This window comes from Tauraco erythrolophus, chromosome 2, assembly GCF_009769465.1.
Source record: "Tauraco erythrolophus isolate bTauEry1 chromosome 2, bTauEry1.pri, whole genome shotgun sequence".
NCBI classification, from domain to species: domain Eukaryota; kingdom Metazoa; phylum Chordata; class Aves; order Musophagiformes; family Musophagidae; genus Tauraco; species Tauraco erythrolophus.
The window spans coordinates 105,456,147-105,528,235 of NC_141466.1; the positions used below are offsets into that span (position 1 = coordinate 105,456,147).

A 72,089-nucleotide genomic window follows, 5' to 3' on the forward strand; every position below is an offset into this window, starting at 1 on the left:
TGAGTACAGGAGTTTTACGTTTCTAAGTTGGGAGGTTTGAGCATCTTTCCACCGAGGCAGATTTTTCACCTGCTGTAGGAAAGGCAGCAACACAGCTGGATATCAGTCCAGCTCTAATTTATACTAAGGTGGTGGTCAGAGGTGATTCTAGAGGCCCTAGAAAAAAAAGAGTACTGAAAAAAATTGGTTAAAAATAATCAGCAAGGAAAACCCTTTAGGAAAGTCTGCTTTGTAACAAGTTTTGACAAAACATTACACAACATACTTCATGTTGCCTTTTCTCCACTAGAATATAAAAAGAATATTAAAGACCCTTTTAAAAGGTCAAATTCTTGTCAGATAGTGAATAAGAATCACAAAACCACTGTCTAGCCTGCAATGCACTGTAGTGGCAAGCACACTCCTTTGCTAAGAAAAGTAGGATGACCCATCCATGCAAACTCCCTTTTTCATAGAATCATAGAACCGTTAGGGCTGGAAGGGACCTTCAAAGGTCATCTAGTCCAACCCCCCTGCAAGGAACAGGGATATCTCCAACTAGATCAGGTTGCTCAGGGCCTCATCCAACCTGGCCTTGAACGTCTCCAGGGATGGAGCATCCACCACCTCTCTGGGAAACCTGTTCCAGTGTTCTACAACTCTCATGGTAAAAAATTTTTTCCTAATATCCAACCTGAATCTACCTCCCTCTATTTTAAAACCATTACCCCTTGTCCTATCACAACTGGCCCTCCTGAACAGCCTCTCCCCATCTTTCTTGTAGGCCCCCTTGAGGTACTGGAAGACCGCTATAAGGTCACCCCGGAGCCTCCTCTTCTCCAGGCTGAACAGCCCCAACTCTTTCAGCCTGTCCTCATAGGAAAGGTGCTCCAGCCCTCTTATCATCTTCGTGGCCCTCCTCTGGACCCTCTCCAACTGGTCCATGTCCTTCTTATGTTGGGGATTCCAGAACTGGACGCAGTACTCCAGGTGAGGTCTCACGAGGGCAGAGTAGAGGGGGAGAATCACCTCCCTCGACCTGCTGGCCACGCTCCTCTTGATGCAGCCCAGGACGCGGTTGGCCTTCTGGGCCGCAAGAGCACATTGCCGGCTCATATTGAGCTTCTCGTCCACCAGTACTCCCAAGTCCTTCTCCTCAGGGCTGCTCTCGATCCATTCTCCGCCCAGTCTGTATTTGTGCCTGGGATTGCCACGACCCAGATGTAGGACCTTGCACTTGGCCGGGTTAAACTTCATGAGGTTGGTACGGGCCCACCTCTCCAGCCTGTCGAGGTCCCTCTGGATGGCATCCCTCCCTTCCAGCGTGTCATCGGCGAACTTGCTGAGGGTGCACTCCATGCCACTGTCCACGTCACCGACAAAGATGTTGAAGAGGGCCGGGCCCAACACGGACCCCTGAGGGACGCCACTCGTGACCGGTCTCCACTTGGACATCGAGCCGTTGACCACTACTCTCTGAGTGCGGCCATTGAGCCAATTCCTTATCCACCAAGTGGTCCATCCATCAAACCCATGCCTCTCTAGTTTAGAGAGAAGAATGTCGTGCGGGACAGTGTCAAAAGCTTTGCACAAGTCCAGGTAGATGACACCCGTTGGTCGACCCTTGTCCACCGATGCTGTCACCCCATCGTAAAAGGCCACCAAGTTGATCAGGCACGATTTGCCTTTGGTGAAGCCATGTTGGCTGTCACCCACCACCTCCTTGCTCTCCATGTGCCTTAGCATGGTTCCCAGGAGAATCTGCTCCATGACCTTGCCAGGCACAGAGGTGAGGCTGACCGGCCTGTAGTTGCCCGGGTCCTCCTTGTTCCCCTTTTTAAAAATGGGGGTTATGTTCCCTCTCTTCCAGTCATCGGGGACCTTGCCAGACCGCCACGACTTCTCAAATACAATGGCCAGTGGCTTGGCAACTTCATCCGCCAGTTCCTTCAGGACCCGCGGATGGATCTCATCAGGTCCCATGGACTTGTGCACCTTCAAGTTCCTCAGATGTTCCCGAACCTGCTCTTCAAGTACAGTGGGCGGTGGTTCATCCTCACAGTCCCTGCTAGTTCTTTCCACAGCTTGGGTGGTAAGACAAGAGGCTTTATCAGTGAAGACTGAGGCAAAAAATTCATTGAGTACCTCAGCCTTCTCTATGTCCCGGGTAACCAGAGCACCAGTATCCTTCCGGAGGGGGCCTACATTCTCCTTGGACTTCCTTTTGTCCCCTACATACCTATAGAAGCATTTCTTATTGCTTTTTATATCCCTTGCCAAATTCAGCTCCTTCAGGGCTTTAGCCTTCCTCCTTGATCCCTGGTCACTCGTACAGCTTCTCTGTATTCCTCCCAGGCTATCTGTCTCCGCTTCCACCTTCTATAGGCTAACCTCTTCATTTTCAGTTGGTCCAGGAGCTCCTTGCTCATCCACGCAGGCTTCCTGGTCTTTTTGCCCGACTTGTTCTTTGTCGGGATGCACCTCTGCTGAGCTTGGAGGAGGTGCTCCTTGAATGTGGACCAACTTTCCTGGGCCCCTCGTCCCTCCAGGGCCGCCTCCCACAGCACTTTGCCCATCAGGTCCTTGAAGAGGCCGAAGTCCGCCTTCTTGAAGTCTAGGGTACAGAGCTTGCTGAATGGTTTCCTTGCTGCCCCATGGATCTTGAACTCCACCGTGTCGTGGACCACTTGTCGTGGTCACTGACAAGTTCACCTTTCTCACTCCTTTCAGTTTTCAAATTACTCAAGAAAACATATCTTTATTTCCTAGAATACATTCACTACTGAACAAACACAGCTATCTATATCAGTGTTTGGAGACCATGTGTCTTACGTTTAAGAAAATTCAGTGGCATGATGCTCTTCTTTTTTTCTATCAGTCATACAAGACTACGTATTTCCTACCCATAATCAACTCTGAGAGTCATCTTCCCACTTCGAAGCTTAAACTTGTAACTGTGAAATTTCTTATGTGAATATTTGTTAATGTTAGCTTAAAATATGCCTGGTGTAAAATATCCTTCCCATAGAGAAGCTTGCTGGGATACCCTGTGATGACATGCAAGGTGGACACGACATTCAGAGCAGTGTGACTGTTCCAAGTGAATATTCATTAGACATTGTTCAGGTGTATAACCTCAGCCAAGACAGACTTTTTTAGTTTTAGTTTTTAAAACTGTGGCAGCAGGACCAGGTAAGTTTTAGAGGCGCCAAATAATTTAGAACAAACAAAATATTCAGCACCTTCATGATAAGAAGGGAAAGATATTTTTTTCCAAATGGATGTCAACAAAAAGTCACAAGTTCCTACGCAGCACGACAGGTCAGGAGGTAAGGATTGCCGTTTTCTTCACATACGGTCACTGGCTGGTGCATGAGAGTCAAGGAAAACCAAGTATCAGCATTACTCAGCCAAAGCAACCACCAAAAGCAAACAAGATTAATTAACATGTCTACATACCTGCATGAAAAATAGTATGTGTTTACTGCACTTGGCTTTTATTTGCCGTTACTACGTAGAACTGGCTTTTCCTCACTATTATATTCAGTAATCGTGCGGTCTCACTACTGTAGTGTTTCATCAAACCATCAGCTGGATCGATTTTGGATCAGAGAAAACAATGGTGCATTTCACTGCTGTTTAAATGCAGCTCTGCCCTGAAATTGACTCTGAACTGGAACTCCATGAGAACTACCAGGAGTAAACCTCATAGAGGGCCTTCAAACATTTGAAAGAACAAGAGAAAACAAACAAATCAGGTTAAAGATTACAAAGGGATTGCATGTTGGGCTGATCAAAAACTTGCCTATTCCTTTGCACACATGATATTCATTCCCTCCATTTCATGTACATTTCATTAAATACACATTTTACAGAGACACAGCGCAACAGATGTGCAGCAGAACATGTGCACAGAGCACAGTACCCCCAGGCCAAGGTCTCCGCGCGTACAGTCTCATGCAGATGTACCTAGCCTGAAACTCGGGAGCTGATTCCCACGATTTTCGGCGAGACGAGTCTCTAGAAACGTTTTCAATTCAGTGAAAAGCCGGACTGTAGAGTGAGCTGTTTATGGCAGCTTCCCCCATCTGCAGCCCTGCCCTCTATGCACAAAAATCCTCTTTGCTGTAGGGTTGTGATTTATTCTCAGGAGGTGATTGCGAGGAAATAGTGCATGCAGTGGGGAGATACTGCAGTCAGCAATAATTCAGGATCCAAACTGGGATATAACCCATAGTTTCTCCTTATAGTAGAGCCAAACCAGAAGGTCTTTCATGCTATCTGTGACATTCAAATCTGTGACATTGGTCTGGCTCCAAAGAGACGGGGGGAGCATTGGAACAAGCTTTCCAGTCAAACCCACAGCAGGCTCGTGACAGTGTTCCTTCACCCATTTCCAGTCAAACAAATTTAAATCAGTGAAAGAACGAAGAAAAAAACAAGTAAAAATAAGGGCAGTAAATCACAGAATGTTAGGGATTGGAAGGGACCTCAAAGGATCATCTAGTCCAATCTCCCTGCTGGAGCAGGACCACCTAGATCAGATCACACAAGAACGTATCCATGAGAATGCCACATATAAAAAAAGCTTCTTCCCCACCTCTCTGAGAAACTCATGGATTGCGATAGCCTGTGTGCTGCCGCTAAACTGGAAACACTCCGGGAGAAAGTAATCCGAGGAAGCAAAACTGCTCCAGGAACGTCAGAGGGGTTGATACCAACGACGTGCCATAGCGTAGTGCTCAGCAGACCGGGGCAGCTTTGATGGCGCTCCATGAGCTGCCGTGGTCCAGGGAGCCCTGCGCAGCACCTCCTACATACATTTATGTACCTACATACATAACCAGCCCTACGTAGGCTCCAACGGCAACGTTGGCACGGGATGGTTTTGTCTTGATAGCCGAAGCCTGTGCCAAAACTTTCAGAAGACAGGGGGTCCACGCGAGTTGCAGCTGTTCCCCTCTTTGACAGTTAAGGAAGACAGACTGATTTAATTGCTGGAATTAACCTGGAATGTCGTCATATCTTAAGAGAGAAAAGCCATTTTGAAACATAAATGTTTAATCAAATAAAAATCTATCAGAGCAAGGTGCCTACTCGGGGAAAGATGTTTCTGAAGCGCAGCTCTAGGAAGGCCTCTGATAAATTAATCTGGAAGATAATTATTCAGAGTTGGTTTTTTTTTCCCTAGAGAATCATTGAGTCTAATTCAAAATACTCCGACATAAGCAGAACTTATGTGTATATATATGCACACAGAATATAACATAAGCAGATTCACATGGTCCTGGCAAAAGGCGGAATGGACATCTGTCCTGAAAAATCCCTTCTAGGTATGCTTTTCTGAAAGTTTAAAATGCTTCACATCTGTTTCCCTCACAGCTGGCAGAAAATCCACAGGATTGTGTATCTCCTGATTTGGGAATCAATCTAAAAAACGCATTGCAACGTTTGACATAAGAAACCCAGCTTCACACACTCAGTTGACATTTCATTTTCTGTTTGCCCTGTCAAGAGGCCGTTGCCTCTTTCAAGAGCCCTCTCTGTACTACCGTCACTTCACAATAAACATTCACGACAAACCTCTGTTTAGCACTAGCAATATTGGATCCCGTGTGTGGACAAGGTGTTGACTGCTCTCTCCAGTCTTAATTCTGCTTTGTCCAATTCTTTAAGGAAAAATTCCAATCAATGCAATGCTGAAAACAAAGTTTTCCACTCAAATTCTGCCAACGGTAGAATCTGCAGAGTCGCTAGAGAAGGGAGTGCCCATGCCCGGCACGGGTGCAGCTCGTACCCACCCCTGGACCAGAAGAAATGTGGTAAGAGCAAGTTTGGCATACAGTTACCATCTCTGCACACAAAACACTACATACCTGTTGCTCCTTCTTCTTGCACTGTCAAATTGAAAACTTTTTTTGTCTGCCTTGCTAAAGTCAAAGGCTTTAGCTAGTCTTTTCTTTTGGTTCTGTTTTGGGTTTTTTTGTTTGTTTGTTTTGTTTTCCTGAGCTATGGGGTGAGACCTCTCTGATGTAGCAATAACGTGAAGTTTGTTCCAAGTTCCTTTTACCTAGAATACAGTTAAGTCACAAATTCTACTGTCAGTGTCCACACAACACCAAAGATTCACCTATCCAATACAAAATACTAGAGATTTTTGTACTTAGGTACTAGACAATGTTTGAAGCTGTATCCCTTGTCTGATGCAGACAGCTTATGACTTTCCTCCTGTATGATTTTCCTGTATGCAGTTACAGATGCAGAGGAAAGTGTGGACAGACTTAAGAGAGACCAAAAGGAAAAATTATTGCCAGTGCAAGGACTTACCTCTTATTTGATAGAGCTGTGAGAGGCATAAAAGGGGACACACATGTACACAGAGAGACACTAACTGGAATAGATAAAGGAAGCTAAAATAAATTCTGAAGCAGAATTAAAAGCAAATGTCACCCCTTGGTTTTAGGCTGGGAGGGCAATGATGTACATGGGATGAAGAGCTTTTTGGAAGAAAATTGTTTTCTAGACTTGCTCTTCTCAAAACACCTCTTAACTACCCAGTACATCTAGCAGAAGTGAAAGCTTTTGTAGGCTTTAGCGTACAGACAAAACTTAACAGAGGGCAATTTTGGGTGTGGGGCAAGGAAAAGAGTTTATTTTTATTTTTTTTTAATTATCCATTGACGTCTTTCTTCTCTCAAAATTAATGTAGTCATTTTGACACAGTGCCTTGAGTACAGTATCAGGAGGTTTTTGTTTTGGTTTCATTTTTTCCTTCCTTTTTCAATGGCAACCAGAGTCCATCCACCAGAATCTCTCCTCAGCAGGGCATTTCATCCCTCCTTCCCCCCCAGCGCTCCTGTAACATGTTCAGCCATGCTAGGAGGCCATTGAGATTCTCAATTTCAAGTTTTCTCTCTTTAAAAACACCAATCTGAGGTCTACACTCAGTTCAAGGTAACTAAGAAAGTTTAAGGTAATGAGGTTAGCAGATTTCTGAAGGGGCTTTTCATTTACCTGAAGAAGTTCTGCACTTGTGAAATATCGCTTAGGGCACTTTAGAGGATGTGTCCGGAGCTTCAGCTTAGCCCAACTCAATGGAGAGGGGCAGCAGGACCTGCACAGGAGAGTACCAGGGACCCTCTTCCAGTCCTCTTGCCTGAAACCAGTCCTCTTGCCTTCCCACCCTGCTGGGAACACTTTTTTTTTCCCCTCTGTGCTCCTAAAGCTTCTTAATCCACTGCGGCGTTAAGTCATCCATGTTTCTCTTTCAAACGAAAAAAATGGCCTTGAGCAGCCATATCTGTTTGATGCTTATATACATGTATGCACACAAAGACGCCACCACGTACATTAAGTGCGTTAAAATGTGTACACTGCCCAGCCTTCTAAATTGTCTAATCCTACTGTAAGCAGTTTTTCATTCTCAGTTGATTAAAGTATTAGTACATGAAACATCTGTCAGAAATAAAGATTAGGCAATGGGCTCGGACTTGTTCAGAAGGAAAGCAAACAAGCAGCACAAATATCACGCAAGTAAAATCCACCTCATGTAATATTAATCCTTTCATTGCCAGGAACCAACATTTTATTGGCATGAGGCAGGGGAAAGGAAAATTTGTTTGTTTGGCTTGGCCAAGCTTAAATTTCACAAGGACGCTCTACTTATTTTTGTCCTGATTCTACTGAAATACTGCTCTGAACCAAAGGTAATACAGGGGGGTGTAACACATCTTAATGGGGTGAAGCACCAAGTAGCAAATACAACACATTCTTCAGTGTAATTGATATAACAATCAAAATTTATTTTTTGCCTTATTTTCAGAGACAAAGCCAGAATCTATGCATTCCAGGGATGACTAAATAAGGAAGAGGCTGGAACTTGACATGCATCATATGCAAAAGCTAGTACTTGTTATTTATAATGAGAATTACAGTTAAGAACAAACCTAAGAAATGCTTGGTTCATCACTACACATCCACGACCCCAGCCTCTTCCTCATCTATCCTGGAACTTCTATGGGGAAATAAAACCAAACCAAAGACGTGGTCGTATCCTGAAAAGTGCCCTTTATGTGTAAAACCCAATGAATGTCACTTCGTATAACGTGCCCAATATGGATGCATACTGCAAGAATCTGTAAGCTTGGCATTTCCCATCACCCAAACATTTTACTATGCAACCTAAACAAACATTTAAACGCAGAATTCAAATCTGAAGTTTCAGTCACATAAAATGGGATGTCGTTACAGTTTTATGCCTCCGTGCAGCTTCCGCCCTGAACTTCAACTCCACGTAAATACCATCACTGCAGCTACCTCGGCTGGCAGCAGATGTTGCCGTCCCAAATAAGAGGGGGCACATGGAGCCCTGTCCTGCCTCCACACTGAGGGAAGCTCAGAGAAGACCAGCTTACCTGCTCATCAGGAGGACTCCTGCCTTACAGAGCATCCCAGGAGAAGAGGTAGTAAAAGCCTCATGCTGAGTTTGGAGAGAAAGGGAGCAGAGCCCAGAAAAGCACACCACGGCACAGCTGCCCCGACACAAAGTGGTACACGATGTCGCGAGCGTGCTGGAAACAGCACGGCATGACCTTAGGACATCTGCTTGTTGCTCTAGTTAGAACAGCAGCAATCTCCTGACAATTTGGTGGAAAAGAGTTGTAGAGGTTTCCAGTCAAACTCAGGGGGTGGCGGTGATGTTTTTTTGTTTGTTTTTTTCTTTAAGCGAGGATAAACATGAGGTTTTTGTCTATCTTGGAAGTTTCTTTCTCCCCACCCCACCCTCTCCTTTTGTGAAGGACAGAAACCAGCTGCAAGCAATGGAGATGATTCAAAGCCTTAAAAAAGGCTGAGAATCTTTCACACGGAATATATTAAGAAACTGAAGCATACCCTGACCTTCTGCATCTGCAACTGGACAGAGACTACTAGGAATGTGGAAGCATCATGATATTTAACATGTTACATCCAAAACGAGCTTGTACTTTTCGCATGACTTCCAGAAGAAAGCTTCTGGCAGAACCCTGGAAGGTAGACTGTAATATACATCCAAATACCTATGTGTAATCCCTTGCTGCCCATCAATTAGCTACAGTAGGATAATACTAGTAGGCTCTTAATCAAAAATAGAAAAGAGAAATGTCAGAAAACTTCTGAAAAGAATACAAGACCAGTATTTAGGAGTGCCAGCATTATTCATGATGCTGAATGAACTTATTTTTAGGCTCACAGAACCAGACATTGCAAATGTGATCACAGTATGCACTTCACATACAGAAGAAAACCAGAACAGATACGGAGAAAGACAATGCAACATATTATTTTGATTATTTTATTTTTTTTAATCTTCAAAATTTTCTGCCTTGAGACAGGAATGCATGATAGATAGAAATGGCTCAAACATCTTCACATGAAACACTCTTAATCATAATTCATTCACAATTATTTTTCTAAAAACATCTACAGTTACATAATCCCACCCATTTCCATCCATTATCACAGATTTAATTATTTGTTAAACAGTAGTTGCCAGCAATTGAAAGCTGTAAGGCTTTTTGCATATTAGTAGAGTCCTTCTGAACTACAAACACAAGAATATCACAACTATAACTCTCACTTTACATGGCAACCCCAGGTGACAGATGTTCCAAAAAGAAATGTGTTGCTTACGCGGAGTTCATAAAATGACAGAGAGAGCTCCGTGCCTCGTTAGCTCGAAAATCCTTTCTCCTTTACTAAGACTATTTTCTAACCTACAGCATATTCTGCATTGGAACTGAGTACTTTGATGAGTTGACCTTTATCTTCCATTGCTGCTATTTGGCAAATTTGCAAGTCAGGCATACTAGAGCTCTCCAGTAAAACTCTATGTACAGAGCACAGTTTAAACAGATGGGTTGCTTGGAATCCGTATCTCCCTCCATCTGAAGGGAACTACTTTGAGGTTTTCTGGAACTGTTGTAAACAAGAGAATATTTTTTTATATATATATGTGTGTGTATATATATATTTATATATTTCATATATAAATGTTCTAAATGTCCTTTGGGAGTCCATTTGTTTTTATCTTTCCAAATGATGACTAAATACCTGATCTGTAGCATTTCTCCTGAGAAGATACTAGTAAGGGAATGACAGTTTTGATGCACTTTGGAATGGCACAATCACGTAAACGCTTGCACGATTAAGACTTATGAACTCATCCAAAGTTTCTAAACATGATATTCTAACTAAAAACTAAAATACCAGCACAATGCAGCAAGTTAAAAAAGAAAATTCTATGTAATCAAAATATAAACAAGTACATAGGAAATGGATATCTGTCAGTAAATCTATATCTTTTTAAAGTAGGAATCGTATGCACTTAAGAAAAAAAATGTAGCTATCTGACAAACTTCGTAAAAAAAAAAAAAGTACTTTCCAAATGCATAACAAATGCCAAGATATCCCGTAACTGGCCAGGTATAGCCACATGAGAGCTGCATGGCTTAGAGCAACCCAGGGAGGGGTGGGGTGGAAACAAAAAAGTCAAAAAAATAATAGATCAGCAAGTCTAGGAAAAAAATAAAATAAAATCACATCATCATCTAAATTACTGTATGCTTATATCACAACTGCTAAAGGAGATGGGGAGGGGTGGGATGGGAAGAGAGATTGCAGTTTAATGATTCTTAGAGTAACCTCTAAAAATTCAGAAGAAAAAATGATCAACTTAATTACTAATCCTAAGCACCAATTTAATAATTTAAGTTAACTGTATTATAGTTCTCCTACTAGGGATGGAGCAAGTTCTGCTTGAAGGCTTAAAGTTTAACTCTGGAGCCCATCTGACTTCTGTGTTCCTGCCACGCTTCCTCTGCTGTTCACATCAAAGTCACTGTAAAGACTCTCTTTAAGTTTCAAACCCTTTAGGCAAGCAATTCTTTGAAGAGACAATTACATCCCACAGTTTAAATCAACTTTCGGGTCATGAAAGTGAAACACGCCAGTATTTGGTTAGTCTGTTACCACACAGTCTGTGAAAATGGAACAGCCGTCACCGTTCCTCGACAGGATTCGTCTTAGAACTAGCAGCACCCAGGGCAGACCAACTGCAAACACATCCAGATTCCATTAGGAATTAGTAGTGTTAGAAAATTGCATATGTGTTAGATCAAGAAGGCATTGCCATACATGTGGCATCATTACATTGTTTTTCCTCTGTTTTTCTCATTAAGAAAAAACAAAGGAAAACAGCCCTACAAAGAGCTTTTTCATTTATATTTTTTTGTTGTCTTCGCACCTGGAAAAAGCAGCACAGTACTCTCCAGCTGGAACAGCTCAGCACTTCCCATCAGCTTAGTTCTTTCCAGAAAGCACTTTCACTTAGTTAAGGTGGTCTACTTCAGCTGATTCTCAGAGCTAACCTTTTTTCCAGTATATATTTCATGCGACTTCCTGATGGCAATTTCAGAACTGAATGGATCTATGGTAATGTCCACTACTAACTGTGAGCAGATCTTGACACAGACCACCAAGCCAGGCCCCTTGGGATGGTTCCACACGTTGAACTGAAGCTCAGACTAAAAACCTCACGGAAACTCAAAAGCTGGAGTGGTCATGAATCTCAGCTACTTTTCCCTATTTGAACCCTCACCCTGTAATGAAAGCACGCATACGAAGGGAAAATAACAACCGCCTGAGTTGGGAGCGTTAAGACACCGGTGAATTATCTTGCTGCTCTTCAGTGACCGTGGATTCGCTGTGCTCCTCGCTCGTCTCGTTGGAGGGCTCCTCGTAGCCCGGCTCGGCAGGATCCAGGCTGCTCCCCTCACTTTGTTCCTCACTTTGCTCTTCGCTGGCCTCCGCAGACTGCTCCAAGTTGCTCTCCAAAGGAAGCTGGAGAGCTGCCAGTTACACTTTCGTTTTGGTTCATTTCGTTAAAAGGCTGTGGGAGAGGTGCAGGACACTGTACAGCATTCTCACTGGCAGGGATGGGCACTTTGGTTGCACCGATGTCCACGACAATGTCATTTTGTGGTAGAGTTACCTTCTCCACTAATTTCCATTGAATAATACTCATGTCTTCCCTCCAGTTGAAATCAAGTGACCATCGCTATGGGTGAAGCTGACGTTTGTCACATGACTACTGTGAGCGCTGTATTTGTGACTCGGAGCCTATGGAAAACAAGCAGAAAGATAAATCACAGGCTTGACTAGAAGAGCATGTGATACTGAAACCCCAAACTACTACCATTTTGTCTGCCCCTTCAAGAGGGCTCTTTATTCACGCCAGAGTAAAAAGTTATATTATTTTTTCCTCCCCACAATACACTCTCTCTTCTTAAGGCTCGTAACGCGGGACAGATTTAGATCTTTACGCAAAAAGTAAGGGACTTAACACCAAGGCCAGCCAACAGAAAGCATCAAGCCTCTGCTCCAGAACTTAAGGACAGTGGTTGCTACTTCACTTTTAGGTATGTATTTTATATTTTCTATTTTTTTATATAAACTTAATGAGGAAAACCATGCTTTTGTCTCTACCATTGTTCTCAGATACAAATGAGCCATTTGGCTGCCACGTTCCAAAATGACCGAGCTGGAAGCAGGTGTCTGGCAAGGAAAGCTTCAGGCAACACAAACGAGCACATAGACTAGACTGGTCTAGACTTACCTTTGGCTTGGAACAGGGATACTGAAAGAGAGGACCTTACAAAAATCATCAGCAACTGCTATCACTTTTCGGTTATGAGATCTGACAAGGGCATTTATGTCTGTCCCGTCTGATCCTTCGGGCCAAACTCCTAGGAGAGAGCAGAGCAAGTATTTAGTGATGCTGTTTTTAGAAACAAATTAAAAGATAATCCATAAACAAAAATAAAATCTATAAGCTGTGAGAAAAGGAAAGCTTAACAAAAGGTAACAAATGAGACATTCAACTGGAAAATGGAAAATGCACTGCATAAATGTCAGTAATATTTTGCTAGTCTAATGCCGCTCCCCCAAACCCTCAGCCTCGGCCAGGATAACCTCTTGGGCTTGATACATCTCCTGTTCAAAACCACAGTCTTGTTTAAAGCTTATCTTGTTTGCTGCTAAAACTGGCAACTCTTAATTAACACTTTCATGCACAAATGTTTTAAAAGCGAGACTGATGCTGAAGGTTGGAACAAGCCCAGGTATCGTACATTACGCAGAGATCTCTCTTGGTTTTATTTTAAATCTGGAGCAATTTTTAGTATTTGCATGATTCAAAGGAGACAACTGATTGATGATACTTTGCACAGAAACCCAGCCTGTACGAGTTTCATAGATGTAAGTGCTGTCAAGTGCTTAAGTACAATTCAATATGCTTTTAAGTGAAAAGAATGACACAGATACGTCTAGACAAAAGAAAAACAACATCGCCTAGATGAAAGCACTGAACAAATTGGGGAAGGGGGAGGCTCTAAGTTTTAACAAAAAATAAAGATCCTAGAGATTCTCGTAACTAAACTGATGATTCACATCTGCAAGAAAAGCTGAACATAAGGTAAACAAGAGGTTATAAGATACTAATTTATGCCAAAGGTATCACATTTTTACAGATCATACTTGGGTTTCCGATTAGTTCAGGAGTTAGGAGGAATTTCCCCCCTCGAATATCAGCCCCCACCCCAAAAAACTGCACGGCCGCTTGACTGAGAAGGATGTCTATTATCAGATATAAAAACGTCGTCTTCTTCCCTTACAATCACTGACTTGGTAAAATAAAAAACATGTGCTGACTACTTTATACAGCACAAAACATCGACTTACAACTGCCTTGTCTTTTTCAAACTCCCACACTATCTCTTCTTGGTTTTAAGCAAAATGGCAAATAGCATTTAACTTTAAAGTTGTGTTTTCTGTTCTTCAGTGGGGTGGAGTAAGAACTTTATTTTCTCTGAAGAATAACAAAGGCAGCTTGTTACAAATGCCAATAAGCTACATTGTAGGTAATTTACTAAATAAAGACATGAAATGCTAAGGAAGCATTCAGAAACATTATAGTGCTCTCACATCAATGAAACCAATCTGGAAAACAGATACTATTTAAGAATTCTCAAGTAGCTCAAAATGAATGAATTTTAACTTTCTCCTACACGCGATATATAAAATACTGTCATCAGGTGGAAGTAATAAAAAAACCCTTCAAATCAGTTTCCTGAAGTTTCAGCTACCACCTTCGGTAAACTATGTCAAACAGCTATGCTTTCCTCTTGTTTTTAATTTAAGATTAAAAACACTAGTATTCGAGATTGCATCTCTTTTTAAACATCTCTTGTGTTCACAAACTTCTTTAGTGGTTCTAAAGGTAAGACAATCCTTTGTCATAAGGCAGCAGGATTCGCTTTCAATGTATCAGGCAAACACGGAAAAACCAAGACATTAATGTAACCAAGTTCTTAATCACTGTAAAAATAACACAATATACAAAATCATAGGACTTTGTTATTAGGTACAACAGCAGGACTTCAATTTAAAAAATTTTGCTAGCCAGCAGAAAAGCCTCTCAAAAGAATCTGCTCATCTGAAAGTGTGGGAAACGTGCAGTAAACGAAGGAGTGACTTCAAGTGCTCGGGGTGCAGACTGATGATACTGCTGTGCCAATATAGTAGTATCAACTGCCAAAAAGGAGAGATGCTATTCTCATCCAAACTGTTCATTTCCATCCTCTTTCTTCTGCTGACAACAGTGTGATGCCTGAGCTAAGGACACACTATCCATGGAGCCAAATTAGTAAAACACATACCCCAAAAACCAAAATCCCATAAACTTAACCCTCTCTCCTAAACATCAAAGTGAGCAGCCCTTGGCTTGTTTGGATCCCTGAGCCAGCTGACCCTCGGGCCAAAGCCAGATCTCTCCTTTCAGCAGCAAATATCTGCTAGGCTGGCTTAGCTGCACTGTCTGATTTAATGGGAAAATACTTGCCTTTGTCTGAGACTGAGCCACAATTTTAAGATTCTGCAATGGGTGTCAGACTACCAGACAGTATAAAATTAAAGAATGATGAATCTTGGCTAGGAAGTTTAAATATATTCTGTTCTGCCCCAGAATAACATCAAATTATCTGCTTTATCTACTTCACTCCCAGGTCCTCTGGCACACTGAAGATTCTGAGAGCAGTTGAGACTAATTAAACTTAATTCAGAGTGGTTAAAGTTTGTAGTAATCCAAAATGGAATGCAGACAGGATCAGCAGATTTATTTACTTTTTAAAAGCAGAAAGTAAAAAGGCTTCTCAAAACAGTGGTTACGGCAGCTACTCATCTCCAGCCTGGCCCCAGTCACTAACAGCTTCTATCCGACAGCTGTTAAAGAGACAAAGCCAATCGTTTAGATGTGAACCCAAACTCTTTCTGCACTCCCACACCTCATCTCCTTAGGTCAGGAGTAAAGGACGCTTCTGGGAAAGTGCTGGGATAGCTGCTCTCCTTATTTTGTCTGCTCTACCACCAAACGTAGTGGTAAAAGTTCAGTAGCAACAGAGCCACCATCTGCTACCTCCATGTTTCTGGTAGATTTAAGTACTCCGCATAAAATGTAAAATGGCTCCAGCTCTGAGGCTATTCCAGAAGGAACATTCAGTTCTTACAAAGTGTTTTCATTGCTCCTGGAGAAAGACGTCACATTAGCATCGGAGTTTCGCTTTTCACTTTCTCCAGCATCTCCTGAACCTTCTGATCCTCCATTTTAAAAAAGGCATTTATGTTGCACTATTATTTCAGTCGCACTAGCAAAGACAGCGAGGAAATGACTGCTGTGGACCGATTCCTTGTCAGCCTAGGCTTGCACGCACAGAGCATCAGGAGGGAAACAGCCATCCGCACTCTGTTTCACCCAGACTGAATAAAAACAAACACGTACACAACCCGGTTCACAGTGCTTAGGCTAATGGAAGCTAATGTTTTCAAACTAGCAATAAGCAACAGTATTCAAAAGCAATGCAGAAACAGCACACTCCTGTTTATTTCTGCTACCTACCCTCGAGCTCGAAGCAACTCAAAAATATTTTACACAGTTTATCAACCAGTTTGCTTCCTTCTCTGACCCCTTTGTTTTCCCTGCTCTGCCTCAGATCTTTGGTGCCCAGAAAGCAAATCAAGCCTGGTTATAAAGCATAAACGTCCTCCACCCAACCAACACGTAACAAGAACGTCAGTGTTAGCCCACAAACCAAATGCAATCCTTTAAAGACTGCTTGCTCATTAGGCACATCACAGTCCTAAAATACGCAGGATAGGTGTCAGAAGCTACAGAGAGCACTCAGACTTAACTGATTTTCTTCTACCCTGTCTATAAACTGATATTCAAGTTGAACTCCTAGTAGCAGTGAAGAAAAGATTTGTAGACCTAACCCCTCACCTCTAAAGAACTTGCTGATTTACCTGATTTTGATGTTTTCAACAACACAAAGAACAGGCAGGTATCTGACCTCAGCGGTGGAAGCGAGACACTCAGCATCCTGCTCACACAACTTGATTTTACAATGCTGACAGGCTGAACCATGCTTTTCAACCCCTGAAGAGGGGCCCATGGCCAACAGAGCTGCCTTCAGCAAAAGCAGTTTGAACTGTTTGGCCACAATCTCAAATGGCACTATTAAAATATCTTTGTAATTTTTTTTATACATTTAAACAATATTAAATAATAACGCTTAATCGATCAGTCTCTTCGGCCTGTCATCTCAGCACCATCCTCAATAATCATTAACAGCATATTTCTAATAACAAATTGAAGCAAAAGAAAACAAAAGCACAGTGTGAATAGCTTAAAAGCAAGTTAGATGGTGCTTACCAAACACCTGGAAGCCTAGCACACAAGTGTATGTTGTCCAATCTATATCCTTACAGTCAGACGATTCCTGATTAGCTACAGCCACTTGGAATGTCCCCTGTAAAAAAAAAGTAAATGATGAGTTATGTCATATAATTTTGTATTTACATCTGTCCTCTTTAAAGGTGCTAAGCCATTAAATAAACATCTTAAACCAAATCTGGAATCACACTGTAAAGACAGCCCAGTACCATTATCAAATTCCAGATACTTGAAGCTTTGCTGGTATTTAAGAGTCACATTTACCTCTCATTTCCCTCTTCAGATCACTTGTAACTCAAAAACACCTCCCTGCAGCTTGGGGTCCCCTGCTACCTACTCTACAAAATGCTTTAATAGAGTCTGCAATAGAGTAATTTTCTCCTTCCTACCAGTTTTCATTGATGTGCAAAAATTCAATCAATCATTCAGGAAGCTCTGCTTTCAAAATAGTGAGGAACTACTACCAGAGGAGCCTTAGACTGCTTTTCAACTTCTAACGAGGAAAGCAAAGATTGTTTCTCAAAAGAATGTCCAACTTTCAATATACCAGCCCAGTACTAATGGGTCACAGATCTTTGCTTCCCTATACAGGTAATTACAAACATCAACACTCCCTTTTGGTGGATTGAGACATTGCACTATTCAGATTTGAAACCTAAGTTTTGACAGGCAAAAAGAACATGTTAAGGTGACAGATATTTAATTGCTGGCTCTTCGTGCCTGTACAGGAACAGAATTACAGTCCTCTTGGATCCTGTTAAAGCCACAGGAAGACAAGAATATAAAAATAAATTTAAAACCAGACTGATATCCACTATGCAAGTTGAACTTTGACATAACCATTATATATTAAATTTATATTTCCACATATTAAAAAAGGACAAAAGCAAAAACATTATACCACTAACTCACTAGAGTAGTATTATTGCTTTGCTTACTTTTCAACATCACCAGCCAAGACAAAGTTTTTTAAAAAAAGAAACTCCAGAATGGAGGCACAGATCCACTGATTTTATTCCCCCAAAATAACTGGTACTGTTGACACTAATTAGACAACTGTATATATTATTTTAATCTACAGAACTTTGGGCCAACACCAAAACACAGTGCCACTTGTTCTGTAAATTCTACACTGTTAAACTGATTTATGACCTTGTAAGAAGTAAGCTATATTTGGCATAGCCATTAGGTAATACACAGCTCTGAATAACATCAATATATCGGGTTACACAAGTTCAAACTGGTTCCTTTGTCAGTAAGCATTTTGTACAGTCCTGATCAAACACCTTCTAAATATTCTGACAGCTAATACATACTTCTGTTCCCAGTGTATTTAATTTCATACTTACAGTATAGTATTTCATAGTCTCCTGAGTTTGACATTATATACTTGTTGTCCGGGGACCAGTCAAGGTGTGTAATATAGCTGGAATGTCCCTGGGGAAGAACGCAGTAACACCAACATGAAACACGTATTTTAATTCAAACAGAAGCAGAAGTCGCATACACAGATGGGACAGCTAACAGCAAAAAACCACCTCCCCACCCACCCCAGGTCTGTCGCAATTCACTTGTGCTCCGTTAAAGGCTCCTTACTCCACAGTGCCACGCTCGCCAACGGCTAAACCCACACAGGCTGGGCATCATGCCTCTCCCAGCACATGGTGGATTCTTCACTTGTAAATGGTGTCGTCCCTCTTGGACCCCAGAATGATATACTCCTAGAAGGTACATTGCTAAAATACAGAGGAACTCACATTTGTACTTGAATTAAGAAAGTATACACTGCTACTCATTGAGAAAGGCAAGTAACTTACACGGGATCATTTTTAGATCCCATCAGAGAAGTGACAGAGTGGCCTCTCTCTTATTTCTCTGCCCATTCAAAATAATTTCCATTAAAAGTACGCATATTCAAATAACCTTTGCTCATCCTAAAAACTTAGGATACTTTGGTTAACAACCACCGTGCAAAACTACAAGATCAAGGACCATAAGCTTTTTGAAAGTTTCTGCTGTGCTTCTTACATTGCATACATGTTAGTGTCAGCTTTGAGTCTTCCCTATAGGCACAGGGTCACCCTTATAAGAATCAAAACACTTCGGCCTAATTGCTTAGTTATCACCATCAAGAGCAACCTCATGGCTAAAAACTCATCTTTGTTTTTGAGGGAGAAGCTAAATGCAGCTGGTCAGAGTATTTTTCCTGTGCATGAACTTTTTTGTTGGTAGTAATAACAATAATAGCAATAATAAAGATATGAGAGGCTCCAGAGAAGCCTCAGATTTGTATAAGGTAGGAATAAATTATTTCTCTGTAGAGGAAAGGGTGGGAAATGAATAAAAGTGACATCCATTTTACTCTTCTTCCACTCTTCAATTTCTTCTTACTGGTCCTCATCCCTTACAAGACCATTCATTTTCTCCCCTTCCTAGTCATTCTGCCAGGCAACAAAACACCACTTTATTGCCTGACAGATGCCAACTCATTTGCTCTCTCGGTGGGCATTATGAAGATGGCATCCCTCGGCCACCCGCAAGGTCTCTTGGCCCAGCCTACACCTGCTGTGCTGGGACCAGGCTGGAGCACTGCGCTGGCGGCCGCACCACCCACCACACCAAACTCCTCTAGAGAGAGCTCTAAAATGCTGATTACTTCCAGAATCACATGTAGAAATACACTCGTGTCTGTCTTCTCATCCCCAGGTCCTCTGTGAGAGACTGCAAAAACATTTAGGAGAAAACTTGGCCTTTAGGGTTTATTTACTTATGAACTAAGTCTCTGCCTCAAACAGAGGAACTGTGTATTGACATAACTGCTTTGCAGTCATGGGTGGGATTTATGATATCAACATGCAAACTTGGTATTTTGAAAAAAAAATTAAAAATGCACAATTGGCTAGGATTACTTCTCCTCCTTCCCCCCCCCCCCCCCCGCCCTTATTTTCCAAGTCTTCAAATTTGCAAGTGAACTCCAACATGGAAAAGAATTGGTCAGTCATTTAAAATATCCTGCCAGACATTTGGCAGCTGTTAAAATTCCTGGGGGTGGTGGGGGAGTGAACAAAGCAATTGGCCCAGGGGGCTCCATGCTGCAAAATCCCTTCAGGCAAACAATCATCGAACTATGAACTGGAACATAACGTTGTAATATTTTCAATAGCACAATCCCATTTTCTAGTAAAATCTTTCTTTGGTAGCTGCCCACTGATAAGGCAACATTTTACTCTTTCCTTTTCTGTACCTCTATTTACAATGAATATAATTACTCTTTATCACTGGCTAATAAAACTACCTACTAAATGGAAACCTCTCCTTCGTTGGTAATGTTTGTCTGTTTCAGACTTAATATCGCAATGCCCATGGTGTATGGGACGAGCACACCAATTATTTCAAGTCTAGTGTACCAAATACTTCAGCATGGCTGCCCATGTGAGTTTCACCCCACAGCTCTCTCCATAAACGCACGGCACTCGCTTCTCCTTTGCTAATAGATATCTCTGACGAAAGGCAAACAGAAACAGCACCAGCCACCCCGGAGCTGCTGACACGCTGGAAGTTCATACCCCAGCCGGTACCTTCACATAGCTGTCTGCATAGCTGAAGCCCTCAAAAAACAGCTGCACAAGTCGAAACGGTTGTTTCGGCTCATCTGAAATTCTTTCTGATCGCAACCAACACCATCCCTCACTGTGACAACATGCTGACAGGTCAGACACTCGCCTCTCTGGTGGCAGCAGGAATCCTGGTCACAACTGAAAGGGGATTTAAACATAACAGTGGGCACACAGCCCTTATGCATGAGTTGATAAAACCAGTTCCGTAGACAAAATCCTTCTGAAAGTATTCAAGTAATGTATTCAAGTTGGAGGAAACAACCAGAAAGCTGACTACCAGGAGGATCGAGTCATGCTACTTGGAAGTCACCCGAAGAACACCAAAAGGACACAGTGCCAGTGCCCAAGAAGCAGCCGGGAGCACTTGGGGTGCCAGCACACTGGGGTGACCCCTGCTCAGCACCGAGCTGGTACCGACCCTCCAGCACACCCGGGGCAGCAGAAGGGAGACACGGGGTTTGTGAAACCCGACCGGCAGCCCCGCAGCACGTCAGATTCAGTCAGCTAGCATGCTGCTGCCTTCTGCACCAGCTGGAAGGGTCTAGGGAGCTGAGCCCCAACAGAAACCAGGTTGCTAATTTTGGCTTCTATGTGCATTCACTCAGACTGAAAACACGGTTAACAGAAATCTGCTTTGAAGCCTTAACCCTTCCGCCTAACAACGTTGATTTCTCCCATAGCAATTTTTACAAACCCCTTTCCTGCCAAGGCAGAGGTACAGATAGGCATACAGATGCCTGACAAGAAGCTGCACACAGGATGAAAAAGGTAAGGAAGGGGAGAAACCCTTTTCAGTGTGGTGGTTACTTCTGTTTCAATGCAGTTTCACCATACTCAGTACACCGGACACGCATTATTGATTATATTCCCAGCTATTAGCAGCTTTAGAATTATGAGATCACTTGCTAGTAATGCTATTGAATAGAGTGGCATTATCTGCAAACTACTTGCATCTCCAACACACTGTCCTACAATGTAGGGCAAGAAGGCCCAAGCATCAGTTGATGCTGGTTTAAATTACTGTATGCTCTCTCCTGAACATAACACATACAATATACAGATATAAATGATCTCACACATCTTCAAAGAGCTCACGGAGACCTTGAAGTACATAGCAAGCTGAATATTACATATGTTAAGATTAGCCATTTCAGTGATTTTATTTTTATGGTTAAAAAATAAGTGATGGGGTGAAATGCTGCACTGAAGTGCAGCTGTCCGCTGCTGTCCTTCCACCAGCCTCCCTGGGTCCCCAGTCTGACCTCTCTGTAGGCTCAGCCCTTTCCCCACACCCTGAGCTCCCTGGGAAGGCTGCAGATCTGATTTCTCGTCTCACGACTGTTGTGCTATCAGCTAACCTGTCATCACCCTGCTTGGGGGCTGCAGGATGCCCTGGCTCATCCTGAACCACAACCCTGCCATGAGGAGTCTCCAGCATATCCAACAGCCTTTCCTCTCAGCCGCATCCCATGCCAACGCCGAGCCCTCACTGCCACCCACACACCACAGGGACGGAGCAAACTCACCACTGCTGTCTGCCCTGGCAGCCCTGTGCCCCCAGCAGCAGCAGGGCTCAGGCTGCTCTGGACCTCCATGCCCTAACAGCACAGGGTGTCCTTAGCCAAACACGGGTAGAAATCTCTCCGAGACACCATACGTGGCACTAAAAAACTGGCTAATGCCTGTTCATTTCCCCCTAACTAACAGTTGCCACTGCAAGTCTTGCATCAAAGGTTGTAGGAAAAAAGTATTAATAAAAATTATATCTTAGAAATAAAAATAAATAAATATACCCCGCACAATTTAGCCTTACCGTCCCCTTATCTCCCATTTGCAAATTAATGAAGTAGCTTGAGAAATTATCTTATTTTAAAAACTAAAGAAAAGCAATTGGTGACAAACATATGAAAGTGTTTTGAGCAGGGGATGCATTCCTTAAAAAAAAAAAAACAAAAAACATTTCACATTTCAAATGTGAATCTATTCTTATGATATCGTTTGCAAATCTCATTAAGGTTCAGATGTTCTTTATGTAAATATTCTCAGTAACCTAAAGAGATGGCTGAACTTAAGGCAAGGATGTTAGATTAACTAAACACTTAAGGAAAAACTAGTACGTCTTCTTAGTGCTGAGACAACCTCATGTAAGTGGAAGGACTAATACAAACTCCACTACTTGTGCTAGACTTACCTTTATTTACCCTGGGCCAGAAATTTATTGTTAACATATTCCCCAATTCCAAATTTTGTAGTTACAATTACAGCTGAAAATAGTGCATATTCGCAACCTCCAAAATTACATATTCTAACAAAATTCCACCATCTGTTGTTATGGTGGTCCAAGGAGTACTTTACCAATATGGGGAAAACACCCCCAAAGACGTGCAACGTTTTCCCCAGAAGAGTTTCAGCATACAGGTACAAGGCATTTCTCCATCTCACTGTTAATTTCTCATTTCAATGAAAAAGTCAATAGTCTGAGAAATTAGTCATTTGATGCAAAAGTGTTCACCTATGGTTGCAATACTCATCAGAGTGAAGTTTAAAATCAATCAAATGCTGAAAAAAAAATCATAAAAGCTGTAACTAAAACTAAAACCAGAAAAGCATCAACCCAGAGAGAGTTCCACGGCTTAACGTTTTAGTATATGTATAACATCAAAATGCAAGAGCTGCTGATTATATTTGCTCCAAAACTTACAGTGCATTTTCCGTATCTGCTATACTTTCTTCCATTTTCTGTTACTACGTAGAGGTAAATAAAATTGTCATGGGATCCAACTGCAAGTAAGGTGCCATCTACAACACAAAATATTTTATATAAATTAACAGAATGTTTGCTTTCCAAATTTTAATGATTTCAGATTTATCACTACAACAACAGTCTCAATTACACTACTGCTTACGAATTGTATTGAAGAATACATAACTGTTTACATTATGTTGTTTTTCATTCAGTAACTGTTTACTCTGTGAGTATGTTTTTTGGGCAAGTTCCTTCACTTCTGCTTTTTTTAAGTAAGCGTCCAATAAATGGTGTATAAATCCTCAGATTGCACTGGATTTCTGGGAATTGTTGACAGCAGGCAGGCTTGAGTTTTCTGTAGAAGAGTATTTACTCTATAGTTAGCTTAGCTTTGGAGAGGGGGATTGCATATAAATTGACACTAAATAATGTCTAAAGAAGTGGAGCATTCAAACACGACAAGCAGTTTTCTAACCTGTGTTGTCTCCATTTAAAAAAAAAAAAAAGGAAGGTGGACAAGAGTTGCCTTCAATCATGATCAAACGTCTCTAGTGTCAATGAACATCAGTGCTTTAAAATGAATTGCTGCACTTGGCAGATGTGGCCGCAGAAGAGGAACATTTTGCCCACTGACATGGCACGTTATCCGAAAGCAAACAAGAAACAGATTTATGAGAGTGTTCTTCCATTCAGTTTTAACAGAGAGCCTCTGATGATTTGTCATGTCATGTCTGAAGAGGAGACTCAATACTGGCTTGGACTCCACATAATCCCATAGCAAATACTTCACAAAAAGGTCTGAGTTTCAGACAGATCTGAGCTTAGTTTTATGGTTTTGTATTAATAGACCTGAAAATTAGCTAAGTAGTATACCAAAATATCACTGAAATACTAAGCTTTTCACAGACTTCTCTGTTAACCTGCCAACTATTTAGTTGAGAACTGTTCATTTTTCTGGAAGCAAAGCTAACGTATATTGTAAAAGCACAGTTCAAGGTGAAGGAAAGGCTGGGAAAGGCGACTATCATCTGCAGTTACAAAACTCCAAGATTTGGCACACACAAACAAATCTGTAAGCAAGTATTCAGTTACATATTAAGCATCTTAAACCAACTCTTTTTCAAAGCTCTGCCTTTCCCAGTGACTGGGGAGTAATTCAACACTGATCAACAGAACAGACATCTCATGTATGAGCAATTATTCTGAATGTACAAATCTGCCTACCTACTGAGTAGCGCATCACCGAGAGCTGTTCATTGCCATCAGTGTGTATTGAAACCAGATCCCTCGTTTCCGCATCCAAAACAAACCACCTAGAGAGAGGAGAATTCCAATGACTATCACTTCCACTAAACAAAAAAAGCAAGTAAAAGAGCAATAATCACTGCCTGCCTTCATCTTCTCATGCTAGTCCCTCAAGGGCAGCACGGTGAACATCTGTTTTTAATGGAACACTTATCTGGTTCACAAAGTGATACAAGTTTCAGCAAAGGATATATAAAACATTCTAAATACAGCCCAATTTTTCCCCCTCCCTTGAACACTATGGTAATCACCAAAACGTCTGCTGGGTGATAAACATGCCACCAGATAGCTGATATGTCTTCCCCGTATCATCCTGAAGCCTTAAGGCTACAGCTGAATTTTAATCTACTACTTATTCCCATTTTGAAGAACAGCTCTGAAACAAAACCTCATCTTTCAATTTGTATGAAGCTAAGGTAAAAAAAAATAAAAATAGAAGCAGTAGGAGCGAGTGGAAAACATTTCCATACTCATTTTAAACACAAAGCATATTCTAATTTGGTATTTCCCCCTCAGTCCTTTCCATTTCTATGAATAATTTTATCAGAGAAGGAATAACCATTTACTGAAATTTGATGGTTCATAACCTAGCTTTTTTTATTATTTCCTGCTTCGATGCTTTATAACTAAGGGAATTAATTGCATTTTTCATTATTTAACAATAACTTTTAACCTGTAGTATTAGTTATGAGACACACGTTAAAAGTTCAGAGAAGCTCACAAAAAATCAAGTGGCCCATACACTGAAATGGCCACTGACAGCAAGACAGGCTAGATCAGTACAACCTGAGCATTTTGCAACCATTCTGATGCCCAATCTAACTCCTAAACACATCAAACATTACCAAAAGACAATGAAAATTTAATAAAAGATATACATAAACATGTATATTATGAAAACGCAAGATGTCAAATGGCTAAATACATTAAAGCTGTACTCAGAATTTTATTTCTTTGCTCTGAACTTCTGATCTCACAACTGTGTGCGTACGCCACAGCTGGGTTTCCATCCCCAGTGGCAAATGGCAAGTTCGCACGCTGTGAGAACGAGTAAGGCAATTCCACACGCTGTCTCATAGTGAACTCAGCAGAACATTGCCAAAGCTGAGACCATTTATGCCATAACAAACTTATAACCTAAAGTAAATTCCAGGAACAACAGCGCACATCACTGCTTTCTACAGATGGAGATGAGATTCCAGCTCATGTTGATCTAGTGTCCAGCAGCTAGGTACCTGGAAAGTAGCCTGGTCCCAATGGCTTAAAACCAGCATGTGGTTAGGGAACCCCAACAAAGAAATTAAACAACATACGCGTAACAAAAACCCGAACTCCACATGCCATGGACTGCTGTATGATCTGCGTGCAAGACAGATGGAACCAGTGGAAAACAGCTAATATGTTTGCATTGGACAGCAGCAGAAACCACACTCAGTGTTTCTCTGCTGTAATCCTCTGCTGAAAGCAGATTTTTGATTTCTTCCAATCTACACACTGAAGCTTTACAGGTTCTCTGAACGCATCAGGAGCTACAAGTTGCTATTCTGCTATTCAGTTCAGACTATACCCCTCTTTGGACCTGCCAAATGCTTCACTAAAACATTACCTGGCTGATAATCCTGAGAGGGGTGTAGATATTAAAGGATAAACCAAAATAAATAATAATAAAAAAAACCCAACCAAAACCACAAAAGGGTTTGACAAGGGGGTAAAAGAGAGGGTACCTATGCCATGTTGTCACTATAGAAAGAAAAACAGTCACTCCATCATGACAGTAAAGCTGTTCTAAAAGTACATCCTGATGGGACACAACAGAAGTGTGAAGAACACACATGGCGTTGAAGTCATCTGGTTTTCAAGAGATATGAGAAGCTGGTCTGAAAGTCAATGCCCCCACTGCCTCATTATTAATTGTGTTTTCCTGAATCCAGCACAAGGTGGAGGCTCCTCACTGCTTCAGCCCAGGCGGGCAACACAAATCTTGGGCATGGACGGCAAAATAGGAGATAGGAAGACCTTTTGTTTTACCAGAAAACTTAAATCTGTTTCTCTAGCAAGACGACACAGCATGATACCTGTTTGTTTATTCTGAGCAGCATAATTGTGATGCCTGGATATAAAAACAGATTATGGGCACAGTAACAACCAAAAGCAGCCTTCTTCCACAGAGTGGATGGATACGGCCTTCCCATGTCCTCCCACAGATGACCGTGCTGCAGCGGACTTCTGCCAGACAGCCAAGGGGAGAGATGAGCACATGTCCCAAAATACACAACCAGGGCAGAGCACAGAGGCTGCTGCAGCAGGGACATGCCTCTTGATCCTGGCCCTTTGAGGCTGTTACCTGAATCAGGCAATCCTCCAGTTAATATTACATAAAATGAAAAATAGCCAAAAGCTAAAACACAACTGGAAAAACATGCAAAAATCTCCTATTTTACTGAAAGCACAGAGGTGGTATTGTGTGATATCAAGCAGAATGCAAAACTGCTGCTCTGAAGAGCGCACATGGAACTTCATTTGGCATTATGAGACAGCATTTTGTGACACCAGTCCTTCTCCAAAAAGTTACCTGAATAAGAGATGTAAACAGCAGTCTTAGTTGACTGAGGAAACAGTGCACTGTGACAATTTTGATATTAATTTAAGAAAGAAAGTGTTGGTCATAGCTAGTTGAGCTGTTCCTTGATGCTTCCACAAGCTGTAATCAGACATACTCTTCTATCTTCCAAAATCTCCCAATGCTGGAGCAAACATTGCAACTGCCACCAAGAAAGCCTGTCTCCATGAAACGTCTCTCCAATCTAGTGGCTACAGCAGCTCACTGGCATGCCCCACACAGGTCCTTCTCACAAACAGCTGGGGTCCTCCTTGAGACTCTGCTTCGGGAGGGGATTCCCTCTAACACGAAGGTATGCAGCATGTGAACGGCAGCTGACCCTGAAAAAGTCCTACAAGGCTGTGAAATGCAAAGTTTGGCTGCCAAGTGTCAACTTCTGATCCGTAGACTGGATGAAACAAACAGATGAATGGTATCCCAGCTGTAAGATAGTAGCTCTTTTGCTTTTTCTGTTTTTTATTGATTTTCTCCCAATTGCTACAGAAGATAACAGAATCAAAGAATCGTAGAATGTTGGATTGGAAGGGACCTTAAAGATCACCTAGTTCCAAACCCCCTGCCGCAGCCAGGGACACCTTCCACTACACCAGGTTGCACAGTGTCTCAATCCACCTGGCCTTGAATGCTTCCAGGGATGGGGCATCCACTACTTCTCTGGGCAACCTGGTCCAGTGCCTCACTGCCCTCAGAGAGAAGAATTTCTTCCTTATATCTAATTGAAATCGATCCCATTTCATTTTAAATCCATGCTTAACTTGTTTGTGAGTTCATGTAGACAGGACAGAACTTCTGCGTTTTCCCATTTATTTTCTTCCCATCCCTTTGCTTTAAAAAAAATACTAATAACCCATCTAAAAATATACATTTTTAGAAACAAACCCCCTTAAACTACTCTCTTTTGGAAAGCAAATTCTGATCCATGACAGTCATTTATTACTGATAATTCACATCTCTGAATGCAGAATTTTTCTGATGAAATCACCAGGAAAACAGTATTCCAAAGTAGAAATATTTTTGCACTTACACTTGCAATTCCCATCTTGCAATTCCCACGTTTAGTTAATACCAAACATTGAACCTATAAGTCACTAATCGGAGTGAACAAACCAACCCATCTTACAAGATTGGTTCCCTGGGATATTTAGACTTCTTCATCTTAATATGACAACAGATGCTGAACTGGTATAAATCTCAATAGCTCTACTGACTGATTTACCGCTTGTGGCTCTGGCTTAGGCTGGTCTTGCCCTCCAGCCTTCAGTTTTCTCAACAACATTAGTATTTTTGTAAGAATCTTATCAGCTGTTTTTTTTTTTCCCCGCAGTGCGCAGCACTCAAGATATTCTACGTGATTAGTCATAGAAAGGTCTATTCCCTGCAAATAATACCACTGGCAGCATGGCAAAAGGATCTGCCATAGTACCTTGAAAAACTCACTTTTCTGGTAGGATTTCTGATTGCCAGCCCTTTTTAGTTTTTTGGCTGTGCGTTTCCAGCAACAGCAGGATCCACAAAAAGTATTAGTTCTCTCCAAACCAGGCTTAATCCCAGAACAATTGATCATCAGGTTACACAGAAGGTATTTAAATAAGTGGTTAACAAAATCTGCAGCAGATCATTTGCAGACAGCCCAAAAAGGGAAATGATAATCCTCATGGGAAGTGGTACGTGAAAGGCACACCAAAACCATGACATGTTGGTTTGATAAAACCACAGCGCTGTTAAACAACAGACAAGAATGGGAAGAGGGATAGAAAATGCAGTTTTCTTCAGATGTCACAAATTTAACCACCAAAACTCAACTTCCTTAACGCTCCATTCCCTACCCATGTCTTACTGAGCTCCATACTGGAAGCTGAGCAGCACTAGAACGACAATAGACAGACACATCCGAGGTTTATCGAACTGTAAACAAATCAGATTAATTTAATATTGGCTTTATGCATTTTGGGCTATGAATTAATTAAGTTATTTAGTAACTTGTTAAGGGCCTGAGACTATTTTCTCTCACACATTAATCGAGATACATCCTGAAGCCCTCATTCCTTGGGAACTCACTCCCTTGGACTCGATTATCCAGCTCAGAAAGCACTGTGTGATGCCGCTGGTTAGGCAGTAAATTTGAAAACTGTTCGTTTATCTTGATTCACATCATACATTTGTACACTTACCAGGCCTCATTTCAATTCAGTTTCACTTGGGTAAAAAAATCAAAACCAAACAAGCCAAGGCCATCATCATAAATTTATCCAACACAGTATGAACCAGTTGCCTCAAGTAATTAAAAAGCACGAATTTAAACTGCAAGTTCTCAACTGACAAAGTAATGTTAAAACGCTCTGGGAGGGGAAAAAATAAAATACAAAAGCAAACACCAGACAACGCTTTGGCTGCTCAATATGCTTTCATTGTGCTTGATGTAATTTCAAAAACGTTCTAGTAACTCAAGAATGTAGCCTGACCTTCTTGCTCTTTTTCCTTGTTTCAAGTGCTATTAGGCCAGTATCTCTGACTCTGTTTAATGAAGGTAGAAACACTTGTTCAATTTAATGCTATAACCTAGAAAGAAATCAAAAATTGGAAAGGTAAAATGTGGAAGCCAAATATACAAGAGCTTAGCAGATTTTTCTTAGGAAGGTAAACCAGGTGTTCTAGCCTGATGTTATATCTACTGAATTTAGTGAGGACTGCATCTTCATCTTGGAGAAGAAAACGCCTTAAAAAGTATTTAAGATTTAGTTTTCCAGGCTAGTTAAAGGGTGTTGTTCATGTTCATCAGTTTTTAAAACCAAACTTTAAATGGGTTTTAGGCATAAAAAAAAAATTCTGGGAGGCAAATTACACCCCTCCCCACTTTTCTTACATGTACTAAGCATTATTCTATCATCGAGGTGTCAAGCATGAGGTATGACCGAAAAAAACAGAATAAAATGCCAGTAGATTTACTATCTGTTACTCTCCCTTTCTAATGCTATTAATACCCCACCTTTTCTTTTTGCTACTTGCTAGAAATCTGTTGCATGGGACTCCTTTCTTGGGAGATAACAGCAAGTCAAGAGTTTGGACATGAATTAAGATAAGTTTTTCCACCACTGAATGAAGCCTGATTAAAGGATTTAGCTTGTGTTTTGATAGCTTCCAAATAAGCTATCAATTGTAAATGAACATGAACAGCTCAATGACACTTCATGGCAGCAGTGCACCATGTTGAACTCCATTCATACAAAACACTAGGCTGTTCACCTTGCCATGTCAATTAGAAGGTTGCAAGTGTGTTTGATTTGAAAGGAGAAAGATCTGTACTGTATCTGTCTTATAAACCAATGTCACACATGCATACAATACTGAAATACATGATTCTAGTAAAGCAAATAAGGAGTGCTCATGGAAACCCTCCCAAAAATAGTTTTAAAAAAAAATTAAAATCAGCATCTGGGCTTTCAATGAAAGAGTAGTTAAAACACCAAAACAGCCTAACAACAGTCAAATGATCCTTCCGACTTCATCTAACCCACCTAAGATCGATCTGTCCCCTTCCCTCAACCTTTTTAGGCTACTTAACCTCAAGCAAAAAGAATAAAAACCAAACGATATATGAACTCCAATATATGAGACCTCTGGTATCAAATCATCTGCTTTAACTTTCACTGTTCAGTCAAAAGGCGTTTACCTGCCCGAGTGTGTTCCTATTGCGACCACTGCTCCGCTGGATGGAAGTCAGCGCAGTGTCCCGGTTCCTGAAGGGAGAGGCACAGACACGTCATTCACCTGCCCACTTCCTTACGGTCAGCACCTCTCCTTCTACCAGAGCTACTCTAAAAGCCAAAGTTGAACTGACACAGTGAAAAACCCGTTAGTTAGCAGCACGCTTACAATCCTCAGGCAGATTTTCTTACACATGTATCGACAGTGACAGGGATTACATTACCTTCTTGCAAGTAAAAAGTCTAAATTTCTCTGTAAAAGGGTACTTTTCATTTGATATTAGGACAGAATTAGCCAAAATATGAAATGAATATGACAGGAAGGAAGGACTTCTAAAGCTAACCTTCCACGTTTGTATTGATACTCTCTTTTGAATTGTTTGAATAATTGGAAAAAAAGTTCAACTCTAATGAGAACAAAGGACTTGGAGTTTTTATTTGACTTGGATTGTTAGAATGGCATCAGACAACAATAACCAGATTACAGTCTAAACAATGTCTGATGAGCCTGGTGAGGTTTATCAAAGCTTCCAAATAGATGTTCTTATTGCCGTAACAACAGGATTTGGTGTCTCTTGCAATCACATGTGACAAGGGTTTCAGAAAATTAATGCTTTTTCCCATTTTCCAACTTTATATTTAACATTAAACAGTTGACAACATCTAGCAGCCTGGTCCATTCTAGTGTGTGGTCCACAGAGTTCCACATACAGACTTGCCTATCTTGGGCACATGTTAAAAATAAATCTTTGAAAGGATGGGATGCAGTCCCCAGAGTTCATCTGTAGTCCCTGGAAAGAAAACACACATGATTTAACAATGAATAAAATAAAGACTCTCTTAACTAACACACCAGCAGAGGAAACCCTTTACATTTTGGGGGTTAAAAAAAAAACAAAAACCAAAAGTTGTGCTCACCTGTACCTCTACTAGGAAACCATCATTAATGTTCCCCGCAAAACAAAGTTTCGTGAAGTACCCACTAAAATTGATCTGCTTTTCCTTCTGCTACTGCTCTAATTGTTCCATACTGGTCAGGAACCTAAGAAAAGAAACATCTGTAAAGCCACATCAGGCATCTTAATATGGTATCCACAAATAGTGCACAATGACAGTACCAGAACTGCACTTCTCTCAGTAAAATAATCTACAATATATACATTAGATCAGGACTTCACCTGAAGCCTACATCATTTATTTGTTCAGTACAGGCATGTACTGACTCCAAAACAACTACAATTATGCCACTTTAACAAGTTTTCAGTAGGAAAAAGGTTACAATTAAATTCCATGGATTTTAAAATGTCAAAATACACTACTAAAAAATGCACTCTACATCCTTGCATCTCAACATATAAGGATAGGAATAATAATATAAGTTACTGTTACTTTGCAAAACACAGAGAAAAAAAATAAAAAAAATCTTGTAGCACACAGATCATTCCCGATATTCTTAATGCTTCCTGATTAACCTTACGCAAAACATTCATGTTTACTCATGTTTGGAGTCAGCAATGACTCCAAATTTTATTGTTTATTGGATGCTTGAATTTTAACACACGGCTTTATTTTACAGTGTGAGATTACTGGTTTTCCAAATGATTTATCTTTAGAAAATACATTAATATTAGCTACACAAGATAGAAAATCCATACAGCCATTGAGAAAGTTGTGTCAGGGTTCTGGCAATATTTCTTAATATAAAAAAAGATTACCTTTAACATAACATCATCAACAAAGGAAAATAGAGTCTCTGATAGGAACAGAGTGTGTTACTCAGGTCTAAGAGTTGTATATGATAGTCAATGCTTACTACTCTCAGCCATGCTTTCTAAAGGTCAATATCAGATTCAAGGTAATAACAAACTGTAGTGGAACTAAATATATATGTTAAGGAAAAAAATGCTGCTATAATGCATATTAGGTAAGTGGAGTAAACCATTATTAGAAGAACTGTTTAAGAAGAATATGTTATTTCAAGAGGTCATCTTATTGTCAGGAAAAAAAAAAAAAAGTGTTTTAAATCTAGAGTGTACAACTTTTTTGCAGTTCATTCCCATTTACCTGGCATTGCGATATGGCCAATCACAAAGACATACATACTCACTAAACACCTGTCTTAGGTTAAAGTCAAAACAAGTTCCCCAACATAGCTCTTACCTTCTTACAGAGTACCATATGTATCCTACCTATTGTTGTCTTATGTAAAAAATTATATAAAACCCCCTCAAATACTGGTAACACTGTAAAAAAAAAAAAAAAGACAAATACAAGAAACTAAGGGCGGGCTTGGAGGAAAAAAAAACCCTTACAATTTCTGTTCATTTAAACAGAAGAGAACTGAAGCTTAACATAGGTTCATTTATAAGCTGAAAATTTAAACACTTATAAGAAAACACCATCACCCACTTAAAAAGACAGCAACCAGAAGATATTCTGTCATTCTAACTACTGATTCTCCAAACGGTGCGGAGGGCTCCATCTTGCTAGTCAATACATTGCCCAAGGCAAATTTCCTTGTCACTCCTGCTTTCTTACCTCAATTTCCCTTTCGGGATTCAAATCATGATCCCACAGGATGATCTTTCGGTCTTTCCCACCTCCAGTTAGCAGCATGCCGTTCCTCATTTGGCAGAGTGTGAACACACTGCCATCGTGAGCTTTGATTTGTCTGCTTATCTGATATACCCCTACATGCACAAAAGAAAATAATAAGGAACACTACTTGTTTTTTCATCTGGGGTTTACAAGAAGCTGTGCCTTTTGGCAGAAGAATAAAGTAACAGCATATAATAATTAACTACATTTGGACTGTCAGGCTATTAGTATTGCATCAGTATTGCAAACACAAGGTGGTAGTGTTTTCTTACAGGATAAAAAGATAAAACAAAGGGTCTGCCTTTCTGAATACCAACTGTTTTGAGATTGATTGTCCTACAACTTGTGAAGGCAAGAACAACAACTATTTGCAAAATGCCTTCATTTCTGTGCTATCCAAGGGAACGCAGTTTTTCCAGATGCAAGAGAAACTGTCCTTTAGAGTCAATAAATATTTAGCAAGTCATTATTAGAAAAGAATTAAAGTTATTTTATTAAAAGAAACTCAAAGACTTGTTGTCTATAGCCTTATGGGAATAAAAAGCAAATTATTTATAGCAAAGTTTCCAGGATGCATGAACATAGTATCTAATGCTGGATGTTGTCTCACTTAAAAATAGTATAACCAGCACTTGGCATCTATCGATATAGCAGTCTACCCAAGGAAAACACCAGGAAGAACGAAACAGAGATGAGACAACTGAACAACAAAGGTGGCAAAGGAAGCCTTTCACATCTTAATCAGGTCTTCATGTCAAAAGAACTGCTGTAGGAAATTAATATTTAAAAAAAAAAAAATCAGGATTCTGGTGCTTTGAGACTCACATATTTTCAAATAGCAATCACAGTAAAAGCCTAAAACACCACCCAAGTAAGTACCAGCTTAACTTTGCTGACTCTGCCTATGGCTTAAGCCAGTTCAAGTCAGCATGTTCTCACACTGTGAAAAAGAGTTTGAAATCAAGTCCTGTCAACAATCTAATGTGATAAACCAATTAAAGGACCTCATATTTAATTAAATCAATGTAATTTAATGTTCTGTTTGGTATCTGTTAAGATTGTACTGGGAAAAGGTAATTTTTGCAGAAGAACTTCAAAATTAAACATCAGATAATTTGTTAAAATACTTTTCCATTGCAGTTAGCTTGAAAGACAAGAAAAAGATTTACCTACAAAACCAGACTTACTGTTAAAAATTTACTTTTTACATGAAAGTCTTCCTGGCATATCAATTTAAACCAGAGTGTTTGAAATAGCTGCCAAGTAAAATAAATTATCCTTGAACTTGTAAGTCACCTTAGGGCTCAGCTGTGCCAGGTCTTCATATGTTGGATAACAAATCATTTTCCTTCCTGTTTTACAAAAGCTTTGCCCTAAAGAGTAACTTTAACCCAAACTTCAAATAAGATGGGTTTCAAAGTATATTTTACAGTCAAGACTTGAGTATTTGCTAAACCAGATACTGTTATTTGCTAACTGGTACAACTATGTGTTATACTTTTCCTTCACATACAAGTCCTATCAACATCAGCTTCAACACTTAATGGTATTCCTCTGAGACTAAGAATGGTACAACATAAACCTTAGGAGGCAAAAGTAGCCTGCAGAATTCTCAAACTGATCCTACAGCCTTTTTCAAAACACAGGATGAAAGGAAAGCTGATTAACTGTACATTTTTAAAATGCAAAACACTTAGATAAAGTAGTTTTCATTCACTTTGGGCATAGTCTCATTAATTATTGAGAAACTCTAGATTGCTATTAAGTCAGCAAATTCATGAGACTCGAAAGAGTTTAGTACCACCTGTTGATAACAGGAAGCGTACACCCTTAGTCAGGTCTGTTTCCCTATTCCCCTTCTAATGCAATCCTTTATGTCTGTCCTCTACAGATTATCGAAAACCTGTGATTAACTGTGAATGTATCCTACCTTTAGGTCCTTTTCCTGGAGTAGATTCTACAGTAGTTTTGCCCCATATAAGTATTATGCCACCTGAGTCTCCAGTGAGCACATCGCCATTTCCCAAAAAAGCCAAACACTGAACAAATTTGGGTTTTTCATATTTCTGAAACAAAATAAGCAAAAGAAAGGGATAACTGCTTGTACTCTTGATGTAATTAGTATAATGTATTCACACCCATAATTAGTATAATGTATTCACACCCACACACTCTGCATACACATAAGCAGAATTTAACCCTTTGTTTGTTTACGTCTCTGCTCAAACAGAACACGGTAACAACAGAGAAAATTTATAGAAAGTGTGAGCAGATCACACCACTGATTTAAAACTGACCTGGTATCACAACATTCTTACCCCAAATATCCCTTGCTTCCTTGATAATGAATTGCCACTCCAGGTCCAGAAAAATATATGAGATTTGCCACATGTTATTATGGTATTTGCATCAGTTGGATGGAATTCTACAGCAAGAACAACTTCATTTGTAGTCTGAAATAATAACAGAAGTAATATTTATCCAGATGGGACATTAACTACTAAAAACACATGTAAAATCCCAAGTTTCAGAAGAGAGACATGAGGAACTAGACAGCTCATTGTATGCTTGAAAGAATCTGTAAGTGTTCTGCACTCAATCAACTGTCTGAATGACCGCACATAACGTTTTGTATGTATTGATTTTTTTACATTCTAAGAGATCTTTATAAAACTTCAGTAGAAAAGCCAAGGTTTTACATTCACTTTTTAAATCACAAAAGCTTCTGCTCTCTGGAACAACTAAGACTTCTGCCATGGAAAGTGAATGATGTATAAAGACACTTTTTGGGTTGAAAACCCCGCTTAGTCTTTACACAGACTAGTTTGCTATCCTGTGTAACAAAGCTGTGACAGCGAACATAGTAGGATTATATCCATCATTCTCTTTCTGAAATTCCATAAAAATTCCTTTGGGTTCTTTCTTCCTCTCCTTTCCTCCTCACGAAGAAGAAAAAAACCCAACATCTGCATAACTCAAAACTCTGAAACATAGGGTCCCACCTTTGTATTTTTACTGGCTGCATATACTGTTACTGACTTACTAACACCTCAGTGAATATTTCATCCTTTACCAGTAGATTTTACAAACATAAACTGACTGGCATTTATCCAACTTCTAATGTATATTCAAATGAACTGTCTTTGAAGGCAATCTCCTGGAGCCAATGACTCTACAAAACACTTAAGTAAATGCATCAATGCATTTACTTCTATGGGATTTAAGCTCATGCTTTAAAGGAGTACACTTAAAACTGCTGCTGAATCAGCACCTGTGGGAGTACTCTTTCCCCGCTCCACCACTTTTGGCTCACTTTTACGAAAGTAACCTTCTTAAGTTTCACTTTTTGTTGATGGCCTCTTTATTGAATTATGCTGCTCACATACAATTTCCTCCACGAGTGGATCTGTTATATCCATAAATCATATGGAAACTACGGACTGAAAAATTTAATCAAGTTCAGCTTCTGTTTTGCACTCTAGCTCAAGGGATGAAACATCACCTATCAAGGAAAGTGCTTAAGATACTGCAAGATCAAGTCCCAAATGTAAGTACTGAAGGGCAAGCTGTCCCTGCCAAATCATTTTTAGTCAATTCTGAAACACCAAGGAACTCCCTGGAGAGTGAAAATAGTCAAAACATAATGTCAACAAAATGGGAAATACAAGGCCTATGCCAAATAGCTTCACATTAAATATCAGCAAGGAAATTAAAATACTGATGTAGAATTATATTAAAACTTACAGAACGGAATATAATTTGTATTGGCCAACATAATTTAAAGAAAATGGGTCAAACCAAACTGATTCTGTTATATGAAATTGCAGGTTTTTAATCATATAGACATATATGCTTGTAGAATATTCCACTTGCTGACTAATGATTAAAAAAAATTAAAAATACTCAGTTTTACATCCATGTAATATCTCCTTTCTTGATATTGTATAATGCAAAGCAAGATGTCTCAAAATATGGACTTCAACAGCAAGTTGTTATTGGATTGGGTATTTCCAGTGGAATCAACGTTACACGAACATCGAGCGCAACACCTCTGAACGCTTCTCATCAATCAGAAATTTAGAAGGTTACAAAAGAAAAAGGAAAGCAGACGAGATTGCAATCTAAAAGTACTAATGGACTTCAGATGAGAAGAGACATACGTAACGAGAATCAATGTTTGGAACTCGATTCAGGCAAAAATGAAAATAAGGAAATGTCTAAAAGTTTTTTTCGTTTGTTTGGTTTCAATAAACCAACTACAGACTGAATTAGCACTTCAGTTTCTTAAAGTTCCTAAATTTATTTTTTAAAAATTACGACAATATTAGAAAATTGCTTTATTTGGATTGGTTCTTCAGGATGAGTAAAATGTAATTATAAGTGCTCCAACATTCAAAACCTTCCAATGTACAAGTTAAGAACACATTTCTTTTGTGCCTTACATACAGTCAGCAGTACTAAACATTACAATTTCCAAGTAAGATCAAATGTGTGTCTCTCAAACTGTTGTATTTATGGGAATAAAACCACTAGTATTTCAGAATATTAATTTGTGCAATAATTACCTTTATTTCTGCTATTTTGATTTCCTCTGCCAATCCCACACAGTGAGCATATGCTCATTAGAGTCGTCAATTACACACAAATGAGTACCAGAATCCTAATGGAAAAAGAAAAAAAGAAGTGCTGACAAAGTACTCTCATATCCCATTCAGAAATAGTAAAATACAGTAGTATTTTAAAAAACCACATAGGTACAAACATAAATTAACCAAGTCCTTTTAAAGTACTTATAAGCTCGATATATCTGGTATTTTCCTTTTCTCTTAATGACAGACATAGATTTTTGCATAATCTGACAAAAAAAAAATGTCCATGCTTCAATAATATTCTAGGAAAGCTTTAGAAGCATCTTACCACGTCTTTCCCTTTTAGTTTGTTTTTTTGTTTGTTTGGAGTATTTTTTCTTTCTTGTTTGCAATATCACGTTAGTAGCAGAGAGGTTTCTCCCTTTTTCTATTTCACAATATTTTGTTTTTCCTCAGGTCTCAGAGGACAGACACGCAGCTTGTATTTTTTTCTTAAATGTCACCATCACATACACACAACTTTAAATTATCAATTTTGTAAGCACATCTCACTTTTTCCTTATGGAGCATTAAGTACCAGCAGTTTTAACATGTAGCTGGTAAAACTGCAGCAAAGGTAACACTTTCTGAATAAAATGATGCTTACAGAGCAGAAGACTGGCATCTACAGGATTAAATAAGTGGAACAGCTTACTCTGAACAATTTTACAACAAAAATGGTAAATGGGGCTATGCGGAATTAAAGAAGCAGAGAGAAAATCTAAGCACAAAACCATACTTATTCACAGCAACACATACTTGCACAAATCAGTTGTTTCAAGGACATGTGTAGAAAGATTTGGAGGAGGCCTTATTTATTTTAAAGTTGATTCTTGCAGTTCAACCGCATTCTCTAACAAATTATGAAAATAGAGGTGGCTGAAATTTTTATTCTCAAATACTATTATGAGCAGTAATATGCAAATATACATGTCAATTATTAATGCTGAAGACAGCATTGGTGATATACACCAATCTCTTGCATGGGTTAATGAAATTACGTTGTAAAAACAGTTCTACACACCGTACATTCCCTGAAGTGAAGAATCACATGAGAGTGTAATAACAGATTAAAATCAGTTTCAGCTGCAAAACAGAACTAATAAAAACTGAAATCTAGTCTTCAATTCCTTAGTGTTTTTGTTTGTTTGTTTGTTTTGTTTTTAAAATGATGGAACATGTATTTATTCACCTTGAAAAAAAAACATATCTGAGTTTAAAAAGTTCTATTGGTTTGTTAGAGTGAGAGGAATGACAGTACTCTTCTCACATTATTCTGTTTTATTTATGCTACTGCCTATTTGAAAGAAAATTTTTAAAAGCCCAAAATTATTTTATTTACTGTAAGACAAAACCTAGCTATAACTAACCTAGCATCATTTCAACGCTAAGTGAAGCTGCAGCAACAGAGGTGTAAGCATTTATTTCAACAGGTTGTCCAGTGAGACTGTTGAGTGTCCATCCTTGGAGATACCCAGAACCCTGTTGGACACAGCCCTGAGCAGCCTGCCTCTGCTGAGCCTGCTGTGAGCAGGACAGTGGTGATCTCCAGACATCCTGTTCAACCTCAGCTGTCCTGTGAATCTCTTTCCTCTATTAACAAAATACAGCAGACTTTCTTTTTCTGCTTTTTTTTATTTTTTCACATATATTAATTCTTCTTGCTGGCATGCAAGCATCACAACCTGGGTTTTCAGGAGGTCTGATATGTCTCAGTGCTTTGGCAAAAATACAAAGGCAGCTTAAAGATTAAAATGTACACATATTTTACAAAAAAAATTAAGTCATTGCCACTTTTGAACTGAGAACTTTATCAATACCAAGTAGCACATCCCCATTTGCTACTGATTTTTCTGCTAAATTCTGTGGGCCTAGTAACAAGACTTCTATTTTCTTTTCTATGTAAAAGTAGAGGTACAAATTAAGCAAATTATTCATCAGGAAAAAAAAACAGCACAAGATAATGTTTTTTTTTTTTCATTTCCTGTTGGTGGATAAAAACCTACTCCAGCTGTGCAAGCTGAAAATCTACCCTTTCTATCAGAACTCATTAAAATTTGTGTTCATGAACCTCACTACAACTTGTTTTTAACATTCAAACAAAAAAAAAAAGCCCCTCTCAAACAAAACCAAACCCCAGCACAGACATCAATTTCTAGCTGAGGCTTTTCTTGACTGTTATTTATTCACTGTGCTAGTTTGTTACCGCAATTTTACATGTGCAATTTCCTGTTTTTCCAGCTAACTCACTGTCAGCTGGTTTTATAAAGTATACACAAACTTTACTGACACACTTTAATACCAAAATGGATCAGCTAGACAACCACGTACAAAAATCTCCAGAAATTTCCTTCCCTTTTACATAGGATTGGATAAATTTGTTAAACACATCAAGTAATCACACCCATCTTACCGCTTTTGAAAATCCAAGCACCCCACTCCACGTTCAAAAGTCCCGAGGCCGATAACCTGCAGCGTCACCAGGCTCACCGAGTCCCATACTCTAACATGGGGCTGCAGAGGCTGCGTGAAAAAGCAATGGGACAAACAGCGTCATCAACGGTGAAAGCATCATATGCAGGCATCAAGTTTTGTAAGCAGACACTACCTGAATTACAAACTGCAGACCAAAATGCAGGATGACCTGTGCTAATGATGCCACTGGATAGTATCTCGAAGCTCAAAAGGTGAGTCAAGACAATCTTGTTCCCAGTGTCTGGGCTACGAACAGGCAGCGGTGCCGTCAAGGCAAGAAATTAAGCATGGTGGCATTTGGCAGTTGCGAAAATAAGTCACTGCACAAATAATGGAAGAGTCATCTTGCATTTTAGACCTCAGACTTAGTAATCTTATGCAACAACTGAAAATAATGATCAAACCCTGTGGTTTTTTTTTATATATAAAGCAGGAAAAAAAATAATAATAAAAAAAATCCCTGGTGCACTGAGTCCTCTAACCATCACTAACTACTCAGTGAAAATATCCACAGTTATATTTCATACGAGTACTACCCCAAACCAACTTGGTTCATAAATGTGAAACGATCACAAATCAAGCAGAAATTAAGTGGGTTTAAGGACACCATTCACCATTGAAAGTGACAATAAATCACCCCACTGATGGAAAATCAAACCAACCAGCCCTAACCAGAGATTCAACAAATGTTCAGAGGCAATCATAACAATATCTATACAAAAAACCCCACATAAATTTCTAACAAAATCTAAGAAATCAAGTTGAACATCTGCGTCAGAGTTATATTTAATGTGCTTCTACGCTTCATAGTATCTGTCTTCTTTTTTTCCCCTGTCTACAACTTCATGAAGACAATCCAATTATTCAAATTCTGACAGAGTTCACAAACAGCCAGGGACAAGAGAATTTAAATGCACTTTCCTCTCAAACGAGGAGGTTTGTAGAAAAGCTTGACGCACCTTCCACGAATTCTAAAAGCTGGATTCCCCTTCGATGAAGCCTTAAGAGTACACTGACCCACAGAAGTGGGGACTTGTTCTCCTCTGGGAGAAGACTTATTGAAAGAAATGTGACAGAAATGATGTGGCCTTATAAATCAATTACAAGCTTCACATTTGTTTGCAGAATTAAAATTGAGTTTCCTATGTCAAGATAAAGGACTTTATGAGCTTCTGCTCTTTTGATATATGGCTAATTGCTTAGTTATTACTGTCTTTTGCTAGAGATATAGGCTGTTACCTTAGAAACAGCAAAATATCTTAGTAAATGCCGTGCATAAAATAAACTGCAAACAGAAGGTGATGATGAGATTATTTTTTTTTTAAAAAGAAACAAAACACTTTTCCCTGATTTTCAAAACAAGATACTACTGCTCAACAGCTCTATTACTTACCCTTCCATCTTTATCCACTCCAGCTAACTGTCCTGTTGCAATTCTAATTTTGTCTGGATGAACTGCAAGACTAAGACAGACAGAAATATGACTTGCTTTTGCTGTCATAGGTCTTCAAAATTGAGAGGTTTTTTTGTAAATTTTTTTTTTCTTTCTCAACAGAAGCCCATGAAGACACTTACGATCCTAAATCCCACTTTTAATGAGACAGCTTGAATGTTTTTTCATCAGACTATTTCATTACACACTGTACTAATAGTTGATCAGGCTCTTTCGATGGCTGCTGGCACACAACCAGGAGTGCCGGAAGAGCCACCTTCACATGTGCTCTGACAAATTTGAAGTTTGCACTATAATCGGGAGTCCACTGGAACAAAATACACATTGTCTCATGATGAACTTCCTACATGTAGTTATGTGTCATATTTATAAACACTACAGCATGTTTTATGCCTAAACCTACACATAGCATGAGCTTGGCAAAAAACAGCAGAAAAGTTGGCTGAGGGCTTGTGCAGCCAAGAGTTGAGGATTACTGCCACCTGAAATGAGTACTGATGTAATTGTACTAACGAAATTCTCCAGTATGGTGCACTACTAGTGTGAGTAAAAATCTGCTTTTGCTTATCACATTTTTCTTTGGAACTGACATGAAAAAACAGTGCAATTACAGGGTACACATCTTTTTAGTCCTACAGATTTTTTGACTGACCTTCTTACTTGCTTTCTCTGTAAAATTACAAAGGTGAAGAAAGGCATTGAAACAGGATAGGGGGAGCAGGGTGGGGAGCCTGATGAGGTAAGTGATGGACACCGAAAACATTTAAAATTCAGTCGAGCTTTTGGAATGAAAGTGAAGAACACAAGACTGACAGCATTCCTCCCACAGCAAGCAATTACAGTTATCAAAGCATAGCCAGGAGAAAAGAGGTTTAGATGGCAGCTCTTCTCCATTCAGGTACAGTAGGGACCTTATGCTCACTACTCTTCAGACTAACATCGTAAAGTCAGCAACTGCCTTTGCACCCACAATGACATCGGCTTCAATTTCCCTACTTCTCTGTTTTGTTTTGAAAACTTCTTTCTAATTTCCTAGACAGTCTTAAAACTCGGATGGGGTATCTATTAAAAAATGAGAAAATTGTTGCTCAGTTTTCTATTTGGTTTTCCATGTCTCCTTTAAGACTACACCTTTGCCATACTGCCTGTAAATCATTGATTTACAATTACGCTGATGACAAATTTTAATTTCTGGGACATCTATTTAGAATAATTTACCCAAAGATCCTTTCTCTAATCCTGCACTCTTAGATTGTCTATATATCCTGTTGTTCCACACTTAAGCCAGAAACCCTGAGCTAGCATGGACTGTTCCAGCACTGTTCATTTGTGCAGTGTTTACTACAGTGAAATCTACTGGGACTGACAAAATAGAAAATAACTACAATTATGATGACATTAATGAGCTCTCATGTACAGTAGGAGAGAATGAAAAAATACACTTCTGTATTATTTCACTCATACTTACATGCAAATGTTATATACTAACCATTTAACACAATCCGTATGACCCAAGTAGTGTCGCTGGGTTCTCTCCTCATAGTTAAATAGTACCACCACTGATGCTATGAAATATACAATTTCTCCAGTAGGAAGGAGGTAAACGTTGGCTCGACAGTCTCTTCCACGATACCCATATCTATATATATTTTTTTTTTCAAGTCAAGGTTTTCATAATCACTGTATATCAGAAAAAAAAAACCACAATTTTTTTTTTTTTCCTTAAAGGATTCTTGGGGAGCTCACACGTCAGCAAATGCTCTTTATGTTTTTCCTCTAGGACTATAGAACAATTTCAGTAACACAGTTTAAAAAAAACAAACCAAAACAAATCCCATACAATTCAATCTTGGAAAAAAAAATGCCTTAAAAAGTGATGCTCATTGATGTTAAGAATAAAGTATATAAGGCAAACTGGAAGCAAAACAAATACAGTGTTGTCGTTTTACAAGAACTTCCATGTGAAGGTAACAGCAAGACTTATTGCTCTAACATTTTTCACAGCAACAGAGCTGTGTGTCTGCACCCCGGGCATCACAGTATTACTTCCATTTGGCCTTTTAAAACAAGTGTGTGAAAATTCCTAATACCCTTCAGAAAAAGGCAAGCTTCTGCACAGCAGCTGCCAAGTTCAGGAAATATTTCTTTAGACTGTTTTAGAGTATTTTTAAAATAAACAAAATTCAAAAGGAACTGACACAGTGACAAATATTCTATTCAAATCCATCAAAAATACATAAAAGAGATGACTTTTCTAGGAAATCTCCATGACTCCTAATGACATGCAGAAGTTTACACACTGCAAGCCAGTCTTGATTAGCAGTAATCAAACATTATTAGGATTCATATTTTTTTTTTAAACAGGTGCAATTTTCTTCATCTAGGCTATTAATGTGGCTGGCTGCCTGTATTTCAGTTCCCAGGGTCACTATGTACAACTTCATTACTCAGACTTTAATGGTAGCTCTGTAGCCTCCAAAAATATAATTTTCCTGTTATGTCGTGCACTTCAGAGAGTTCTGTGCTTCAATGCCAACTAATACACCTGCAACAGCAGGGAAAATATGGGAAATATATTAAGCAACTTTATCTAAAGGATTCCAGCCTTAGGACCTGGTTAGTCAGGCAAATAAAAGGAAGTCAAAGACCACATGGAGAAAGTTGGATGGATGAAGCTGACCTTTTCTCATAAACGAAAGCAGGTGCAGTAATCCAAGTTTGGGAGTATCTAAACTGATATTTCCTAAGCTGACAGCCTGGTCTCTATTCTTCTTGAAAAAGGGCTACCTTTCTACCAAATATACCATCACACTCCTTCCAGTGCCACCCCTATGCCCAAAATCCCCCCCCCCCCCCCCCCCCCCCCCCCCCCCCCCCCCCCCCCCCCCCACCTGTCCTCTTTCGCAGTCCCATCAAATCACACAACTGCTATACCACAGGAATGCTTGCAAATTAAACACATGCTGTAACTAAACAATGGTTCAAAGAGAGACACTGCATTCAGTTCTCAATTAAAATTTCTTAAGAGTATGGAAAATAAACAGATTTATATCTCGCTGTCTTCTGTTTATTACAGAAATCAAGAATGGCTCCTCTGAAGCAGAGATTATTGACTGGCTTGCTTAGCAAATGATATCAAGAGAAACGCTGATAAAACACATTGCTGAAGGCAGGAAAAAAAAGGATGCCTATCTTTCTCCTCCATCACTGTTTACTTTCCCACTAAATTTTCTTCTTTCTTCTTCTTTTAAACACTGATGGAACAAAAAAACTCCTGGATGGCCTTTTATAAAAAAAAACAAACCAAAACAACCAGACCACTGAACTTTCAAAAACAACGGGCTACAAACCAATGAAAATATTTTTTCTATCCTGAAGCACGAAGGACGCCATTCTAAATATCTTCTCAGAGGAGAAAGGCAGATCATGTTAATCTGCTGTATACAATAGGGAGTGTATTGATAAGGACTTACTAAGATTGACATCTTTAAACATTTGTCCTAGAAAAGTATTAATGATTTATGCAAACATGTCTTTCCACAGCAGAAGTCTACCATGCAAAGCTAAGGCTAAATATTTTGGCACCCATCATTGAGCTCTGGGATTCATGAGGCTGCAAAAAATGGTTACATTTTCTCAGGTCATTCCTTTCCTTACCATCCCCCTACATAATAAAGTACCAAAGAGCAGCTGCATTTTCCAGGAGTGTGTTTTTTAGGAGCACGTAAAGAAACAACCTGTTCTGTGGAAGAAATTTTTTGCTTTCATTCTCTGTCCTCAACTATCTTGAGAGAAAATGAAAGGGGCTGCTGTTCCACAGAAGTTCTTTCCTTCTCCACACACTCAGAACAAAGCAGCAGATACGTTAGTACAATAATTGACTGCCTCTCTCTACAGAAAAAGGGGTGACACAACTTTGATGGCTAGTTTCCACTAAATTTCAATGTTGATCTTTCAACAAGACTAATGTTTCAACTAGGGAAATTGAGATAGTTGTCTCCACATTGTGAATGTTTCTGACCAATTACGAGGATTGTTTTGTCACAACATTTTATATGCTCAACAGCTTTTAGTTTTGTTTTTTTTTTGGGGGGGGTTTTGCTTTTAATTGGCTAAGAATAGCCATGGTCCTCATGAAAAGTGATCCACTGTACATCAGAATTCAATAGTCTATTTACCATATATATGTATAGCATATTGCTTCAATTATTCTTAGAAAGAAGAGCACCAGTGCTAAAAATAATCTTAGAAAATGGAGTCAGAAATACCATCCAGAAACTGAGCTACACTGGGAGAAAGAGTCTATAAAGTCACTGCCTGTCAACAGCAGCACTGACAGTGACCTTTGTAGCTACTAAATAAACCCATTTCGCTATTACTAGGAATGTCAGATATGCTTTAACCAGTTCTGACGTGCAGTAGGAAAGACTGCACTACAATTCAGGGATACCCAAACAAAATTATTAAATTTAAAGGAAATCACTCAGGAACCAGACACAGTCAAGAGCTCAGACTTCCCCATGAGCTACTTTATCTTGCCAAGTAGCTTAGGTATTTCTTCAGCTGACAGTAATCTGCAGGGCAGACAAAAGCTAAGTGCGTTCCATTGAATCTACAGTACTGGGTACCAGTAGTTGAATACACCTGCAGGAACCAGTGGAAGGTGTCCCTGCCCATGCCAGGCGGGTTGGAAATAGATGATCTTTAAGGTCTCTTCCAATCCAAACCACTCTATGATTCCCTGACATAGTTCATCTAAAAAGGATACTCCTCTCCCAAACCAACTGACCAAAAAAAAAACCCAAACAAAAACCCCACTCCAAGAACCCTTCTGTTCTTGCCTTGAAGTTGTTCATAGTTGATCAGCACCTTCCAAAACAGTATTACTGAAGGAAAACCCAATTATAAACAATCATCCAGAAGGCAGGGGAATTAAAGGCGTTCAAATTGAACAATTCAACACTCAATCGATATTTCAGCTGCAAAACACTAACATTACTAAAACATTCTGTGAATCACTGTCCCCATGCCTTTTTAACAAGAGGTACAGGCTTCAGTTTGCCATATGTGGAAGTTAGGGCTGGCTTGCAGATTTCTTCCCCTTGCTAAACCTGTGCATGAAGTACAAGATCATCTGCTCTGTCTCCAAAACTGAAGAGTAATTTTGTTCAACTTAATAGAGACCAACATTAAGCCCTAATAAATTTTACTGCCTTTTCCTCATTGTTTTCTTCGCCATCATATCTAAAAGATACCCTATGCTTAGAAATATACTGGTCTGATTCAGGATGACATTTCCATAAACAGATTCCAAAAACATATGGACAGTCCATTTAGACTAGATTTATTTCACTTTAATTAGCCCTCAGCAGGAAACTGGTTTAACCTGAACTTAAGGTCCTTGGACATTAAATAAGTGTGTCCACACTGGGATTTGCACCTACTTAACTGAGGGTGTGATTTCATGATCAGTTTTCATCAGTACAAGCTACTCACTGCTGCAGAAAAAGTAGATCTCATCTTCATCCAGTATGCCAGTTCTAGCCCACGCATGTTTGTGGGGCAAAACAAATTAATGAGTCAATCCTGCAGAAAGTTAACTACGCAAAAAAAATTACATTTCAGCCAGATGTGTGACTGACCCAATTCACTTCAGTCATGAGTGCCAGCATCAGCACCCAAGAGCTGTGACAGCAGGAAAGGTGGGCACCACAGGTTTGCAAAGCATGAATAAGAGCTCCATTTTCCTTCCAGTCAGACTTTTAATCCAAAACTTTCCTTCTTTATGGTCTAAGCTTGCACAGCCTCACTGAAAAGCTCAGAGGACATGAGGTCCACAGATGCCCTTCATAACCAAGTACTCAACTATCTGTTTCAAAAATCTATTAGTTAATAAAGACAGGAAAAATAACAGAGAAATCCTCTTTCCTAAAGCAAGTTAACAAGGGGTGGCTTAAAATATATACATGCCTTAGTCACTAACAGATATGCTGAGAGAGGTATGGGCAGCCTCTGTCATTACATATCCTGGCATATGATAGTGTATCATCAACATTCCTAAAAATCTTCTTGTTTTCCATAACATCTGAAGGATCGAACTTGAGATTATTACACCAACTCAACTGCTGCTTAGACATGTTATTTTATTCAAGTTCTGTGAAACTTGCACATGCATAGCTTACCGGAAGAATCTGCAGAGACGGGGGTGACAGGAAGACCCAAACGTGTGCAGAAGCCTGTCTCTTACAATGAACTTAATGTCTGGTCTGCTAAGCCTGGAGAAGTGTTGTCAGCCACACATGAACTAACTCCATTCTTCGCATGATAAATGTATTTAATACATACTCTTCTCCAAGAAGTGAACCCCTTCGCTTTGGAGATGAAACACGCAAGTACTGTAAAGAACCTTGCGGATAACTGCTTCGGAATCCTCACTCCACGGGTAAGGACAACAAGAAATTCTAGATCTTATTCAAGATTTTCCACAGTTCTAACATCTAATAATGAACACAGACCGAAAAGTAACAAAGTTCCTGAATGCAAAGCCTATATTAACACAGGGGGGAGCGGAGGGGGTGATTTTTCAAACTCAGTAACTCTCCAGACACTTACCTTCACATTAAAAATAAACTGCACTTAGTTTCAATAGCAAAACAAAGAAAGTATGGCTTTTCTGTGCCTATATCGCATATTTTGCAGCTTAATGCCTTACCATAAAGTAGCTAAAAACCCATTTCAATCGTTACATTAAATTGAACCTTTTTTCCCCACTTTTAAGTAATTTTTGTCTCTGAACAGAAAAGACACAAGACTAGATTCTAAAGGAAAAAAAAAAAAGGCAAGACAAGACAAAAAGGGAACCACAAGTGGTTACTGATATCAAGGATACACCCACTCCAGTTTTAACTTTTCAGGAGGCAGTTCTGTCCTAATATCATCATAGTTTTCTACATCAGAAGGAATGAACATTGTGATTGGTCGACCCCGCATGAACATCTTGATATATTCTCCCTCTGTCGAAACAAAAAAGCGTGTTTAATCATATGGCAAGTTTACACAAGAAACAAGCACAAAAGAAACCAGTAATAAGCACAGCGATGCAAATAACACTCGTGGTATAACAGTTATTTTTGAAATGCGAGCTTGGTGAACGTCCAGATTTTTTTTTTTTTTTTTTTTAGACAGTGCACTAAAATACACACGCACGCACAAACAGAGTAAGCGTTAGTTCAATTTGTGGTAGAACAGACTGAACATGTAACATTTTAGACATGCAAATTAAATAACAAAGGCAAATTTCAAATTAAAATCTCAAACTGAATTAATAAGTAGTCATAGAATCACAGGATGAGATATTTCAGGTGGAAAGGAACCTCAGGAAGTCTTGAAGCCCAACCTCTGTCTCAAAGCAGGCTCGGCCATGAAGTCAGACTAGATTGCTCAGGGTTTTGCCTAGTCCAGTCTTGAAAACCTCCACGGACGGAGACAGCACAACTTCTTGGCACCTGGCTGCCCGACAAGACCCCCAGGGCCTCTCCCACAGAGCTACTCCCTGCAGTCCCTCTGTCCCCAGCCTGTCCTGTTCAACAGGACAGGTCCAGGACAGATCCCTGCAGCCTTCACTTGTTATCGACTGGCCAAATTGTGTATGACTCATTAATCACAACCCTCTGAGGTCAATTATCCGACTGGTTCTTTTACCTGCCTAGCTGCCCACCTAACCAAACCATAATGGCCCAGAGGAGACACAAGGATACTGCAGGAAAAAATATTAAACGCTTTCCTGAGGAATATAATCTGAAATTATATATCATCACAAAGTAATACACTAACTTGAATTATTGATTTATTGAAATAATTCTAATTGCATGCTATTGCATGTTGCATCATATCCTGAAGAATGTAGAGAAGCAACAGGTCCTAATGACTCCAGCTGTGACAAAATGCCTACTTATCTCTGTTGGAGCATCTGAGCACTTCGCACTCCAACTTTAGGAATTCCTTTTCAAGTAACCCGAGATTATCTTCCATCAGAGAAAACTAATTATAGAGTATCTGAGTGGCTTGGTCAAACACATTACTTAGTCATTGGAAGGTAAGTCAACTGCATTTAAGGAATACATGATGGCAACTAGTATATTAGATGCCCTACCAGAAGTCATCACTCCACACTATGACAATAATTTTCTTCAGAAAACCAGAAAAGCCCTTGGAGACTTTTAAAAGCCTTTACATCCTACCCACACAGTGAAACCAGCACTGTAGTGCTGTTTAACTATGGTTAAATCAGGCCTCAAATCCACAAGAATCAATGCCAACCTCTGATGCTGCTGACACAGGAGTTTAATTTCAAAAAGCATTGATGACAAAGAGCCAAGTATTTCTCCAATTTTGCATCAATGAAATGATCACTCTTCAACTTCTTTAGTAATTAATATCCATTGTTAATGTAACTAGTATCACAAACCCAAAGTAACGTAGTATTCTGATATGAATCTGGAACTCGGGTATTTCTTATGAGCAGGGATTTGAAAGTCACAGCAGACGGGGAACTTAAGAGTTTCATAACAAAATGTAAATAATTGAGCAGGACTGGAGTAGAAGAATAGCTGTGAATTGGCAATATAGTATTAATCTCTAATCGCATTTGATGTAACCAATATTGAGCTCTAAAATTAAGATCTTTAAACAATTACTTTTGTATTCCTTTCAAAAGACAAATATGAGACAGACTTCCCATAAATGCCCAGGGAATGCTTACAAATATTTCCCCAATTAAGCATAAGGATATTACTCAGACTGCATGAATGTGCAAACTACGTTTTGCATTCCCCAAAACATCTAAAAATTGAAATTATGAGAAACTCAGACTTATTCCCATGGAATATGGCTTAACAGCTCAAGTCAAACTTGAGATCTAAAAAGGCAAGAGAAAGTAGATAATTTCAGTGACAGCAGAAGCAACGTAGACTCCCAATCAGTCTTTTGCTTAGAGAAACACTTCAGAAGATGCAAAGATTGAGAAATAATCAAAGCTGTGAGCAAGACCAACCTTAAGGCAGCGTCTCTACCCTTCTCTGAATCTGAAATACCCATACTATACAGACTTCAGAAACATATTCTGTCTTACTGCAGTCAGAAGAGAATCAGAGAGGAAAACTCTGCTTTCACTCAAGGTCGGTCTTCTACAGCTAGACAAGATAGAAAACTGACAATCATCAGTCCAATGAAAAAATGTGGTGAATATTCTATGTTATTTAAAACAAATATTTCTGATCATAGAGGATGTGAAATTTCACAGAGTTGTGTGAAATTCTGTGGAATACCACCGCAGCTCTGGAAATACTGGAAAGCACTAGTTTTGAATACAGAAGTGACGATCTTAGCACACATCAACGACTTGGACAGCATTGACTCATACAGGAAGAATCTATGGTGACCAAATCATATAACATCATCAGTAACTCCTAGTCAGAGGAAGAACTACCCATGAGCTTGGGTGGTTTTAACATCACTTGTCACAGAATCACAGAATGTTAGGGATTGGAAGGAACCTCAAAGGATCATCTAGTCCAATCCCTCTGCCTGAGCAGGACCACCTAGATCAGATCACACAAGAACACATCCAGGCGGGTTTTGAACACCTCCAGAGAAGGAGACTCCACAACCTCTCTGGGCAGCTTGTTTCAGTGTTCTGTTACCCTTACTGGGAAGAAGTTCTTCCTCATGTTTAAGCGGAACCTCCTACGTTCCAGCTTTTATCCATTTCCCCTTGTCCTATCATCAGATACCACTGAGAAGAGCCTGGCTCCATCCTCATGACAGTCACCCTTTATGTATTTATAGACATTAATGAGGTCCCCCCTCAGTCTCCTCTTCTCCAAGCTAAAGAGACCCAGCTCCCTCAGCCTTTCCTCATAAGGGAGATGCTCCACTCCCTTAATCATCTTTGTGGTCCTACGCTGGACTCTCTCAAGCAGTTCCTTGTCCTTCTTGAACTGAGGGGGCCCAGAACTGGACACAATATTCCAGATGCGGACACACCAGGGCAGAGTAGAGGGGGAGGAGAACCTCTCTCAACCTACTAACCACACCCCTTCTAATACACCCCAGGATGCCATTGGCCTTCTTGGCCACAAGGGCACATTGCTGGCTCATGGTCATCCTGCTGTCCACCAGGACCCCCAGGTCCCTTTCCTCTGTGCTGTTCCCCAAAAGTTCAGTCCCCAACTTGTACTGGTACATGGGGTTGTTCTTACCCAGATGCAAGACTCTACACTTGCTCAAACTGAACTAGGTCAATGAATCCACGTGCTTGAACATAAGCCAGTTAAAAGTATTCTACTACGTGCATCACACTCTGAAGATTTCACAACACATATGGCTTAATTTGTCAAAAACTTTTGGTTTTCCTCTTAACACACTGTAGTTTGATTGCTTGATGCTTAACAGTTTTAACAATTTTTTGTTTGATGAATCAGATCACAGTTTTATCAAATTTACCGAGTTCTTAGACTTAAAAGATATGATTAGTGTGACTCCTTTCTCACTTTTAGTGTGCTCAAGTCAACCTTCTGAGACCAAGAATTCATTTTAATTGAATTTTGTGTTGCTTTTGACCCTGATAGCAAGTTTATGCTGCACTGGAGACAAGAGAACGGAATTTTCCTACAACAGTCCAAATCCAACTGAAAGCTAGTGCAAAAAAAACCCACAGGCTCAAAAAATAATTCCTGAATAAAAGTTTTAATAATTGACAAATGTAAAACTAACACATGCATAAAGGTTTTTCCTTATTTAGAATATTAATGAAAGCTGAGCCATTTAAGTCCAGTATCAAAGGAACAAATACCAAGAAGATGAAAAACAGTTGTTCCACTTATTTCTAAGAACAAATACAGTTCCTTTGAACAAGAATCATGTGAGTCCATTCAGTGACAACAGTAGAAAACATGCCTCAGATCAAATATCAAAGAACAAAGAAAATCACTTCCCAGCAGCTAAATTAGAAACAATAGTTATTTTACCAAGTGTGTTTTGCTTAATTCCATTGCTGAGAAAAGCTAAAGATTGGTGTGGTGGCTAGTTTAACACAAATCTTTAGATAATTATTCCAAACTAGTAATGTCTCATTTTTCCACTAAAATATTTTTTTATAATATGTAATTTACAGACATTAAACAATACTGGCTAAACCCAAGAGTACCATATTAATAATGACCTTCCGTTTAAAATCTGGTACTTACGCTCTTTCAACTTAAAGCACAGCATAGCCTGAGGGTACGTAGAAAAGATGTGCAAGTGCATTTGTGCAAGTCCCATTCTTGACTTAACACTGAGCTTGGCTGTACTGGTTCCACAAGACCAGTGCAAAATAACACCACAAATTTAGGATCGAATTTCTCGCCACTGCTTCTAAGCAGTGGAGACAAGCTGTAATTAAAATTCACATGGATAGAGGCAGCTGCACCTGTTGGACCCTGCAGATGAGAATGATGAAGAGTCCAAGAGGAATTCAGTCAGGTCTTTGGCCTGAAGAGAAGAGGCTCTTCTGGAGCTCAGGGAAAAGATTATCTGCAGGGCCTTCAAATACAAATTAGCTCTCTGAACTTTTCTAATAAAGAACATTTTTTGCTTTTATTAGCTAGCTATGTATTATGGAAGATTACCTTTGAAGATTCATATTTAACACGCTTCTTAGAGAGACATAGGCTAGGTATAACTTGATTAAGCCTCTCCCTACAGAAGAAGAAGGATTTAAACAAAAAAGAGACAACCCACTGAAAGATTTTTGTCTAAGATTGTTAATTTCCTTTCATCAGAATAACCTGTAGGGCAGATATAATATTAATGTAAAAATCTTTTGAAATACTAGAGAGGATGGCAGTATATCAACAAAGCCATTCTCAAACAGCAACTAATTGCCTGAAGCCAAATTCTTGTAAATGCAAGTTAAGAAAACCAGTGATTTAACTCTTTGATAGCATACTAGCTTAACTAAATGTTCAAGAGTATTGGACTATCTGTTTCTTTCCTGCATTCTCACTATTTCCAGGTATAAAGTAGTATGTCAAGACTATTTTTTACCTCACTTGATCTTTTGGAAGAAAAGGGTCTTGGTCATCTCATAACAGATATGTAGATAAGGGGATACGGGAGAGATAAAGCCAGAAGTTTTATAGAGAGTGGGAAAAAACCATCCCAACACACACACACAAAAAAATCCTCAACAATTCTGTTATCTACCAACCTGAAAATAGTAGGTAAGAAAGTAAAAATTCTCTACCCCATATAAAAAGATGTTCAGACTCCACCACCCACCGTGCAGAAGCATTTGGTGGGGGGACACAAGGCACAGGAGAGGATAGCAAGCACCAAGGTCCTTTTGGGTGAGTTAATTAATCTGCAACTGCAGACATCCTATAAATCCTTTCAAACATAGTTCAAAACAACCTAAAAGTAGAGTTGAAGCTCTGTAGGATAGCACACCCAGGTGTCACGGATGATCCACGCCACACAAAAAGACACAGCTCAGGCCCAGGGTGGCTACAAAAGGCAGCATCCCACGGATGCAGTGCCCTAGTTCAGAGGCCAGCTCTTCACCAGGAACAGCTCTAGCTGCTTCTGCGCAGCTTTGAGCTCAAACTCACAGCCTTGCCAGACTCTGCTTGGTTCTGCAATAATTCACCTCTGCAGCCTCAACAATCTCTTTGCACAAGTACCATGGGACGCAGGACTAGCACTCCCAATTCTAGCTCCCAGGACTGGCTCAGGCTTATCAGTCTGACATGGGAGCCCTCCCAGTGTGTTGGAGCCAAGCAAACTCCGTGCAGCTCTCAGCTCTCTGTGGGATTCTCAGAGGTCAGTGGAAATTACTAACTCAGCCCCAAAGAGGCAAAACCACTTGATCTGACTACACTGTAGCCCCGTTCAGCTGAAGGGACACAAAACATCGCTCGGGGAGAGTGACACAAAGACAGAGCCCACTGACTTGGCGAGGGCCCACCTAAAGGTGGATTTGAGTGCCAAACAGCCACCAGGCTCTGCAAACCCATGTCAGCATCTGGGGGAACATCGTGGCTGCGCCCAGCCTAAAGGATGCTCAACACACTTCCTCCGTGCCCCCTCTCCGCCTGCACCACTCTGGTTCTTACTCTGGTCAGGGTACTGCAGCACTCGCTTTTGCACAGTAGAGACTTGGCTGTCACTGGGATACACACAAACATGCTCTCCTGATTTCAGAATACTATCCAAAAATCTCCTTCTCCTAATAGCTGGGAACCTCTTGACTTCCCGGAGACAATTAAGCATGGCACACTTTTCTGCGTGTGACAGCACGGCTGTTAACCTCAGCACAGGTCTGTCCACCTGCTGTCTGAAAGCGCATCAGGTGAGCACGAAAACAGCAAGCGTGCACCTCCTCCTCCCAGCCTTTGTTTTGCAAAAATAAAAACATTCAGCTACCTAACTCTCTTTTGCATGGTAAGGTTTCAGTCTGCCTCCACACCACCACAGACTTTATGACTGTGGGTGGCTATAATCACATGCAGTGTCTCACAGGAGAACCTACCGGGGTTTTGATGCATTAACATTTTCCATAAGGCTGCATATCTCTATTAGAATTACTTCTGACACATCCTGGGATTGCATTTGTGTTTTCATAGTGAGTGAGTGGTTCAATCTTCGTATGATTAACTAGCATGTTAGAGCCCTGTTCCTCACCATTTAATTCTGGCAGACAACTTGTTTATAGCTAAAACATTGCTAGCAACTCCTGTATGTGTGATCTTTCACCCTGAATAATTAAATTTTGTCTTATACTACTTCAGGCCTCAGGAACATCTAGGTTTTGCTGTATTAAAATCTCAGCCAAATAGGTCCCAACAGGCTGGAGGCAGATGTTGGCAACCAGAGTATCTACTGTGGGTTCTTTGAAAGTTTATAGCCTGCTAGAGAAGAGAGGAATAAGTATGTCAGTGAAATAAGGTGCTGCTACTAAGAGGGAACCCTAGAAGCCCACCTGATCTGCAAGCAAGCAAGTGCATGTTCTTCACTGACAGTCACTATAAGCCAGCGTACTTACCTTGCATGCAAGGCAACTGTTGGTAAAGCATGCAACACCAAGAACCCAGGATTAAAACTAGGGGCAAATAAAAAATTGTACACAAACAGTAGACGGCGGCTGAAAATTTTCTGCAAAGCCTCCTCATATCAAAAGGAGATTCCCATTAACATAAACAAGCTTTTAATCAGGCCTTATAGAAGAAAAAAAAAAAAGGCAGCACAAAAGTAGCAGTGAAATTCAACTTCAAACAATGCCTATCACTTCACTCTTGGAAGAAAGTTTAAAACCTAGTAATTCAGAGAAAGCAAGTTGGAAGGTAAGACCAATGAAAACCACTGCAGGTGATAACTGACAGTAAAGATACAGCAATGCTAACCATCTGAAAAGCTGAAATTAGTGCTTTCATGAAGTCAGCAGAGAAAGACTCATGCAATGACACTTGAGCAATTTATTATTTTCTGTGAATCACATTCTTAGGGGAATATGGAAGGTTTTCAGAGGAAAATAATAAAAATAATAGGAACTGAAAGGAGGAGGAAAAAAAGATCAAAGAGTCTTTGTAGATTAACTCAGAAGTATCTACAGAGAAAAGCAATTCAGGAGACATGAAAGCTACTGTTTGAATCCTTCAGAAATTTGAAGACAGTGACATAACAAAACCAAAATCCTCCTGGTTTCCAAAAAACATGCCCTAAAATGAAGCTGTCAAAGAATACACAGTAGTCTCCTAGAAGCATATGAGAAGCCCTCATCCTCAATTACTGATTTCTTAAAAAAAAAATGGACAAAATATTAGAAGAATGTATTTTATGTAACATTATTTCTCATTATTTAGACAGACTCTGAGGTAGTCCTGCAAGTTTGTGCTGTAATTAACTGCTCCCCAGCTAGCAAGTGTATGCATAATGGGAAGTCTAAAGAGCATACAGCAGCTTTTTTTTAATATATATATACACACACAGAATAGATAATAGTGAATAATGAACAAAATTATCTGGTTTTCTACATGGTTATAAGTTTGATTCTTAAGGAATCATTACAATAATCTTATTTTGCAAATTATTAGTGACTAGTTTTCAGTAGGTCCCACCTCATTTAGCTTGAAAGAGTAACATGATGCATCAAAACCCTCAGCTCAGTTCTACTTGTGTTTAGCATTTGAATCTTACCCTTAAAGTGAAGTATAAGCAAATGAAAAACCCCAAAAGACTCCAGCTAGCTCAGCCAAGCAGAACTCTCTAATAATATACAATAAACTACCACATCCAGAGTACATTTATTAATCTGTCTTCACCTTCTAGTTGCTTGACCAGTGAAGTTATGCTTTTTAATACTACAAATAGCTTCTTTCCCACAAGCTTTCTGCTTTCAGGCCTGTGTCCAAGAACTCTGTAGGACCACTAACCTGAGGGACAAAGGCTTAGAAGCCTGTTTCTAATTTAAACCAGTGCTAACAGCACAGAGACAAATACAACCAAATTCAACCACCATGCCCAGACCACTACATTTTAAGTTACAGTGGAACTAAAATCCAGCTGCAGGTCTCTCACCCTGAGCTACAGATCAATGCTTGCTGAACCGGACAAGCAGACATGCACTGCCACTATTGAGCACTGGCGCAACGCAAACCAAACAGTTGGGGAAAAAAAACCAACACAGATGAGAGATGAGATTTGCCTCAGTTTGGAATGATTTTACAGCTTTGCCTTGTGATTTCTTCATAGTTCTTTGGTTATTAATTTATGTAATTTGGTAAGTAAATCAAACTCTCTGTTTTCACAGGTACCAGGTGACATTAAAAATCTAGGTATTAACAACAGTTACCATTTGCACTAAAATAACTCATTTAATACTAAATTCTAGCTTTTTATTAAAAAAAAAGGACTCAAAAGGAGTACTGGACACAAACAAGCTCAATAAGACTATATCTAAATGCTTCCTGCTTAAATAATAAAATCCTGACTTCACCAAGAAACAATGACAAAAACTCCCAAATACCAATTTGTTTTTCTGACAGCATCTGTGGTTTCTAACAATATGCACTGTGCCTGACCGAGAGCAAACAGCCCAATAATAATGAGATGGACTGGGTCTCCATTTGCCCTCAGGTACGTGAGCACCTTCAATAGGCATCTGACAGAAAATCTGTGTCTGATGAAAAACTGATCCGAGGTAGTTACTGAATTTTGCATTCTCAGTGGACAGGACACGCTGTCAGCAGAGTAAATTTTTCCATTGTGTGCTTCACAATTGCTCCGATCTATGAAGCTAGAACTACAGCACAGTTAAAACTAATAGAAGAAAAAGTACTGGAAACTAATAAAGTGCAATCTAAAAAGAAACAAACTTAGGAATGCAGTGAATGTTTTTCATTAATTCTTTCACATATGGTTTTTATTGCCATCCAAAAATGTCTAAGTGTCTCTTATTACTTCATAATAAATGAACAAGTGATTCATATACAGAGCTGCAATCACTGAAAACCAAATTCAAACACGGAATCTCAGTGAAAAAAAATACCTTTTATCTTAAAATAAGCCAGGTCTTTAACTTCTGGGTATAAAAGTATGAATGTTTTATGATTAATGCTTTAAAAATGTCTCTGCTGAAGTGAAAAGCAAGATGGCTTTTATAGGCAATTATAAACACCTGCTGGTAAAGAATTTAAAAGAATAACTTTAGCTAGTGTCCTTTTAAGGCTGTAGTAAGCACCTGTTCATTTCACCCACAGCTTTATTGGATTTTCACAGAATTTTAATACCTCCTTAGTACTACATTTTATTGTAAAAAACTTGTCTTGGTTTACAAGGATAAACAAACAAATGTTCAAAAATAAGCTAAAAAAACCCTAAACCTAAAAATCTCTCAGTATGGAAGCATCTATAATACTTCCCTCACTGGGTTAGCATCACCAAAATGTTCCTGTCTGTATTACCTCTGCTTCTGCATATACCTAGATGCATAAAGCTCAGGACTAACCTTAACCTGACATAGATGCAACTCAACCCAAGGGGGAGAGACAAAGGCATGCAGGGAACGAAACTAGGTACCAAGATAAAAGGTATGTGACCAACACTGGTGACACACATGGCCTCAGCATGGTGCTAAAGAGGGGAAACTGAAGTGACCACCAGCGAAGCAGCAGGAGGCTGCGGCTCCCCGCCATGCTGCTGCTGGTGCCCAGGTCTTGCTGACATCCACATGTCACAGTTGTAGCACACTCTCTGGGAGACTCAGTACAAAAGTCAATTCAAGCATTGACATCAATGCCTTTCACTACTGAAGCTCATCTAAGATTCTTACTTGCTCCTCAAGTCTTTCACATCCATAGCTAATACATACTATCACCAGAAATCACAAGGAATGTGCACAGATGGTCACAACACAGATAATATTGCAGTAACTTCTGCTGCTAGAAAAGTAAGATTCCAAGAACTAAATGTGCAAAAATATATTTCTTTGCATTTTGTGATACTGTACTATAGCGACACGTTTCAAAACAGTTTCTTCAATAGCTGAATCAAAAAAAGGAAAGAAAGTGATTCCAGGACGTTCACAGCTACACAGAATTGTCACCTTTCATCCTATCATCCCATGCAAACACATGCTGCTATGACAATTTACAATTTCACTGTGTTTCCAAATTTATTTTATGTGTGTTTAAAGACATGGAAGTATTTTTACCTAGATTTGCTTTGAAGCTTGACAGCCTGCACGCCAGCAGTCTTCCCAAGAGCCCCCTCACTCAATTTCTAGGAAGCGCACCGACACGATCGCTAGCGTGGGAGGCGCGCGCCGGGGCTGTACGCAGCGCTTCACTGCCAGCTTGGTGACATGAGCAGCTCAGGGGAGCTGCTGTAAATTAATTAACACCGTGCTAGAGGCTGCTCGTCTCTAGAGGCAAAGGCTAGCAAGCCACAAAGGAGTGGTAAAGCAGCTACAACTTTTGGGTTGCAGAAGAGGAAGGTCTTGCACAAACAGCATGAGCAAAGGCTACCCTTCATCCCACTCTGCTCTAGACAGCTCTGTCCAGCTGCATGGGATTCACCTCCAGAAACCACATTGTCTGTGCAACTCTCGAACTTTCCAACCGGTTGGGTCAAGGTGCCAACTGGAAATTGGCTTATTTATGTGGCAACTATCCAGTAGAAAAGAGGCTAAAAGTCACCTGCCCTGAACAGGACGTTGCACTACAGAGGACTTGCCGAGTATTGCTAAGCTTACACTGGAGAGGATGGGAGGGACCCTCTGCAACCACAGTAACTAACAAGTGGTTACTTCTGTGGCAGCAAACACAACACAAAACCTAACACAGCCCTAAACACACACACACACTCTAAAAGGTGTCATAAAATGCATTCATTGATCCACATAAAAAAAAAAAAAATCCTTCAAGGCTGAATCTTACTAATTGCAACTTCATCCACATTAAAGGCAGAATGATGTTTTGCCACTAAACGTGTTCAAAATGTTAGAAAATTAATTTTCTATGACAAGACTTTCTCTCCAGCTTCCATATACATGGGGCCACTGCATCCTATTTCTTTTCATTCTGGCTGGGCTCAGAACAGCCTATGGTGTGGCACGCATGAGAGGTACCCGTTCGTCCTTCAGTGAGAGCTCACATCATCTGCAGAGTGACACAACAGAGAGCAGGGCACACACCGAGGTCCCCTGAGTTAGAGCTACCAGGACGACAGAAACGAAGGACAGCCCAATCTTGACAGCACATGTAGAATTGTAGAAGCACATTGTAAGGAAAGAATTATTAGTATTGAAGGTTTTTTTAGCTGTATGCAACCTGGTTTTATGAAAAGTTGTGTTTGGTAGACAGGAGATTTTTAATATAACAGTTTTATTTAATTCCTGCAAAGCTAAACTGTAGCTGGTTAGTTCTCTTTTCACAGTAACCATTGCTGCACCTAAGAACCGTTCCAGAGCTGGTGTTAAGCAACCTGGCATAAAGAAAGATTTCTTCTTTGTTTCTGACGCTTACGCACCCTCTTTCACCCTCACTATCTTTGAAGGATGCTTTTCGTAAGAGTCAATTTAGAATATTTTTAAATCTGTAATTTCTCGATGAATTTGAAAACGACAAAGCAACTGTATTCAAGTTGATTTTGTTTTCATTACAATTCATATATTAACTTTCAAAAAATTTTGAGTTTTTATTCTTTTTGAAAGAAAACCCAGAAAAGATCAAAAATAATCAAATTGTGTATAATGTAATCTTGCTTACAGCACAGAATTTGCAGACTACAGATTTGTTAATTAGCAGCAAAAGCATGAGACAGAACCTCTGTACATAGATATATGTTGTGTACAGCATGCACTCAGGTTACATGCTTTAGTTTTGAAATTGCATGCTTCAGTACAGTTTGCAGGACATCAAAGCAGAGTAATTTTGTGACACAAGTGGATTTCTTTTGTTGTCACATCCCACCACGTTCAGATAGAAGGCTCCTTTTCCTGTCTGAACAGGTCAGCAGCAGCAGGTAGCCACAGAAGGCAAGATTCATCGGTGCAAAGACATACGCTTCAGAAGAGACTCGTTTTTCATTTTAGGAGACTACATTAAAACCTTCAGTCTCTGTTCTTGTCTAATCAGCATGTATATGTTGTAATATTGGCAAGACAGAAAGCTGAGATAAAACAAATCTTTCAGTTGGCAGTTCGTAATATTCTGATATCTTAGGCAACAATGCAAGACTTCTAGAACCTTATTTGAACACACATTCCTCTCTGAGGAAATCATGTGTGTAGTAATTTATTTCAGACTACCCTCAAATAATCCCCCCATAGATTGCAACCTCCATATGCATATATGTTTCCATAGTAAGAAAGCTGAAATATTTTTTTAAATGCTTGAAGTTTTTAGGAGATCGTGCACTGATGCTCTTTGATGGTGAAAAGCCAAATAAAAGATTCGTGAGAGTGCTAAAGTAGAAAGCGACCAAAGGGCATAGATTAATTCTTACCTTGGCTGTTTTTTTCACGAGTTGACATTTTTGCTGGTTATGGGACAGAAATAAAATATCTTAAAACTATTTCTAAAGCCTCACTTACACCTGCTTGGATGAAGACCGGCACATAAGTAAAAACTTTAGACTTTTGTTTTCAAAACCTCTCTCTATTCATGCATATACACAGAAAATAATCAAAAAAGGTTTTCTGTTTCAAAAAAGTAAAACAATTCCTCCCACTACCCACCAAAGAAGATCCAAGTTGATGAGACATTTCTCCATAATTTCAAAGATCCTTATACAGATATTGAGTAACATTTGGCCAGATGAATTTTTGAAATAATTAATAATGGTATTTTAGCTCTATAACCCTGTTTCATAAGCATACGTCTCAATGTATTTATTTACAGGAAATGCTATGCAGTCAAAAGCATAAAAAAAAGCATTTAAAAATATGTTTTTATTTACCTTGGCTGACGATGACATCTTTGTGCCTGGGGAAAAATCCAAAACAGTATCGTTAATAATGTGTGAAATGCTTATCAAGCCAATACCATCTAGTTCTTACACATTATTGCACTTGGCAATCTTATTAGATTCTGTGTACAGTGTAACTGCAGTATAGGATGCTAAATAACCAATCTTGGTCATTGTAGTACATTTTTACCATATATTATTTCATGCAGTTCACTGTCTCTTTCAAGTAACAAAGTCTTTGGCCCTATGGCAAGGGTTCCTAAGAATTACTGTGATAACAACAAAATACAAAAAGCTTTTAAAAACAAATTATGGAGGGTATATTCCTTGTGCACGGAAAATTCCATTCTGAGAGAGCAAACTCGTAATAACCAAATGTTTTAAGCTGCCAAACGCCCTCACGTCTGCAGGCAAAGTATTTAACACCTGTCAAAATAAGCTGTCAGTACACAACACCACAAATTTTTCTAGGAATTAACCCTGTTGGGTTAAACGTAAGCAAGTTGCAGTATTGTTTAAACTGAATCCACGCAGCATGAGTGGATGCAGAACACAAAGTCTTCAAAGGAGTGCAGTTGCGACGTCTCCCCTCGCTAGAACCAGGAACGAATACGCAAAAAAAAAACCTCAATCCTTTTTTGTGAAGAGGGAAGAAATAACTAATTTTCAGCATCAGAGCTATTTCTTACCAGAAGAACAATCCTTGACGGGAGAATGTATTGCATAAAAACCCCTCTCGAATCCATCTGAAATTCAGCAGGAAGGTATGAGTGGCATCCAGTATTTTTAGCTGGATAGAGGTCAGATTTTTCTAACAGTGACAAAGGGTCAAGCATACGCATGAGGAAAGTCATCCCTGGCTATTGGTAGACTCACCCTTCACCATGCTGGCAAATGAAAAATTAAAATTGGATTCCCAGTCTTGCCTGCAAAACACTGAATGATAGGCTGCCGTGGGAACCCTCTTACTTCTTACAGCTTTATCAGACTGATTTACAGCTCGGTGCTGGCTTAAAGACCGGGCTTACTAAACAAAGTTCATATCCTGGGCTGGTGGCGCAAAGCATATGTAAAACATTTCTGTCCTGGGGCCCACATCAGGGGCTGAATTCTGTTCCCTTGCACAAGACTGGGGTAACTTCAGGCAGATTAGGCCTGAATTGGGGACGATAAATGCAATATAACAATATGTCTTTGCAGAACACCGACCAATTCTTTTAGAAATTGAGCACGCAGGATGTGAGTAAGAAATGAGTATTAATGTGTGCTCTTGAATGCAAATAGTGCTTTTATTATAACGCATAAGAACAAGGTACACAAACAACACAAGACCCAGTCTTCAATCAGACGATGGTCTACAACTGATAATGTTTGAAGCTTTTTTTTTGTCAAATAATTTAAGATACAACAGCTTCAAGTTATGAACAGACAACTTTCTCTCTAACAATAATTAATCCTAATCTTGCCTTGTCCACTCTTTTGTTAAGATACCTGTTTTTTTTTTTTACATGAGAGATTGTAGAAGGGCAGCATTTAAAATTTTTTTACAAAAAAAGCAGAGTCACAGGAAAGTGAAACAAGATACCTCTATTTCGACCTTGCCTAAACCAATACGCAAAATGTCAATAAAAGCAAAATTAATTTTTTATTACTAGAAAATCTGAAGTATATACCACATTGCGAAAGATATTTTAGTAGCATAACAAAAACCAAGAAAAGAAACTTGGTAAGTGGCAATCAAGACAGAGGGTTTTTTCATTCCAAAATATAATCTAGCAGTACCTTGCTATAATCCAAATTGCCAAAGGGCTTTTAAACTCAAACAGCGAAAACCAATTCTAAAAGGAAAAGAAATACTTGCAAAATATGTAACCCATAATCCCTCACACACAGCACTTCACTGCTCTGTGGAACTCCTCAGGCTAAGCATAAAGCTTTTAGTAAATGTGCTGATATCCACACCCAAGAATAATGTAAGACGTTTTTGTTCTTCTCATTCCTAGGAAAGAAGGAATGCACTTGCGCTGCTCTTGACTCTAAATATGTATTTGACACTCTTATATGCAAGCTGAGTAGAGTACTACAGACATGATGATAAAAAGACTGGAAATTACTCTGAAAGGTCTGAAGAGTTTTATTTGTCGTAGTGGAAGAGTTTTTCAGGTAGTCCTGCCTTGGAACAGTTAATGGCTATTTGAATGAAGATTAATGAGCAGATGTAGGAAATCTGCGATGACATCAAGCTGGGAGAAGCTTCCAGCATGCTGGGGGGATCTCGGCAAATAGGAGAGGGTTCAGTCCAAAAGTCAACACAACAATTTCAACAAATTCAGCAAAATGTCAATAAAGTAAAAAAAATAAAGCTAAGTGCGTGAATACGAAGTAGGAAGCCCAACTAAGTGGGTCACAATAGGGGTCAGCAAGGTGGAGTTACAGCAGAAACGAACTCTTGTCCCTGTGCTGAGAGGAGCAGGAGAAGAAGTAACCACTCTGGGCTGTTCATGCCCAGTGAGGCCTCCACTGGAGACCACAAACTGAGAAAACCTGCTGATGAAGAAGAGCACGAGAGGAATGATGAGCTTCAGCTCATCACCTACTGAAGGTGAAGCTGAAAAGATCATCCCTGCCTACTATCTAGAATCTGCAACCAGGAATTTGTTAAACAACAGTTAATTTGAGAGACTTACCTGAAATCATAAAAGTATATTTTTACTATTACAGTCTACTTTAGAAACACACGTACTATGTCTAATCCAGTAAATTAACTTCAAGGCAATAAGCTTGCACTTTCAAATCGGTTTTAATAGGAAAAAACTGGATGGAAGTTTCGTAACAGTGGCATTAAGCCATAAATCTTAATTCATAGTGCATAATTCCACTAGCCTAAATGGGCAACATTAAAATATATTTACACTCAAATCCTGCATTCACATTTTATAACGATTTTAAGATTTCACAGGCACCTGGAACACCATATTGCCAGGTTATGCAAGTAATTACTCCTGGTAAAAACACAGATGCAAATGGTCTTAGCATATACATAAATAAGTTCACTAAAGTTACACAATTTCATAATATTTTCAGTGTGAAGCTCACTAGCTTTTATGTACCAAACTGATACATACTTGTCTGCGTTCTTTGCCACTTTTGATATTAATTTAGATGTTGATGCTACTCTCAGCAGCTTGTTACGACTGTCATCTGAACTCTCCCAAGCACTGTGAGGTTTTTCAGCAGTCAAGGATTTCTTTATGCTAGAAGAAACAAAAATATATTTTAAAATGACATGATAATAAGGTAACAATAACTGGAACTGGTATGCAACTGACAGATCAAGCAGCAGGAGACAAAAGCAGAGCTAGGTCTTCCTTCAAGCTGAAGCATGAAACAGGAAAAAAAGATTAGTCAAAGTTCTAACTGGATGAATGAAAACAATTGAGCAAGACAGTTGCCGAAGGTTTTATCCACTCCTTTCCATTTCCAAATGCTCTTACACAGACTTGAACAAAATAACTCTATATTTCATTACTGTATTGCTAATGAATTGCAAAAGTAGAAAAAAAAAAAAGAGGCTACAGTATATTAGCCTTAAAGAATAAATTATTAAAAAAAAAAATCACTTACGAAGGTAACAAACAAAAGTAGAAATTTTTTTTCCCTGATTAACTGTTCACCAGCTGTAACACACTGATTTCTAAGGCAGAACAGTTCAATCAGATTATGGTTTCACATGGCTGTTTTGCAGATAGCACATTATAAACCACATTAATGGCTTTAATCTTTTTGAAATAAATGTCTGCAAATTTCTTGCATGAATAAGGACAGCTAGATTTGGCCCAATACTACAGATGATTAAATCCACAAATTCTGATATAATTTCTCAGCAATCTTATTGTAGCCAATTTACACTAATGCGAACCTGCAAGTTTTGCAGTCACTAGTTCATTAATTTTCCACACATTTTCAACACAGAAAACATGTTCAAAAGCGATCTAGCTCGAATTATTCTTCAACCAGATGATTTAGAGTATGGATATGTCCTGCTAACAGTCTCATACTTCATCCCGTCAGAAATGCTTTTTGCAGGAGTAAGTCCTGAACCGCAACCTTAGAAATGGCAAGCTCCTCCCGCAGCACCTCAAGAGGCTGAAAGGTCCTGCGACAAACAAGTTAATCAAGTCAAGTTAAACCATTAGGAGACTAAAAAAGACATTTTTTTTTCTTCCCCACATTACAAAAGATTAGTAAGCAAGACTTCAGACAAACATCTTTACAGTGAGAAACCAGGCAGGAGAACAACAGGCCACAAGTTCAGCTTCAGACAACTCAAGAGTTTGTGCAAGACATGGAGACAGAGCCTTTATGGAGTGTTATAACATGCATCAGTCAAGTGAAAGTTTAAATATTTATTAGAGCTGTGAATTCGAGCAATGCAAGACAACCTAATCTTGTGAACTACGGTAAATTTCAGAAGAATAAATTTCTTTTATTTAAGAGCTTGTTTCAGTCTCCTCAATGCCAAACACTAGAAGAAAATTTCACACCTTCCAAAACAGTAAGGTGACAAAGAACAACAAAAAAAAAAAAATAAAAAAGAAAAAGAAACCACACTGAGTGATCTGCATCGTTTTTGAAACTCAGAAATAATCACCCAAATCTTAAAATTCAGTTCCTTGATTTTTTTTTTTTTTTAAAAAAAAGGTATCGTTTTTTCTGTGCGTAATTCCCACTAAAATGAGTAGGAACTCAGAGGCAAACCTAAATAAACTTCTATGTTCACTCAAGTAAAGCAGTTCTATGATTTGGGTGTAAAACCAGAACTTCACTCATGTAAAGAATCAGAATAAAAGTGAAGTGAACCACCCCGCAACCTAGTAGGAATTGAAAAGGCAAGGGCCGCAAAGAAAAGCCAAACTGCAGTCACTTTATAGAATAATTTGAGAAAAAAAACTCACGAAGGAAAAGTTGCAATGATACTAGTATTTAACAAATACTGTTATGAGATGTAGTAAATGGCCATGTGCAAAATACACTCCACAATTCAGCTATGCCAGACAATAACTATGAAGTGTATTTTGAGAAGGATCAAGCCAGAGTAATCATTAAATATTTTAGAATAATGACTAATTAAAGGTAATCTACCATAGTAGGATTTCAATCACAGAGAACAAAAAAACATTTGTAATTTTAAAAATTTACTCAAAGAAAAATTGCATTTTTACATATTTGCTCTGTTGCAATGTATGTTGAATGCATCTTCTCTAGCATAAAAAGTATCAAATATTCATTAACTTGATCATGAGACTGGAACTATTTCACATGACTTGTCAAATATGAACCCAGTATCATTACAATTATTTTCCAGTGCTGTACTGTGGTACTGTGAAAACCTTTTAGCTGGAGTAGAACTCTTGCTTTCTTGAGTTTGCCTGTGTGTTTGGAGAGTCTGTGAGGAGGGCTGGGGAGAAGGTGATGCTTGAGTTTGTGGACTTTGATCATTAGAATGAGATTCCTCTTTTTTTTCTTTCTGTCCTGGAGGTTTTTCCTTCTTTTTTTCTGTACCGCTGTAAAATAAAGTATAACATAGAGGGGGAAGAAAAAAAAAAAAGAGAACAAGCAAATAAATTAAAAAGGAGGGAGAAAATGCCCTCTGTGAAAAGATGGGAAAAGCATGTAACAACTTACTATATATAATCAACGGAAGAACGCTTTGATTATTACTCACTCTCTTCAGGTTAGCATTTTGCTAAAATAAGATTTATTCACAAGCTCTAAAAATCAAAAAGGTAAGGGAGGATGGAAAACTATTTGCTTATTTTTACTGCGTGGTTGTACTAGGTTTACTCTAACTTAAAAACAAAGACAACTTTGATTCAAGTATGTCCTTCATTTGAGGGTGCTTCTACAGCATTCAAAGCTGACACAAATTGATGTCCCTCAGAAAAAAAAAAAAAAAAAAAAATCATCCTATGGTTGAGCTCACCGGCGCCCTTACCACGCTGCCAGCCGAGGCTCAGTGCCAGCAAAAGGCAGGAGTGTGACTTGCACCACCTCCGATTAGCTTACGCCTGCCATGAAACTTTACCTCTCTCTGTATTGCTGGACATGCGTGGTACCGACTGTCTTTGCGCTGTCACCAAAAGAGTGAAACTCAGCACTGTTTTGATCTGTAGTTGACTAAAATCCCACTGTCTTGCCACTTCTTTAATGCCTTCAGTGAACAACAGCTAAGAATACACCACCTTTATTTTCATAGCGCTCTATTTATTAGGTTAGCATTCGAAACAGCTTTAAATACATGTCATTAACAACCTTAAATTCATTGAGGACCTAACCAAAGGTCCAGTAAGTAAACAGAAAGATTAATTAAAAGGCTGTTGTTTAATATACTGAATCACACAAACAATAGCAGGACCTGAAAGAGAAGAGTATTCTGTAGTTATTGGCCTTTTTTTTTTTTCAAGAGAAAAAAACCACCTTCCAGTGAACAACCAAAAATTTCTCAGTGAACAAAGTAAGATACAAACAGCAGCTAAAAAGGAAAAAAAAAAAAAGATTTTTCTCTTAGGTTCAAAGTAACCTGCAAAGTAAAAAAGAGATAGTATCTTTCTGAAAGGGAGAATCCAGATTTTTATTCCCTCACACCACTTACTCCCCTCCGCTAAACACTTACATATCTTAATTATTTGTGTTTTCATTTACCTTTCCCCACAAAACAATGCAATACAGTAACACAATAAATGAATAAAAACAGGTCCCCAATTTTAATATAACATTCATAGGATCCTCATTTTGTTTCATTTGTTATTTCAATTACAGTACATCATCTACCACCGAGACAAAGCTCTCAACACTTATAGGAATTCAACTTTTCTACACTGAAGAACAGGTCAAAACATGAAAAATAATACAGAACCCAAAATACATTTATAAGGATCACTCAGGATTTGTTCTGTAAATAATATTACCTAGTTAAAAACGTCAATATAATCCATCAAAGTCATATTTTCTTTTCAGAAAAACAGATGAAAACAAAACAGAAAGGGCTTTTCACATTTCTTGAGGTCATGTATGTGATCATAGAGAACAAGCTTGAAGAACTGTAGGGCTTTGCTTAATAATTTATATCTGGAAGTCCTTAATTAACTAGAAACATAAAAATTATTATTTTTCTATCAGAAGACTTTGCTTGCATTGCTGGATGCAAGAGCACACAAAGCAATCTTAATCTTTCCACAATCTGTGGCAAGAAATGCAGCATAGCAAAATGAATTCTCGAAATCTCTAGTTACTAAAGAAAACAAGAATCTCTCTATTCCCACTCCAACAGGTACAAACAGACCTCTGCATCCATTTTTTCCATAAACTCAGGATTTCTCACAATAAAGTCCACCTATGAGGACTGAGTCTTTTGTTTTGATTTAAAGAAATAATCTTTCAGGAAGACACGCTTCCAATTTTTCCTTTCCCTCTACTTGGGGATTTCAAAATATAGTCTAATAATAGTAAAAGAGATGTGGGTTGCAGGAGGAGAGAGAATACACAAATGTAATGACTTTCCAACTCCAGCTTGCAAGTCTACAAAGAATGGTCCTACTTGGTCAGAACAATGGCTCACCTAGCACCATATTCTCTCTCTGATGGTGGCACAAAAGAGCTCATCAGTGAGGTCATTACCCGCAGTCCCTTTCCCCACAGTTTTTGTAACATCCTACTTACAATGACACACCAGCAATCCTGCAATTCACCTCTACATTCCTCCAGCCGGCTCAGGTGAATGCCACCTGCTGACAGCAGCACATCTAACTTACCAATTCGGTCTCATATTGCCTGTGTTCTTACCCAAACTCGTTTAGCTCATCTGATCCATCTCCTAGAAACCACAGGTTCAGTGTGGGAATCTCTTCAATGGCTTCACTCAGCTTGTCAGCTGTGGACTATCCATTTCATGTCCTTGCCATTAGGTTCACTCTTAACTGCTCTGTTGGGCAGGAGTCACTGGACCACTCTGGTTTCTCTGAGTTGCAGCACAAGGTACACCTTGGGTTCCAACACCGTGCTTTTATCTACCACCAGGTTGCATTTTTGACTGCTATTTTAATTTGCAAGTAAATTACGTAGCTATGTTGCAGTCTTGGTATTGAGTATCTTTGTGCTGAATTTATTTGGTTTGCTCTCTTCCACTAAATCTTCCGCTTAATTGTATATTAATACCTCTTGTGCAACAACTGAAACCAAAACAACAGCAGCACCTTTTCTTGCGGGTTTCTACAGACTAGTTGTTCTGGGAAGCAGTCACTTAATGTGTCCAAAAATTCTTTCCAAATCCCAACTCGATGAGGCATTTCTTCAGTCTACATGTGAGTCGGTGAGATCTATTATCTGTCCTAATTTTGCAGATTCTCTAATTTCACTTCACAAAATGTTTCATCCTTTGGACCACAACACACTGGCAGCTACTGTGGAGAGTGGTCATTCTGAAACATGAAGACTATTCTTACCAGAAGTCATTTTCAAAAGAATATTTAGTCCTAAGGAGAATGATCCAGCAGGTCTTTGTGACAGCCACCTGCAGTATGAAATACAAACCTGTTTCCAACTCCAGTGATATAATACAAGGTATGTAGCATGGTTTTTGTTCTAAAGTGCTTCGGCACCTCTATCACAAGTCAGTTCCAAACTTCAGGGCTGAAATCTTCCCAGCGCATATATGACTTCATCTCTGCCGATGGGACATCATCTACTTGTTGTTCGTGGTACATTCCTGGACTCCGGTTTTAGCAACAGCTGATATTTTAGCACACCTTTGTTGAAATGAGACGTGCTGCTGCTGCTTTGCAGCTACTGAGCCATCAGATTATCTCCATGATCTCAGTGTTTCAGTCAGCAGAAAAAGGGTTAAACAGTCCAGGAAACGAAACAGAAGAAATTCTGAGAGATCGCAGGTCTACAGAGGCCAGAGCCCCAGAAACGTATGATATTAAGACTGCACAAAATACAGACACTGAACTTCAGTTTATTCTGTTATTTGTGACCAGATGTACAGCTACGTATATTTAGAACATGAAAAGCTATAGGCAGGTAATGAGGGCTGTTTGGTAACTAAAGTGTAATTCTACATCAACAGATGACCATGTCCACCTGCTGCACCAGCTCAACCTCCAGCCTGAAGAAAAGCCTGGACAAGTTGGAGTGAAGCATCCCATAACCACCTGATATTTTCTTTTGGCCTCTCTCCTCTTCTACCGTGACAAGAATGTTAGAAATAGACATGTTTACCCTAACTTCAAGGAAATAGGACTACTACTGACATTCCCTTATGTCTTCTACTAGGAACATAATTTGCTACTGAACAATTTTGTTGTTAAAAAAACACAACCACAAAGCCTGATTAGACACTTTCTTTCACCTTTCTTGAGCTGGTAATGTTACAAAAGGGCAAGTCTATTTTCTTTCAAATATCAACCAAATTTCACGGAAGAGTGTATTAATACAGGACAGCAAAAGAACTGCTGAAAAGGTAACTAAAGAGGAGACTTAAGCCTTCCTAAAACAAACCTTGACGAGAGTCACATATCTTCAGATGCATTGGAAGCACCAAAACCTGCCCTGGACAGTTGTTTGGGTGCCTGGGGAG

General features: G+C 39.4%; 1 protein-coding gene across 1 annotated transcript; it reads right to left on the reverse strand.

The window, feature by feature from the left end:
* Positions 1-11,670: 11,670 nt before the first annotated feature.
* Positions 11,671-48,960, reverse strand: EML4 (EMAP like 4). The gene is given in 27 exon segments (XM_086626221.1): positions 11,671-11,850; positions 11,852-12,045; positions 12,048-12,135; positions 12,632-12,663; positions 12,666-12,761; positions 16,781-16,854; positions 16,856-16,877; positions 18,151-18,238; positions 23,120-23,217; positions 24,389-24,477; positions 30,760-30,796; positions 30,799-30,826; positions 31,455-31,561; positions 31,564-31,584; positions 31,696-31,740; positions 31,743-31,778; positions 31,781-31,835; positions 33,332-33,483; positions 35,322-35,457; positions 35,710-35,844; positions 37,957-37,970; positions 37,973-38,051; positions 39,044-39,053; positions 40,433-40,542; positions 41,888-41,957; positions 43,437-43,586; positions 48,837-48,960. Coding segments are annotated over 27 exon segments (2,253 nt in total). The 5' UTR covers positions 48,944-48,960.
* Between the last annotated feature and the right edge of the window lie 23,129 nt (positions 48,961-72,089).